At 35.2% G+C, this 63,395-nt stretch overlaps 2 protein-coding genes and 1 non-coding gene across 3 annotated transcripts; 2 read left to right on the forward strand and 1 right to left on the reverse strand.

Annotated features, from left to right (window-relative positions):
* The first annotated feature begins 7,262 nt into the window (after positions 1–7,262).
* LOC112793389 (small nucleolar RNA R71) lies at positions 7,263–7,370 on the forward strand. The gene has a single exon (XR_003198083.1). It is a non-coding gene; the product is annotated as a small nucleolar RNA R71 (small nucleolar RNA).
* A 22,385-nt stretch (positions 7,371–29,755) lies between these two features.
* Positions 29,756–32,842, reverse strand: LOC140183562 (uncharacterized). The gene is made up of 6 exons (XM_072232014.1): positions 32,582–32,842; positions 32,011–32,470; positions 31,803–31,858; positions 31,586–31,721; positions 30,548–31,492; positions 29,756–29,796 (listed from the first exon to the last, which is right to left on the reverse strand). The coding sequence occupies exons 1-6, from the start codon at positions 32,840–32,842 to the stop codon at positions 29,756–29,758; spliced, it is 1,899 nt and encodes a 632-aa protein (XP_072088115.1).
* A 9,488-nt stretch (positions 32,843–42,330) lies between these two features.
* LOC112791117 (callose synthase 5) lies at positions 42,331–57,587 on the forward strand. Its single transcript, XM_025833838.3, has 43 exons — positions 42,331–42,608; positions 42,906–43,164; positions 43,284–43,384; positions 44,356–44,477; positions 44,645–44,741; positions 44,854–44,964; positions 45,056–45,184; positions 45,297–45,389; positions 45,502–45,593; positions 45,689–45,815; positions 45,961–46,098; positions 46,191–46,267; positions 46,372–46,444; positions 46,532–46,657; positions 47,603–47,717; positions 48,079–48,413; positions 48,916–48,968; positions 49,072–49,132; positions 49,229–49,310; positions 49,422–49,471; positions 49,575–49,661; positions 50,238–50,360; positions 50,440–50,534; positions 50,647–50,731; positions 50,800–50,960; positions 51,137–51,260; positions 51,621–51,712; positions 51,829–51,946; positions 52,022–52,173; positions 52,507–52,616; positions 52,775–52,900; positions 52,976–53,044; positions 53,164–53,353; positions 53,479–53,596; positions 53,681–53,800; positions 53,880–53,995; positions 54,072–54,155; positions 54,683–54,795; positions 54,931–55,160; positions 55,373–56,170; positions 56,458–56,508; positions 56,661–56,846; positions 57,030–57,587. The coding sequence occupies exons 2-43, from the start codon at positions 42,978–42,980 to the stop codon at positions 57,258–57,260; spliced, it is 5,748 nt and encodes a 1,915-aa protein (XP_025689623.1). The 5' UTR covers positions 42,331–42,608; positions 42,906–42,977; the 3' UTR covers positions 57,261–57,587.
* Positions 57,588–63,395: the final 5,808 nt, after the last annotated feature.

Raw genomic sequence — 63,395 nt, forward strand, 5'->3', positions numbered from 1 at the left:
AAATTAGTCCCTGTCTCTACGATGAATAATAGGAATCTTGTATTCGTCAGAGACTTGGATATCTGTAGATTTAATAAAAACAAAAAAAATTAAAAACATAAAAAGAGGATTAAGTATTTTTTATTTCTAACGTCTTGAGTCAAAATCAAAATTATCTCCGATCTTTGTTTTATTAATATCATTTTCAACGTTATAAAACATTATAAAATTACGATTTTTCTAATTTTTTGACCAAAATACCCTCTTTTGAACCAACTTTTCCCTAACATTCATGACAACATGACCTTCTTCTACCCTCACAAAACTTATGTTCAGGAATTCTCCACCAAATCCCAACTCTTTCAGGACTCACTCTTTTAAATCTTGACGCTCTTCTACCCTCTCATCGCCGGCCTCCGAGACGCCGCCACCATCCACTACAACGACCAAGGAGCCTTCTTCATCCAATCACGAACCCAAACACCTATCTCTCAGATCCTCTCCCCCTAATTTCGACATCATCCATAATCTTCTCCCAACTACCGACTCCGAAACCCTGCAACTCTTCAACACCTCCTTGCTTCTTGTCCATTTTACCTTGTTCGGTTGTGGCGCCACTGCCATCACCATCTCCCTCACTCACAAGATCGTTGACTTTGTAGCCTTGATCACTCTCCTCAAAGCTTGGACCGCTGTTTGCATTGGCAGAGACACCCAGCCGGTGGTCCCCGAACTCACCATCAAATTTGCTATCTTCTCCCGGAGAGAGATTATTTCCACCGGGATGTTAGGTTCCGTGAACATCGCGGTAGAGAAGTTCATAACGAGGAGACTCATTTTTAGGTCCTTGAATGTAGAAGAGCTCAAGAAGAGGGTGAAAAGTGGGGGGTGTGTGATGACGCTTCAGTTTGAGATGTCGAGGGTTGAGGTAGTGCTTGGTCTCATTTGGAGATGCACATTGTTATCTTCAAAATGTAAAACACCTTCAGCGTTGTTCCAGGCAGTGACCTGCGACCACGAATGGAACCTCTGATTCCAGAGACAATGTTGGGAAACTTCATGTGGGTGTTTGTAGGGTGGTACACGAAATCGTGAGTTCACACTTCTCTCACAACTCCGCGCAGCTGACCAACAAGTGCACTGGGTCGTCCAAGTAATACCTTACGCGAGTAAGGGTCGATCCCACAGAGATTGTCAGCTTGAAGCAAGCTATGGTCATCTTATAAATCTCAGTCAGAAAGATTTAAATGGTTATGAGGTTTTGATAATTAAAAGAGAAATAAAACATAAAATAGGATAGAGATACTTATGCAATTCATTGGTGGGAATTTCAGATAAGCGTACGGAGATGCTTTGTTCCCTCTGAGCCTCTGCTTTCCTATTGTCCTTATCCAATCATGCGTACTCCCTTCCATGGCAAGCTGTATGTTGGTAGATCACCGTTGTCAATGGCTACCATCCGTCCTCTCAATGAAAACATGTCTGCTACGGTTTCTCGCATGGCTAATCAGCTGTCGGTTCTCGATCGTGTCGGAATAAGATCCATTGATCCTTTTGCACACTGTCACTGCGCCCAACAGTCATGAGTTTGAAGCTCGTCACAGTCATCCCATCCCAGATCCTACTCAGAATACCACAGACAAGGTTTAGACTTTCTGGATCTCAAGAATTCTGTTAATTGATTCTAGCTTATACCACGAAGAATCTGATCTCACAGAATGGAAGGCTCTGTTGTCAGGAGAGGCAACCATGCGTCGTGAACCAAGAGGCTAAGAGTCACACACTCAAGCTCTCGCAGATAGAATGGAGGTGGTTGTCAGGCATGCGTTCATAAGGGAGGATGATGATGAGTGTCACGGATCATCACATCCATCAGGTTGAAGTACGAGTGAATATCTTAGAACAAGAATAAGTGTGAATTGAATAGAAGAACAATAGTATTTTGTATTAATTCATGAGGAACAGCAGAGCTCCATACCTTAATCTATGAGGTGTAAAAACTCCACTGTTGAAAATACATAAGTGATGAAGGTCCAGGCATGGCCCAATGGCTACCCCCCAAAACGTGATCAAGAGATCAAAAGTGATCCAAAGATAGTCTCAAAAATGATCTAAAGATATGAATACAATAGTAAAAAGTGCTATTTATACTAAACTAGTAAATTAGGTTTACAGAAAATGAGTAACTAAGTGTAGATAGTGCAGAAATTCACTTCCGGGGCCCACTTGGTGTGTGTTTGGGCTGAGCATTGAAGCTTTCACGTGCATAGGTTCTTCTTGGAGTTTAAACACCAGTTTTGGTGCCAGTTTGGTCGTTTAACTCCAGCTTTGGTGCTAGTTCTGGCGTTTTAACCCAAAAAAGGATCTCTAGTGGGCGTTTGGACGCCAGTTTGGGCCATCAAATCTCGGGCAAAGTATGGACTATTATGCATTGATGGAAATCCCAAGATGTCTACTTTCCAACGCAATTGAAAGCGTGTCAATTGGGTCTCTATAGCTTCATAAAATCCACTTCGAGTGCAGGGAGGTCAGAATCCAACATCATCTTCAGTCCTTTCTCAGCCTCTGACTCAGATTTTTGCTCAAGTCCCTCAATTTCAGCCAGAAAATACCTGAAATCACAGAAAAACACACAAACTCATAGTAAAGTCTAGAAAAGTGAATTTTAACTAAAAACTAATAAAAATATACTAAAAACTAACTAAAACATACTAAAAATAATGCCAAAAAGCGTATAAATTATCCGCTCATCACAACACCAAACTTAAATTGTTGCTTGTCCCCAAGCAACTGAAAATCAAATAAGATAAAAAGAAGAGAATATGCAATGAACTCCAAAAACATCTATGAAGATCAGTATTAATTAGATGAGCGGGGCTTTAGCTTTTTGCCTCTGAATAGTTTTGGCATCTCACTCTATCCTTTGAAATTCAGAAAGATTGGCTTCTATAGGAACTCAGAATCTAGATAGTGTTATTGATTCTCCTAGTTAAGTATGATGATTCTCGAACATAGCTACTTTATGAGTCTTGGCTGTGGCCCAAAGCACTCTGTCTTCCAGTATTACCACCGGATACATACATGCCACAGACACATAACTGGGTGAACCTTTTCAGATTGTGACTCAGCTTTGCTAGAGTTCCCAATTAGAGGTGTCCAGGGTTCTTAAGCACACTCTTTTTGCTTTGGATCACACTTTATTTTTTTTTCTTTTCTCTCTCTTTTTTTTCGTTTTTCTCTCTCTTTCTTTTTTTTTTGTATTCACTGCTTTTTCTTGCTTCAAGAATCATTTTTATGATTTTTTAGATCCTCAGTAACATGTATCCTTTTTCATCATTCTTTCAAGAGCCAACATTCATGAACAACAAATTCAAAAGATTTATGCACTGTTCAAGCATACATTCAGAAACCAAAATATTGCCACCACATCAAAATAATTAATCTGTTATAAAATTTAAAATTCATGTAATTCTTCTCTTTTTCAATTAAGAACATATTTCATTTAGGAAAGGTGATGGATTCATAGGACATTCATAACTTTAAGGCATAGACACTAAGACACTAATGATCATAAGACACAAACATAGATAAACATAAGCATGATTTTTCGAAAAACATAAAAATAAAGAACAAGGAGATTAAAGAACGGGTCCACCTTAGTGATGGCGGCTTGTTCTTCCTCTTGAAGATCTTATGGAGTGCTTGAGCTCCTCAATGTCTCTTCCTTGCCTTTGTTGCTCCTCTCTCATGATTCTTTGATCTTCTCTAATTTCATGGAGGAGGATGGAATGTTCTTGGTGCTCCACCCTTAGTTGTCCCATGTTGGAACTCAATTCTCCTAGGGAGGTAGTGATTTGCTCCCAATAGTTTTGTGGAGGAAAGTGCATCCCTTGAGACATCTCAGGGATTTCATGATGAGAGGGGTCTCTTGTTTGCTCCATCCTTTTCTTAGTGATGGGCTTGTCCTCATCAATGAGGGTGTCTCCCTCTATGTCAACTCCAACTGAATAACAGAGGTGACAAATGAGATGAGGAAAGGCTAACCTTTCCAAGGTAGAGGACTTGTCCGCCACCTTATAAAGTTCTTGGGATATAACCTCATGAACTTCTACTTCCTCTCCAATCATGATGCTATGAATCATGATAGCCCGATCTATAGTAACTTCGGACCGGTTGCTAGTCGGAATGATTGAGCGTTGGATAAACTCCAACCATCCTCTAGCCACGGGTTTGAGGTCATGCCTTCTCAGTTGAACCGGCTTTCCTCTTGAATCTCTCTTCCATTGAGCGCCCTCTTCACAAATGTCCATGAGGACTTGGTCCAACCTTTGATCAAAGTTGACCCTTCTAGTGTAGGGGTGTTCATCTCCTTGCATCATGGGCAAGTTGAATGTCAACCTTACTTTTTCCGGACTAAAATCCAAGTATTTCCCCCGAACCATTGTAAGCCAATTCTTTGGGTCCGGGTTCACACTTTGATCATGGTTCTTAGTGATCCATGCATTAGAATAGAACTCTTGAACCATTAAGATTCCGACTTGTTGAATGGGGTTGGTAAGAACTTCCCAACCTCTTCTTCGGATCTCATGTCGGATCTCCGGATATTCACTCTTTTTGAGTTTGAAAGGGACCTTGAGGATCACCTTCTTCACGGCCACAACTTCATAGAAGTGGTCTTGATGCACCCTTGAGATGAATCCCTCCATCTCCCATGACTCGGAGGTGGAAGCTTTTGCCTTCCCTTTCCTCTTTCTAGAGGTTTCTCCGGCCTTGGATGCCATAAATGGTTATGGAAAAACAAAAAGCAATGCTTTTACCACACCAAACTTAAAAGGTTTGCTCGTCCTTGAGCAAAAAAAGAAAGAAGAGAGTAGAAGAAGAAGAAATGAAGGAGATGGATGAGGCTTTGTGGTTCGGCTAAGGGGAAGAAGTAGTGTTTAGGTTGTGTGAAAATGAAGGAGTGAAGATGGGTTTATATAGGAGTGGAGAGGGGGTGTATGGTTCGGTCATGTATGGTTGGGTTTGGGAGGGAAAGTGGTTTGAATTTGAATGGTGAGGTAGGTGGGGTTTTATGAAGGATGGATGTGAGTGGTGAAGAGAATAGTGGGATTTGATAGGTGAGGGGTTTTTGGGGAAGAGGTATTGAGGTGATTGGTGAATGGGTGAAGAAGAAGAGAGAGAGTGGTGGGGTAGGTAGGGATCCTGTGGGGTCCACAGATCCTGAGGTGTCAAGGAAAATTCATCCCTGCACCAAGTGGCGAGCAAAAATGCTCTTTATGCCAATTCTGGCGTTAAACGCTGGGCTGGTGCCCATTTCTGGCGTTTAACACCAATTTCTTGCCCTTTCCTGGCGTTTAACGCCAGTCTGGTGCCCCCTTTCTGGCGTTAAACGCCCAGAATGGTGCCAGATTGGGCGTTAAACGCCCATTTGCTGCTCTTACTGGCGTTTAAACGCCAGCAAGGTCTTCCTCCAGGGTGTGCTATTTTTTTTTTCTGTTTTTGCTTCTTCAATTGATTTTGTGACTTCCCATAATCATCAACCTATAGAAAATATAAAATAACAAAGGAAAAATAGATAAATATAACATTGGGTTGCCTCCCAACAAGCGCTTTTTTAATGTCAGTAGCTTGACAATGGGCTCTCATGGAGCCTCACAGATACTCAGAGCAATGTTGGAACCTCCCAACACCAAACTTAGAGTTTGAATGTGGGGGCTCTGTTTGACTCTGTTTTGAGAGAAGCTCTTCATGCTTCCTCTCCATGGTGACAGGGGATATCCTTGAGCCTTAAACACAAAGGATTCTTCATTCACTTGAATGATCAATTCTCCTCTGTCAACATCAATCACAGCCTTTGCTGTGGCTAGGAAGGGTCTGCCAAGGATGATGGATTCATCCATGCACTTTCCAGTCTCTAGGACTATGAAATCAGTAGGGATGTAATGGTCTTCAACTTTTACCAGAACATCCTCTACAAGTCTATAAGCTTGTTTTCTTGAATTGTCTACCATCTCTAGTGAGATTTTTGCAGCTTGCACCTCAAAGATCCCTAGCTTCTCCATTACAGAGAGGGGCATGAGATTTATGCTTGACCCTAGGTCACACAGAGCCTTCTTGAAGGTCATGGTGCCTACTGTACAAGGTATTGAGAACTTCTCAGGGTCCTGTCTCTTTTGAGGTAATCTCTGCCTAGTCAAGTTATCCAGCTCTTTGGTGAGCAAAGGGGGTTCATCCTCCCAAGTCTCATTACCAAATAACTTGTCATTTAGCTTCATGATTACTCCAAGGTACTTGGCAACTTGCTCTTCAGTGACATCTTCATCCTCTTCAGAGGAAGAATACTCATCAGAGCTCATGAATGGCAGAAGTAAATTCAATGGAATCTCTATGGTCTCAGTGTGAGCCTCAGATTCTCATGGTTCCTCATTAGGGAACTCATCGGAGGCCAGTGAACGTCCATTGAGGCCTTCCTCAGTGGCGCTCACTGCCTCTTCCTCCTCTTCAAATTCGGACATGTAGGTCATGTTAATGGCCTTGCACTCTCCTTTTGGATTCTCTTCTGTATTGCTTGGAAGAGTGCTAGGAGGGAGTTCAGTAATTTTCTTACTCAGCTGACCCACTTGTGCCTCCAAGTTTCTAATGGAGGACCTTGTTTCAGTCATGAAACTTTGAGTGGTTTTGATTAGATCAGAGACCATGGTTGCTAAGTCAGAGTGGCTCTGCTTAGAATTCTCTGTCTGTTGCTGAGAAGATGATGGAAAAGGCTTGCCATTGCTAAACCTGTTTCTTCCACCATTATTGTTGTTGAAACCTTGTTGAGGTCTCTGTTGATCCTTCCATGAGAGATTTGGATGATTTCTCCATGAAGGATTATAGGTGTTTCCATAGGGTTCTCCCATGTAATTCACCTCTTCCATTGAAGGGTTCTCAGGATCATAAGCTTCTTCTTCAGATGAAGCATCCTTAGTACTGCCTGGTGCAGCTTGCATTCCAGACAGACTTTGAGAAATCATATTGACTTGCTGAGTCAATATTTTGTTCTGAGCCAATATGGCATTCAGAGTATCAATCTCAAGAACTCCTTTCTTCTGATTTGTCCCATTGTTTACAGGATTCCTTTCAGAAGTGTACATAAATTGGTTATTTGCAACCATTTCAATCAGTTCTTGAGCTTCTGCAGGCGTCTTCTTCAGATGAAGAGAGCCTCCAGCAGAACTATCCAATGACATCTTGGACAGTTCAGACAGACCATCATAGAAGATACCTATGATGCTCCATTCAGAAAGCATGTCAGAAGGACACTTTCTGATCAATTGTTTGTATCTTTCCCAAGCTTCATAGAGGGATTCACCTTCCTTTTGTCTGAAGGTTTGGACTTCCACTCTAAGCTTACTCAATTTTTGAGGTGGAAAGAACTTTGCCAAGAAGGCATTGACTAGCTTTTCCCAAGAGTTCAGGCTTTCTTTAGGTTGTGAGTCCAACCATATCCTAGCTCTGTCTCTTACAGCAAAAGGGAATAGCATACGTCTGTAGACCTCAGGGTCAACCCCATTGGTTTTGACAGTGTCACAGATTTGCAAGAACTCAACTAGAAACTGGTGAGGATCTTCTAATGGAAGTCCATGAAACTTGCAATTCTGTTGCATTAGAGAAACTAATTGAGGCTTAAGCTCAAAGTTGTTTGCTCCAATGGTAGGGATAGAGATGCTTCTCCCATAGAAGTCGGGAGTAGGTGCAGTAAAGTCACCCAGCACCTTCCTTGCATTGTTGGCATTGTTGTTGTTTTCAGCTGCCATGTCTTCTTCTTTGAGGGTTTCTGTTAGGTCCTCTACAGAGAATTGTGCTTTAGCTTCTCTTAGCTTTCGCTTCAAGGTCCTTTCAGGTTCAGGGTCAGCCTCAACAAGAATGCTTTTGTCTTTGCTCCTGCTCATATGAAAGAGAAAAAAAAAAGAAAATATGGAATCCTCTATGTCACAGTACAGAGATTCCTTGAGGTGTCAGAGGAAAAGAAAAATAGAAGGAAGAGGTAGAAAATTCGAACTTATCAAGGAAAGATGGAGTTCGAATTGTGCATTGAGGAGTAGTGTTAGTCCATCAATAGAAGGATGTGAGAAGAGGGGAAGAAATTTTCGAAAATTAAGTAAGAGATTTTAAAAACATTTTGAACAACACTAATTGATTTTCGAAAACTAAGAGTGGAAAAGAAATCAAGTGATTTTTGAAAAAGATTTTGAAATAAGAAATTAAAAATATATGATTGAAAACTATTTTGAAAAAGATGTGATCAAGAAGATATGATTTGAAAAACAATTTAAAAAGATTTGATTTTAAAAATTAATGACTTGGCTAACAAGAAAAGATATGATTCAAACATTAAACCTTTCTCAACAGAAAAGGCAACATACTTGAAAGAAAGTATTTTTGAAAATGGAAAGAAATTTATTTTGAAAAAGATTTGATTTTGAAGATTTGATTTGAAAAAGATTTGATTTTGAAAAATTTTGAAAACTTGAAAAAAATTGGCATAAAAAACAAAATCTTCCCTCTTGTGCCATCCTGGCGTTAAACGCCCAGAATAGTGCACATTCTGGCGTTTAACGCCCAAAACTCACCCCTTTTGGGCGTTAAACGCCCAGCCAAGTACCCTGGCTAGCATTTAAACACCAGTTTTTCTTCTTCACTGGGCGTTTTGAACGCCCAACTTTTTCTGTGTAATTCCTCTGCAGTATGTTCTGAATCTTCAATTCTTTGTATTATTGACTTGAAAAGACACAAATTAAAAATTTTTTTAGATTTTTAATGATGAGAAAAAATCAAAATACAACTAAAATCAAATAAACAATGCATGCAAGACACCAAACTTAGAAGTTTGTATACTATTGACACTAACAAATTGAGAATGCATATGAGAAACAACAAAACACACAAAACAAGAGAATTTAAAGATCAGAGCAAGTAAATCATCAAGAACAACTTGAAGATCACTGAAGACACATGATAAATGCAAGAAGAACAGAAACATGCAATTGACACCAAACTTAAAATGAGACTAGACTCAAACAAGAAATATTTTTTATTTTTATGATTTTGTAACTTTTTTGGATTTTTCGAAAATTAAGTGGAAAAGAAAATAAAGATATCAAAATTCTTAATGAGAATTCCAGGAATCATGCAATGTTAGTCTAAAGCTTCAGTCTAAAGGAATTAGACATGGCTAGCCAAGCTTCAGCAGGACATTGCATTCAAGAGCTAAATTGATGAAAATCAATCAGCTTTGGTGATGATAAGAACATCACCTTGAAACACTAGAATTCATTCTTAAGAACTCTGAAGAAAAATACCTAATCTAAGCAACAAGATGAACCGTCAGTTGTCCAAACTCAACGATCCCCGACAACGACGCCAAAAACTTGGTGCACGAAATTTGTGATCATCAATGGCGCCATCAACATGGTACGCACAATTGTAATCTCAACTCTTTATCACAACTTCGCACAACTAACCAGCAAGTGCACTGGGTCGTCCAAGTAATAAACCTTACGTGAGTAAGGGTCAATCCCACGGAGATTGTTGGTATGAAGCAAGCTATGGTCACCTTGTCAATCTTAGTCAGGCAGATTCAAATGGTTATGGATGATATATGAATAAAGCATAAAGATAGAGATACTTATGTAATTCATTGGTGAGAATTTCAGACAAGCGTATGGAGATACTTTGTCCCTTCCGTCTCTCTGCTTTCCTACTGTCTTCATCCAATCCTTCTTACTCCTTTCCATGGCAAGCTGTATATAGGGTTTCACCGTTGTCAGTGGCTACCTCCCATCCTCTCAGTGAAAATGTTCAACGCGCTCTGTCACAGCACGGCTATTCAGCTGTCGATTCTTGATCATGTCGGAATAGAATCCAGTGATTCTTTTGCGTCTGTCACTAACGCCCCACAATCGCGAGTTTGAAGCTCGTCACAGTTATTCAATCCTTGAATCCTACTCAGAATACCACAGATAAGGTTTAGACCTTCCGGATTCTCTTGAATGCCGCCATCAATTCTAGCTTATACCACGAAGATTCCGATTAAGAAATCCAAGAGATAAACATTCAAGCCTTGTTTGCTTTGTAGAACGGGAGTGGTTCTCAGGTACGCGTTCATAAGTGAGAATAATGATGAGTGTCACATAATCATCACATTCATCAAGTTCTTGGGTGTAAATGAATATCTTAGAACAAGAATAAGCTGAATTGAATAGAAGAACAATAGTAATTGCATTAATACTCGAGGTACAGCAGAGCTCCACACCTTAATCTATGGTGTGTAGAAACTCCACCATTGAAAATACATAAGAACAAGGTCTAGGCATGGCCGTGAGGCTAGCCCCCATGATCTAAGATAGCATAAGACTAAAGATAGCTACCAAGATAAGAATACAATAGTAAAAGGTCCTATTTGTAGAGAACTAGTAGCCTAGGGTTTACAAGGATGAGTAAATGACATAAAAATCTACTTCTGGGCCCACTTGGTGTGTGCTTGGGCTGAGCATTGAAGCATTTTTATGTGGAGACTTCTCTTGGAGTTAAACGCCAGCTTTTGTGCCAGTTTGGGCGTTTAACTCCCATTCTTGTGCCAGTTCCGGCGTTTAACGCCGGGCAGTTTTGAGCTGATTTGGAACGCCGGTTTGGGCTATCAAATCTCGAGAAAAGTATGGACTATTATATATTTCTTGAAAGCCCAGGATGTCTACTTTCCAACGCAATTGAGAGCGCGCCAATTGGGCTTCTGTAGCTCTAGAAAATCCACTTCGAGTGCAGGGAGGTCAGAATCCAACAGCATCTACAGTCCTTTTCAGCCTCTGAATCAGATTTTTGCTCAGGTCCCTCAATTTCAGCCAGAAAATATCTGAAATCACAGAAAAACACACAAACTCATAGTAAAGTCCAAAAAAGTGAATTTTAACTAAAAACTAATAAAAATATACTAAAAACTAACTAAAACATACTAAAAACATACTAAAAACAATGCCAAAAAGCGTATAAATTATCCGCTCATCAACTACTCATACACCCTTAGCCCTCACCTGGCCGAATTGCTCTTCTCCCTCCATCTCCATCCATTTTTCTTCTTCTACTACTCCATTCTCTCTTTTGTTTATTTTTGCTCGAGGACGAGCAAAGTTTTAAGTTTGGTATTAGAAAAGCCTTGTTTTTAGCTTTCCATTACCACTTATGGCACCTAAGATCGGAGAACCCTCTAGAAAGAAGAAAGAAAAGGCAAAAGCCACCACCTGCGAATCTTGGGAGATGGAGAGATTCATCACCAAAGTCCACCAAGACCACTTCTATGAGTAGTGGCAAAGGAAAAGGTGATCCCTGAGGTCCCTTTTAAGCTTAAGAAGAATGAGTATCCAGAGATCCGATATTTTTTTCAAATAAGAGGTTGGAAAGTCCTAACCAATCCCACCTAAGAGGTTGGGATTTTAATGGTGAAAGAGTTCTATGCTAATGGATGGGTCACGAAAAACCATGACACTAGTGTGAACCCACATCCTAAAAATTGGAGCACCATGGTCCGAGGGAGAATCTTAGATTTTAGCCCGGAAAGTGTGAAGTTGGCGTTTAACTTGCCTTTGATGCAAGGAGACCCATATCCTTACACTAGAAGAGTAAATTTGATCAATGGCTGGATCAAGTGCTCTTAGACATCTATGTGGAAGGAGCATAGTGGGATTCCCAAGGCAAGCCTATTCAACTAAGAAGGCCTGACCTCAAGCCCATAGCTAGAGGATGGTTGGAATTCATCCAACGCTCTATCATCCTTACTAGCAACCGATCCAAAGTGACCATAGACTGAGCTATCATGATCCATTGCATCATGCTCGGAGAGGAGGTGGAAGTACATGAGGTGATACCTTAAGAGTTGTACAAAGTGGCGGACAAGCCCTCCACCCAAGCAAGGTTAGCTTTCCCTCATCTTATCTATCACCTATACAATTCAGCTAGAATTTTCATAGAAGGTGACATTCCGATTGAAGAGGACAAGCCCATCACTAAAAGAAGGAAGGAGGATACTAGAGAGCCGGCATATGAACCACAATATGAGTATGTGGAGCTGCCTCAACATGAGATCCTTGAGATACCTCAAGGGATGTATTTTCCTTTTCAAAGCTATTAGGATCAATGGCATACTTCTATGGGAGAATTAAGCTCTAACATGAATCAGCTGAGGATGGAACATCAATAGCATTCCACCATCCTCAATGAAACGAGAGAAGATCAAAGAGCTATAAGGGAAGAACAACAAAGACAAGGGCGTGACATTGAAGACATAAGCGCTCTATTGGATTCTCTAGAGGAAATAGTAGCCGCTGTCACTAAGGTGGTCCCGTTCCATTACCCCTTGCTTTTATGTTATTTTTCTGTTTTCTATTATGTTTTATTGTCTGTTCTCGTGTTCTTATTGCATGATCATTTCTATCTATGACTTAAAGTTATAAAATGTTCCATATATCTCTCATCATGCTTAAAAGAAAATTTTATAAAAGAATTGGGAGATACATGAATTTCGAGTTATATAATAAGACTAGTTCAATTATTTTGATGTGGTGGCATTGCTTTTGTTTTCTGAATGTATGAATGAACATTGCATATTTGAAATTGGAATTAAGAATGTTGGCTCTTGAATGAATGATGAAAAAAGAGAAGTATTATTGGTAATCTGAAAAATCAAAAGAAATTGATTATTGAAGCAAGAAAAAGCAGCAAAAAGAAAAAGAAAAAACAAGATGCAATAAAAAGAAAAACAATTTCATGCGAAAAAAATAAATAAAATAAAATAAAATAAAATAAAAAGAAGAAAAAGCCAATAACCCTTTAAAGCAAAAGGCAAGGGTAAAAGGATTCAAGGCTTTGAGCATCAATAGTTAGGAGGGTCTAATAAAAGAGACAAAATCTTGGCCTAAGCAGCTCAAGCAAGCTGTCCTTAACCATGTGCTTGTGGTGTGAAGGTGTCAAGTAAAAAGCTTGAGACTGAGCAGTTAAAGTCGTGATCCAAAGTAAAAAGAGTGTGCTTAAGAACTCTGGACATCTCTATCTGAGGATTCTAGCAAAGCTGAATCACAATCCGAAAGGGTTCACCTAGTTAAGTGTCTGTGGCATTTATGTATCCGGTGATAATACTGGAAAACAAAGTGCTTAGGGCCACGACCAAGACTCTAATAGCTATGTTCAAGAATAAAAAAGAACTAAACTAGGAGAGTCAATAATATCATCTGGATTCTAAATTCCTAAAGATGCCAACAATTCTGAGCTTCAATGGATAGTGAGATGCCAAAACTATTCAGAAGCAAAAAGATATTAAGTCCCGCTCATCTAATTGAGACTGAGCTTCATTGAAAACTCTTGAGATTTATGGCATCTTACTCTTCTTTTATCCTACTTTGTTTTTAGTTGCTTGGGAACAAGCAACAGTTTAAGTTTGGTGTTGTGATGAGCGGATATTTTATACGCTTTTTAGCATCATTTTCATATAGTTTTTAGCATCTTTTGTTTAAGTTTTATTATATTTTCATAGGATTTAGTGTAAAATTCACATTTTTGGATTCTACTTTGAGTTTGTGTGATTTTATGCAATTTCATGTATTTTCTAGCTAAAATGGAGGAGTTGGAGCAAAAGTCTTATTTAGAGGCCGAGAAAGCACTACAGATTAGGGGTGTTCAAAACCGATCCGGACCGAACTAAACCGATGAACCAAATCAAAAAATCGAAAACCGAATTAACCAAAAACCAAAAAAAGTGATATTTTGCAGTTTTTTTGCGGTTCGATTCGATTTTCGGTTCTTGCCACCAAAACCCTAACCGAACCGAACCGAACCGGTTCTTCCCAAAACCCTAAAAATTAAAAACTACCTACCCCACCCCCCCAAATGCGTTACCTTCCTTACTGCTGCGCGAGTCCCTCCCCAAATCCCCCATGGAAACCTAAGTACCTAACCCCCGAATCCCAGATCGGAGCCAGCCTACCTGAGATCTCACCCTCTGTGGCTTGCACAGTGCACACCCACTCACCCAGACCCAGCCACAGAGCCAGCCTGAGCCACCCACCTCCTTGAGACTCGAAGCCACGAAGACAAAGATCCCCCACCGCCGGTGCACCACGAAGACGAAGATCCCTCAACACAGCACCTCGCCTAGCTCGCCAGCACCATCCAGGGGCACCCCAGCGCCACCAACAGGACCGATCTGGCCACCTGCAGCACCGTTTGTGCCACCCATAGCAGTACTGCTGCGTTTCTGGCCTGGCCACCCACAACACAGCAGCCACCGGTTGGCCTTCTTCCAGTGCTCTTCCTCCTTCCCATCCACTTGACTTCAGGTTTGATTTTCTCTCCTTCTATGTATCTGAAGCAATTAGACATATTGGGTTTATAATTATGAAATAGTTAGGGTTTGATTTTGTTAATTATAATTTCTATGATTCTGAGTTGCTGGATTTGTTTAGAGTTTTGTTAATTTCTTGTTAATAACTCTGATTCTGTGCTTCTGAGTTGCTGGGTTCAAATTTGCTTTTTTTGCTTAGTTCAAGTTCTGTGATTCTCTGATTCTGTGATTATGTGTTTCTGAATTGATTTTTGGTTTTCTGCACTTACTTTGCTTGTTTTGAAATTTTGTTAATAATACTAATGATTACTGTGTTTGTTTAATGATTTTGTTAATTTGAGTTGTTTGTTTTGAGTTGATTTTGTGATTTAATTTATTAGTAATTCTGATTCTGTGATTCTGAGCTGCTGGGTTTAATTTATTTTTGCTTGTTTTGAGTTGATTTTGTGATTTATTTGTATTCAATTTCTGTTCAATCTATTTGTTCATTATTGATGATTGTTGTTCATTGTTCATTGTTGCTGAATGCTAGTAATTTTTTATTTTGTTGTGTTTCTGCTTTTGTTTTCTTAATTATTTGTTCATTGTTGTTCATTGTTCATTGTTGTTAATTCCTAGTATTTGTTTTTCATTATCTGGTACTGGTCTTTGGCAGGATATAAGAAGAGAATTTGGAATCAATATAATTGATGAACAGAAGGTGCAATTGTCTAAGGTAATTGGTCTTTCTACACATGTCTCAGTTGCGGCTTTTAGTTTCAAAAGAACTAGGTGGGCACAATGTATTTATGTATTGCCTGCATTTTTTGTGAGAAAGTGCATTTCAATTGCAAGTTATGAAGTTCTTTGTACTATGAAAGATGTCTTCAACATTCTAAATATATTGATATAATGGTATTAAAAATAGAAAGGAAGAATTTTATTGTTTGTAATATACCTTTAGATGTGTTATTTTCTTGCATAATGCAATGACACTTCTGTTAGTCTTCTGTTAGACTTTCTCCCAAGTCAATATGGAACCCGAGCTAGGGGTGCACAGACCCAGACCGGCCCGACAACCCGGCCCGGCCCCGAAGGAATTTGGGCCACGAAGACCCGGACCCGAAGTGACCCGGGGTGGACCCGGGAAAAAAAGTGAAATAAAAAAAGGGAAGTGAAGCCGGGACCGGGCCATGGCTCGGGTCACCCGGACCCGGCCCGGTGGCTCGGCCAAATAAACATTACACAATACACACACACAAACGTGTTACTGGGTTAGGGCAACACAGAACACGCATCAGTCATCACATTCACTGCCTCGTGCCTCCTTTAGCAGCTCAGCGCCTCAGCCCTCAGCCATTGAGGCTCACCCCCACACCCCAAGTCCCCACTCCGGCACTCCCCACGCCCCACTCCGGCTCTGGCAATCGCCACTCCCCACGGTGCAGGCTGATCCGGTGACCCTGACCCCATCTTCTCTCCCCACAGCCCACTCCAAGTCTCGCGGCACCCAACACACAGTCGCCGACTCCTCCCTTTCTCATCTCTTCACAACCCTCTGTGTTTCACTCCAGTCACCGCCGAAGCTCTTTGTATGGTGCTGCCCTGCTTCTCGGTGACGTTGCTCTGCTCTGCTATTCCTGCTTCCTCTGCTCTGCTCTCTTCTCCAGTCTTCTTTTCAGGTCTTCTGCTCAGGTAAGTAATTAATTTTATTATGTCATTAATATTTTGATTAAGGATTAGGATTTTTAATAAACAGAATTTGTGAATTTTGGTTGTAGGTGTTGATTTTCATTATTAGAACTCTGATTAGGTGTGTGTGGCTGTTGATGTGTGATTGTGTGTTTAGCTTATTTTTTGTTTTGATTCACTTTTTACTACGCATTCACATGTTCATATTTTGAGAGTATGAAGCAAAGCTTGGTTTAAGATGTTTGGCATTGTTTGGCCATTTGTGACTCTTTCAAGTTGCATCATCCCCTGCATACAGGACAAAGAGGGATTGTTAGTGTAATATGGTGAAGAGAAATATTGGATATTGTATAATCCTTATTCTGCCTTCTAGTGTTTGTTTGGTTGATGATTAATTGTATGTAAGCATCTTTTTTTTCTTTATTGTATGATCATTTTTGTTTGTTTGGTTGATTGCTTGATCATTACTTGTATGTAAGCCATTTTATATGTTGCAGTTGAACTTGATCTTTTTCCTCTAATTCAGGAGATTTAACCATACCTTTAACTCCCATGCTAGGGAGAATATTACAAAGTAATCATGAATTATTAGTTGCATTTTAATAATTGGTGGCTATTTGATCTTCTTGTGTTACGTTAAATGATTAAATGTTATAATCTCAATCCCTTCTATCCAGATACAATGATTAGATTAAGGATGTAATGAAAAGTGATAGTAGATAAAAAGTAGGAACGTAGTAAATAATATAAAAAGGAAAGAATCTGTTAGTGAAATTGGTGACACCCATTTGTGCTAACACAAGAAATGCTCATCGATTCCTTACAAGAATATGTTATGATAATTAGTTACTGATTTTCTGGGTTTACTGATTTTGTACTGATTTCTAAATTTTTACTTGTGTTTACTGTATATTTACTGATTTGTTTTTTCATGTTTTATTATAAGATTTCTATCTTTCTGATTTGCTGATTATTTTGAATTTGTTCTTGATTTTGTTTGTTTAGCCAGTTTAGGTAACGAACAATGGAAGGAGGAGATAATTGCATTCCTTCAGAATTTATGGAGGAGAATAAAACAATGGAAATTGAAGCTGAAAATGTTGCTGATCCTGCAAATGATGCTGCCACAACTCCTGCTGAACCAGAAGCTAATGAAGAAAATTCTGATGAAAAAATGGAGAATCCAGAAGCTGCTCGAACAAGGGGAAAGAAATCGTATGTTTGGCAGCATTTTACTCAACTTCCGTTAACTAAGACAAAGGGACTGCACCAAGCTAAATGTAATCATTGCCAGAAAAAATACGGTTGTCATCCTACTAAACATGGCACAAATTCTCTAAATAAGCATTTAAATAGTGCTCATAAGTGGATATTTACTAAAGCGGGGAAGAAGGGTACACTTCATGGGTACATGCCCAAAATTGAAGAAGAAGATCTATGCAATGCTTTTAAGGGTTATAACTTACAAGATTGTAAGAAGTCTGTAGCTGAGTTTGTTGTACTTGATGAAATGCCGTTTAAAGTTGTCGACGGGATTGGGTTTCGTAGGATGTTAAATCGATTTGAGCCAAGATTTACGGTACCATCTAGGATGACAGTCTCAAGAGATTGCTTTCAACTTTATTTAGATGAGAAGAAAAGGCTAAAAGAATGGTTGGCAAAGTCATGTGCTCGGGTTTGTTTGACAACAGATTGCTGGACATCAAATCAAAACTATACTTATATGATCTTGACTGCACATTTTGTTGATGAAGAATGGATGTTACAAAAGAGAATTATAAATTTCTGTCAAATTGAAAACCACAAGGGTGACACTGTTGGAAGAGAAATCGAGAAATGCTTGAGAGAGTGGGGAATTGAAAAAGTCTTCACAATCACAGTGGATAATGCAACTTCGAATGATGGAGCTATTACTTATCTTCAAAGGAAATTAGGTGCAAGAGGTGGGTTAGTGTGTGGAGGAAAGTATATGCTTGTGAGATGCTGTGCTCATGTTCTTAATTTGGTAGTGAATGAAGGAATTAAAGAGCAACTCACTTCAATTGAAAGCATTAGAAATGCTGTAAGGTATGTTAGGTCCTCTCCTCAAAGGACTAAAAAATTTAAAGATTGCATTGAGGCTGAATTAATTGAATCTAAAAGTCTTGTGTGCTTGGATGTTCCAACTAGGTGGAATTCTACCTATCTAATGTTGGAACATGCTGAGAAATTTGAAAAAGCTTTTGATAGACTTTATGATCAAGAACCTGATTTTCTTAGATGGTTTGGAGAGGATAGTGGGGGAAAAAAGAAAATTGGTCCACCTACACCCCTTGATTGGCAACATGCTAGGTTATTCATGGATTTTTTGAGAGTTTTCTATGAGATAACTTTGACTTTCTCATCTTCCTTGCATGTTACATCTAACATATGTTTTCATGAAATTGCATCTGTTGCTTCTCAATTAACATCTTGGAGCCACAATCAATCTGATTTGTTAGGAAGTATGGCATGCTCTATGAAACATAAATATGATAAATATTGGGGACCGGTTGACAAATTTAATCCATTGTTACTTGTTGCTGTTGTATTGGATCCTCGGTACAAACTAGATTATCTCTGTTGGTGTTTGGAGGATGTCTATGACAAGGAAGTATCTACTAGCATGACTGGTGTTGTTAAACTCACATTAGATACATTGCATAAGTTTTATGAAAAAGAGGTTGTCGATGATAAAGGAAGGGATGATGGTGGAGATTCATCTAGTATTGTATTGGATGACAATATTAAAATCTCAGCTGGTGCCAAGGGCGTTTCTGAAAATCGAGTGAATATGTGGAAAAAACAAAAAAGAGAGAAGGCTAATGCAGATAGCAAGTCAGATGTGGAGAGATATTTGGCCGAGGATACTGTGGAAGATGAGAATTTTAATATATTAACTTGGTGGAAAGTGAATGCTTCAAAATACAGGATTCTTTCTCTCATAGCCCGCGACATCTTGGGTATTCCGGTTTCAACTATTGCTTCTGAATCATGCTTCAGCACCGGTGGACGTGTGCTTGATGTCTTTCGTAGCTCTTTGTCACCATTAATGGCTGAAGCTTTGATATGCACTCAAAGTTGGTTGTGCCTTCTAAACAAGACGTTGGAGATCAAGAGTTTGATCAATTTGATAACAGTCAGAAGATTGTTGAAGGTACATTTATGATATCTTTATTATTTGTGACTTATTTATTTCAAGTAATAATCATTTATATGAAAAATGAGTTATTTTATATGTTTTGTAGGTTTCACTAATGCATCCACATCACAAGGAACAAGTTGACAACATTAATGGCTATTGATAGAGGATGATTATTCTTATGTATTGTAAACCTTAACATTTTATTTGTATTGACTTAAATATTATTGTGTTATTTGTATTGACTTTAGACTAATGCATATTATTGTGTTATTTGTATTGACTTAAATACTTAGTGTTATTAGACAATATTAGTATTGGACTATTGATTGTGATGATGCTTTGGTATTGATTGTGATTATGTTTTAATTTTGAAGAAGGGTTGGTTATGGCTCAGTTTTCACCCGGTTTTCACCCGGTTTAATTGTGGCCCGAAAGACTGTTGGTTTCATCGGGTCTAGGGCCGGGTCTGGGTCACCTAAAACCTGGCTTCACCCGGCCCATGTGCACCCCTAACCCGAGCAACCAAGGCAGGTAATTTGAAGCATTTGCTGCCTTACTGGTTGCTGTTTATTGCTGGTTGCTGCCTTGCTGATTTGATGAATTATTTGGTAATTTCTTTTTTTGCTGTTTATTGAATTGTTGGTTTATTGAATTGTTAGATTGCTGCCTTGCTGGTTTATTGAATTGCTATCTTGCTGGTTTATTGCCGCCTTGCTGGTTTATTGAATTGCTGCCTTGCTTGCTTCTTGTTGTTGTTCTTATTATGTCACTGTTTTTTTTATTTCAGGTTGGTTTGCATTAAGAAGTTTAGCTATTTTGTTGGAGAAAGCACCATAACTTTGCTATAAGTTTAATGACCATTTATTTTTATTTTCAGTTGTATTGACTGTTGAACTATTGAACTTCTTTAATTGTCGTATTTGAATTTTGTTGTCGTTAAATTTCATTAGATCAAGATTTTGTTAGTTATTGTGTATTTCGGTTTGTCGATTTCAATGTTATGACTTTGCATAATAGTATGGTAGAATTTTTTTTGTTTGATTGAAAAAACCGAACAAACCGAACCAAACCAAACCGATTTTAATTGGTTTGGTTTGGTTCGGATGACCTTTACAAAAAAACCGAACCAAACCGAACCGCACTTTAATTAGACGATCGGATCGGATGACTTTTCTCTCAAAAACCGAACCAAACCGCACCGCTACAGAGCTATCAGGATCTGACCTCTGTGCACTCGAAGGAGCTTTTTTGGAGTTACAGATATCCAAATGGAGCGTTCTCAATGGCTATGGAAAGATAACATCCGGGGCTTTCCAAAAATATATAATAGTCCATACTTTGCCTCAGAATTGAAGGCCCAAAGCTGGTATTCAACACCAGCCAGCTACCCCCTCTCTGGCGTCCAGCACCCACAAGGGAGTACCCAGTGTCCAACGCCCACAAGGGAGCCCCCAGCCAGCGTTCAACACCCAAGGAGCCTCCTAGCACGTGGATCTCACTCAAGTTCAGCCCAAATACTCACCAAGTGGGCCCCGGAAGTGGATTTTCGCACTACAAGCCTAAGCCTATCATATTTCTGTAATTCCTAGTCATTAGTTTAGTATTTAAAGGAGAAGATCACCCTTGTTTAGGATCTCTCCAGCATATTATATTTTCAAACACCATTATGTACAGTATGAGTCACTAACCTCCTAGGTTAAGGTTAGGAGCTCTGCTGAGTTTTATAGATTAATAAAAGTACTACTGTTCTATTTTAATTCGTGTTTGATTCTCTCCTAAGATGTATCTTCGTTCTTCAACCTTATGAAAGAGTTGAACCGGCACAAGGTTATCTCTATTCTACATGGGTTCAGTGAGAGTCTTTCATCGGATATCAATGAACTACTAGCTTGAGGATACGTATCTCAGACAGCTAATCCACGACTTTGTTGGGAACTTTTCGAAACACCAGTTCAGCCAAGGTACGGGGAGATTAGAGTCTTTATGGTAAAGGCTAGAACCAAGGCGCAGCATTCTCTGATCCGTAATATTCGACCTTGTCTTTGGCATTTTGAGTAGGATCACCAAGGGAATGAACTGCAGGAGCTTCACCCTCATTCAGACTAGATGCACACTAAATCTGGTGTTCAGCCTAGAGGAAGATTGGCGACTGCTCAAACCAGCGTTGATCACATACAACCTGCTATAGAAGAAATCATTCACAATTGGAGTAAACAGTAAGAAAGCATTGATCCAGAAGAGCAAAGCATCTCTAAAGCCTTAACCATCTTCTTATCATTGAATTCACAACCACTGAGTAACTTTATCTTTATTTTACTTTTATGCATTTAAACAACTAAACAACTTTTCTATCCACCTGACTAAGATTTACAAGATAACCACTGTTTGATCCAAGCCGACAATCCTCGTGGGATCAACCCTGACTCACCTCAGGTATTACTTGGACGACCCAGTACATTTGTTAGTTCAGTTGTACTGAGTGTGGAAATTTGTGCACCAGCTGTTACTACTATTTTTTTAAATTTTGATTAAATTAAAATATTTATGTAATCAAAATAAAAATATATTTTTTTTAAATTCTGCTTTCATATGTAAATATTCAAAATTTGAGAACTATGTAAAGTCAATTTTATTGGGTATTCTTAATATTATTGCTGCTAATTGCTTTTAATTTGAGTTTGTTACCTCTTAATTGTTATTGCTGCTGCTACTATTAATTGTTATTCTTAGTGGTGTGATGGAGTTGATAATAAATAGCTGCTATTTTGTGAAGACTTTCACGGGTGGAATAAATCTTTTTATGGTTTTTAAAACCTTCAAATATGGTGTAAAAGGTACGGTGAACAAGTCTGCTTGCATTATTATTTTAAAGGCTGCTACTATCTTTTGCTTTTAACCTGTTATTGATTCAATGATTTATTGTTATTCTATTTTTTTGGTTTTGATTTACTATTGTGCTGATAGTTAATGCTATCATTTTTCTGTTACATTTTTTTTCTGCTGCTGTTGTGCTGACATCTATGTGTATAGGAAATAATTGTGGAGATTGAGCAACATGATGAATCCTCTAGACTGTTGTCTCAAAATGATTCGCTTGTTTAAGCTCTTAGAAAAAGCACCCAGATAGAGTGTGTGGCGTGGGTTTCAGAGTGAGTTCTAGTCAACTCTTTGGTACGACTTCCTATCAGCAGAGCGATGAAACTCAAAGAGAGGAGACCCAAAGGGTGCTGCTTGAACTACAAGCAGAGCTGGCGACCGAGAAATTAAAAAGGAAGGCAGTGGAGAATGGAATAGCAGCCAAGAAGACAAAAAGGCAAACAGTGGAGGATGAAATAACAACCGAGATGATAAAGATGTAGGCAATAGAGAGTATTCTCAGATGTCTAATTCAAAAGTAAGGTGGGAAGCTGCCACCGGATATTGCTACATGGATGAATTTCTTGGAAGGACAGAATGAAAAATAGATCTTAGAATTAGATATTCTTTTTTTGGAAATATACACTTTTTAAAGTTGACTATGAAACTCTTAGTAAGAGATACACTATTGATATTTATATAAATATATGAATTTGCTTCGTATCTTTTTTAATGCTGTTTTGCCATCAATTTATATTTTTAGAGACAAAATAATAAGATTTGTAATATTAAAAAAAATCCAGAAATTGACAAAAAAAAATAGTACATTCAAATTAAAAATATCGACGATTTACAGTGCAAAATATACTATTTTTTGGCAGTTTTGCTAGGGAACTAGCGGCGGTTACAAAATGGCCGAAAATAAATTTAAAAATAACCGCCGCCAAATAAATTAAAAAATAACGGTCCTCAAACAGTAGTGGTTCATAACCGTCGGTAAATATTGTTGAATTCAAGGTTGACCATATAGCAGCGGTGTAAAACCGCTGCCAAATCAACCAACACGATATATTGATTTGCGGTAGTTATACCAGCAGTTCATAAAAATCGTCACCAAATTAAATGCCTGCACCCTAAACCGCAACGTTTATTGAATTCTGCTATGTTATTTTGCGGTGATTTTTTCCAAAAAAATTGCCATTATTCAGCGTGTCTCTTGTAATATCTTTGTAGAATATAAGATACAACTCTTAAAATAAAACAATAGTAAAAATAAATTATCATAAAAAAATAAGTTAAAAATTTTTTCTTTCAACAATATAAATTAAACAACATAGTATTTTTTACATGAAAAAAATAAAAGTAAACAATATAATTATCAAAACATAACTATAAATTTTATAGGGATGAGTATATAAAAATTAATTTAAAATATATATAAAAATTTGAATATATAATATTAAATTAGTTAAATAATAATATTAGTGAGAAAAATAATTAAAATTAAAATTTATTATATTATTAAAAATAATTACACATAAAAACATTAAATATTTTATATCAAACACATATATCTTATATATACTTCTTTGAAATTCTAGAGGACCGAAGCCACTATTTTTCCCCTTTTCTTAGGCTATGTTTGGTTGGAAGGAAAGAAATAGAGAGGAAGAAAATAAAAAGAAAAAGAAAGAAATTGAATAGATTTTTATTTTCTTTAGATGCGCTTGAATGAAAGAAAAATGAGATAGAAAGAAATGTTATAAAAAGATAATTTTACCTATATATTATAAAATATATTAAAAAAATAAAAAAATAATATTAAAAATAAAAAAAAATAGTTTTTTCTTCATTTTTTTTTCAATGTTAGAGAGAATTCATTTTTTTTCTAATTTTTCTCTTCAGCTAAATAATAAAAAATAATTATTTTTTTTCATTTTTTTCTTTTTTTATTTTTCTTTCAAACAAACATACATAGCCTAAATCCACCCCTAGTTCAAGGCTCACTCCTCACCTTTTATGCCCCATTTCAAATTATTTTGTGAATTATATATATATATATATATATATATATATATATATATATATATATATATATATATATATATATATATATATATATATATTAACTCTCTTCGTGGCGATGCCAAGAGAGGAGCTTATATCACAAACACACAAAGTACAATGGAATGATGTATTTTCATTTTTTTTCTTATAATTTTTTTTAGATTTTGTTTTTTCATGAATAATTATTTGGTTATTTATATTATTCATAAAAAATATATGAACATAAAAAATCAGTTATTATATATTTAGATATATATTTATATTTTTTAATAAAATAATTATAACTAAAATAATTAATTTTTCATTATCATTTATATTTATATTTATATTTATTATATATTATCATAATTCTTAAATCCACCGAAATGAGTGTGAATAAATTGATTTGGTCCAACCGGTTAAATTATTAAAAATTAGGGGAATTCTACCCAATTCTCTATAAAATAACATGTAAGTTACCATTTATGATGTGTCACACTTTAATTGGTTATTATCTTAACTATAGTTAGGTTATTTTGTAATTTATTATTTTAGATAGGTAATTGTTAATTTCTTCAAATATTAAAATCATATCCCGTAAACAGCGTTGACTTTGTTGATCTACTGCCTCTCATGCAATCTCTTTATACAATGCATCATTCCTTAATGAGTCGTTGAATTCTCATGGCTTGTAACTTTTCCGTTCTTCCCAGTATAGCCAGCGCCGACTTCATTGCTATCTCATGTCCTCTCACTCAATTCCTTTTTTTTGCCTTTGGTCACTCCTTACCAACATAATTAATGGTTTGTTTGGTTATTAAATTTTTTTTATTAAAAATAATATATGGAATATATATTCATATGTAAAATATAATATAATAAAATAAATCTATTCAGAGTACTTAAAAATATAATTAAAATCAGGAATATACAAATATAATAATAAAAATTTGTACTCTAAACAAGTAAATATATCTTTTATCATACATAAATTATTTAAAAAAATATAAATTATTAAAGTTAATAACACAAATTTAAAATGATTAAATTCAACTTTCTTACAAGTATTTTTTATAGTATTTTTATTCTTTTAATTTTTAATTTATTAACATTTTATTATTTAATTAATGATTAAACAAATTATTTTCATGAGAAATCATTTTTTGTATAATCTTAAAGAACAGACCAATATAACCGTTTAAAAATTAATGTAAAAATAATATTTTAAATAAAAGATAGTTAATATTAAAATTTTTAAATACAAAAACAAATTGTATAGATATTCAAGATATAAATATGAAATATATGTTTAAAATAAATAAAAAAGACAAAAATAATTATTTATTTCTCATGAGTACTCCTATTTTATCTGTTTTATTTATTTTATGCTTATATTTATATTTATCTTTTAAATATTTATACAAATTATTTTTGTATTTAAAAATTTTAATATTAAATATTTTTATTTAAAATTTTATTTTTACGTTATTTTTTAAACTATTATATTGGTCTCTTTTCTAAGATAATACAAAAAATAATTTTTTATAAAAATAATTTGTTTAATCATTAATTAAATAATAAAGTACTAATAAATTATAAATTAAAAAATAAAAATATTATAAAAAATACAATAAGAAAATTGGATTTTATTATTTTAAATTTGTATTATTAATTTAATAATATATTTATTTTTTAAATAATTTATGTATAATAAAAAATATGTTTACTTAGTTAGAGTACAAATTTTATTATTATATTTATATGTTCATGATTTTAAATATACTTTTAAGTATTTTGAATAGATTTATTTTATTATATTATATTTAATATAAATATATATTTTATCATGTAATTAAATAAAGATATATTTTTTGAATGAAACAAAAAATTTAATAACTGAACTAACCATTAATCATATTGATGTTGATAAGGAGTGATTCATGGGTCATGGCCAAAAAAGGATTGAGTGAGAGGACAAGAGATAGAAATGAAGTCAGAGCGGAATGATGCACTGTAGAAAGAGATTGTGTGAGAATGTGCTTCAATTAACAGTGTAAAATTTTAATATTTTAAAAATTTATACAATTATCCATCTAAAATAATAAATTACAAAATAACCAAACTATAGTTAAGATAATGACCAATTAAAGTGTGACACATCATGAAAGGTAACTTACATGTTATTTTAGAGAGAGTTGGGTAGAATTCACCTAAAAATTTTTTACATATCGTTAATCGGTAGATTATAATTAATTTTATTCTTTTTATTTTATTTTTAATAAAAACTAACATATAGTTATTTTTATATAAAATTTATAATTAAAATTATTAAATAATTTAATTAATTTAATTAAATTATTATTTAATAATATTTAACTATTAAATCTATGTATTTTACATATAAATTTTTATTTAAAAATATACTAAAAACGGAAAAACACGCTAATAAACTAACAAAGAGATACGGTTGACAGAATCTCATGTTAGTTCTGTCTTAGTTTTTATCTTTAAAGATAAATTTTATCATATTCTCTCTAAAATAAATAATAAATTATTTTTTATAATATATACGGTGATTATTAATAAATTATTTTTTATTAAAATTTTAAAATTTATATTATCATTTTTTTCAATCAATGTTATGTTTCTCTTAAAATTTAATAACAGTGTTATTTTTATTATCCTACTAAATACACCTCTTTTTTTCCATTTAAAAATTCTAATTCCTCTTAAATTCAATCACCATTTTTAATTAATTAGATTAGGATTTTAAACTTATTCTTATATTTTCAATCTTCTATTTCAATAAATACATCTATTAATTTTCAGCTTTTTCCTTCATAAGATTTTTTTAAAGTATTTTTCTTAAAATTTAGCCGGATCAATAATGATAATCAGTCTCTATAACTTTGTATAACTATATAACAAAAACAAATTAAAATATTAGTTAGTCATGAAAATGAGTCATTAATTACCATCTTAAAATTTTTATTATTTGAATAATGGTTGAAAGATAATTTAAAAACAAATGAAGATAAAAAAATAAAATAAAATATCTTGGTGTTCTCTTTTATACACTAATTATTATTATTTTTAATTAATATATCACAAATTTCTATTAGTTTTTTAATTTTTCTTTTTTTAAATTTTCTTTCAATCATATTAGAGATAATGATCAAATTTAACAATTTCATTCAAACCTTAAAACTCTAATAGAAAGATAATTTATCAATAATAACTATATATATATATATATATATATATATATATATATATATATATATATATCATAAGAAATAATTTTTTTAATATTTTATTAAAAAAACATAATAAAATTTACTATATAATTAATAATTAAGTAAAAGCTTATTATTTATAGAGTGCGGTCGTGTTGGTAATTTGAGCCATTTTTTTTTAAAGCCGGGAATTTTGCCGTAAAAGTGATAATAAAATTGTACTTTAAAATTATTCTAAAGTCAACATCTTTTATGAAGAATGTTAGAAGGTGAGGTATAGGTTGGTGGCGGATTCAAGGATACTTGCTCGACTCTTTTTGTTGAGAAATGTGCTACCAGCGTGAATTTTGTCCTAACAGTAGAGAGTACCTGCAAAAAAAATTCTGATGTTTAAATTAATTTTTGTGCAAAAAAGTATTCTAATAATGTCCAAAGACTATGTGTGTAGTGCTATTTCTTTTTTGGTGACTAAATAGAAAAGAGAGAAAAAAAAAGAGACAAAACCAAATTAATTGGCTAGGGTCATATCTAAATCTATTAGATGTTGAAGCTCACTCCATGGTTGGCTCCAATTCGAGTGAATGTCCGCGACAGAAGCAGCTGCTTTAGCCATACAATCTGCAACACTATTTGCAGTCCTCTGAATTAAAAGAATAGAGACTCTCCAATTCCAATTCATAACCTCCTGAATATGCTTTGCCAAATCCCATTCTGGAATATCCTTACTAAGCATTCTTTGGTTTACCAAGAAAAGATCTTCTAAACAGTCTGTTTCACAAATAACCTCACGAAATCCACTCTCCTAAGCAAGAAGTAAACCTCTCCAAATTGCATACAATTCAGCAAAAAGAACACTGCACACTTCGACTTTTCCAGTGCAACCTTTCAACCAACATCCATCAGGATTGCGAATAATACAACCAAAACCAGCATAGCCAGAAGGAGCAAACCAACTAGCATCACAATTCAATTTAACAGAATGAACTGGAGGTGGAACCCAATGCAAACAAAGTGAAGGAGGAGACAGAGATTGATGCATAGCAAAAATAGTGTGAAACTCCCTTACTGAACTACTAATCAAACTCACCACTTTACTAGCACTCCATGAATCATCTATATTAAATAAGTCATGATTCCTGCTTCTCCAAATCCACCAGATGGTCGAAAAGAAAAGAAAAGCATCTCCACTCCTTGCACCTCTGTAGAGCCAATCATGTAAATTCGAGTTATCTGAATACAGGCCTAAAAGGGTCCAGACCTCCTTGGCACTAGGGCACTCCCGAAGACAATGAAGAATGGATTCAGAACTATTCTGACACCGATGACAGGTGCTAGATAAAGCTAAACCACGACCCAAACGAAACTCTGCCGTAGGAATAGCATTATGAAAACTGAGCCAAATCAAGAACTTATACTTCTCAAGAATATGCAGACGCCATACCCACAACCAATTATCATGCTCATTCCAGTCAAACTTTCTTTTGGCTAGCCAACTGTACCCACTCCTAGCTGAGTAGAGTCTAGAAGATGCCACACCCCATGACCAACTCGAACTCTCTCCAGCATTCAAATCTGGATTATAAGCATTCAAACGCTGTTTGACATCTTCTGGAATGATAGAGAAAATATCATGGAGATTCCATTGACCATCTTTCCAAACGTCTCTAATAGTTAAATCAGAGTCAGATATATGTACAAAAGGGACATCTTGAGCAATTGGACCCTCAATACTCCAATTGTCAAACCAAAAAGATTGATCAAGTGACCCAACGCACCAAGAGAAGGCATCCTTAAGAGCACCAAAAGCCTTTGAGATACTCTTCCAAACATGAGAATCATTGCAAGGGACAGGGCCATCTAAAACTCCCTCATTCCTCAGATACTTCGCCCTCAATAGAGCAACCCAAGGCTTGTCCTGACAATGAAAAAGTTGCCACACCAATTTACCAAGTAAAGATATATTAACACATGCAGGGTCTCTAACACCCAGGCCACCAAATTTTTTTGGAGTGATCACGGTCCTCCAATTAACAAGAGAAAGACCTCTACCATCAACTTGACCCTTCCAAAGGAACTGTCTCATCATAGAAGATAATTTATCGCAAACCCAATTTGAAAAAAAAGATACCTACATATGATAGACAGGAATGGATGTTGCAACAGAATTGATCAGGCAAAGTCTCCCTGCTTTATTTAGAAGCCTTCCTTTCCAATTAGCTAATCTTCCCCTCACCTTTTCAATCAACCGAATGAAAAGAAGCCCTACTGGTACGGGAATGATTAAGGTTAACTCCAAGATATCTTCCTAAGTCCAAAGCAAAACGTATTGAAGAAACACTAGTAAAAATATCTCTTCTACGAGCGGTCACATTTTTAGAACAAAAAGCTTTAGACTTTTCAAGATTCACTTTCATGCCAGATGCCTTGCAAAAAATCTTAAGAGAATGCATGACCATTTGGACCTGACTTTTTGTAGCCTGGCAGAAGAGTAAGAGATCATCTGCAAACATCAAATGAGAAAATTTTGGGCCACCCTAGTGACAGAAATTAGTTTCCACACACCCTTGACCACCTTATGAGATATATAGCAGGCAAGTCTTTCCATACAAAGCACAAATAAGTAAGGAGACATTGGATCGCCCTGTCTAAGCCCCCTTCTAGGAGCAAAACTATCCAATCTATTCTCATTCCACATAATAGAAAGAGAGGATGCACGGACACAAGTCATAATCAAATTAACAGTGATGATAGGAAAACCAAAAGCAATGAGAGTACTCTCCAAAAACCTCCAATCCACCCTATCATAAGCTTTTTCAAGATCAATTTTAAAAGCAAGAGTACCTTTCTTGGATTTTGTGTGCTTCATGAAATTCAAAATTTCTTGGGCCACAAAAATATTATCAGGAGCACCACGACCCGGAATAAAACCTCCTTGTAAAGGACTAACAATATCTGGAAGAAAAGGCCGAAGTCGATTAGTCAATACTTTGGTGATAATTTTATAAACAATATTACACAAGCTAATAGGCCTGAAATCCTTCATAAAGGTAGGATTATCAATTTTAGGAATAAGCACAATCAGAGTTTCCATGATGCTAGGATTTAAGAACTCTCCCAAAAAAGCGCTCCGGACAATATTCCAAATCTCAGTGCCTACTATCTCCCAATATTTTTTAAAAAAATAAGCTTGAAAGTCATCTGGACCAGGAGCCTTAAAAGGGCTCATACTGAATACTGCTGACTTGACTTCCGCAAAAGAGACATGGTCAATTAACCTAGCACCAGCCTCAGTGCTTAGAGTGGGCATCGAAACATCCCCTAAACAATCAACCTCAACCTCTTCCGTTGTACTAAAGAGATTCTTGTAAAAAGAGAGGGCTTCTTCCTGGAGAATATCTGGATCAGTAGACCAAGACCCATCTCTAACATATAATCCATGTACTTTATTATGGTTTCTACGCACCAAAGTCTGAAGATGAAAGAATTTAGTGTTTCTATCCCCATACTTGACCCACTGCTCTCTAGATTTCTGGTACCAAAAAAGTTTCTCTTGCAATAAAAGCCTATTATAATCTTCCCTCAGTTCAGCTTCTTTAATTCTCAGAGATAACACATCGGTAACCTCCAAACGCCGTTGAATCTGATCAATCTGATATTCCAGCTTATTTTTTCGCACAAAAATATTTCCAAAAATCTTTGAGTTGAAGTCCAAAGAAGCCTGTTGAACCATCTTAAGCCTTTCAGTAACGCCTCCAAACTCTTGATTCCAAGCCTTACTAATAACATGTTTATAAGAAGGATGTGTTGCCCACGCAGCTTGAAACCTAAAAGGACGAGAACCTTTCACTCTGGGGCTACCATGACAACGAACTAAAATAGGACAATGATCAGAATGAAGCCTGCTAAGAATTTCAGAATAACCCTCAGGAAACATTGACATCCAAGCCTCATTAACTAGAGCTCTATCCAACCTTTTAGCCAAGTCCCTGCTAGCCTGAACTGCTCTATACCAAGTATATCTCCTACCAGTCACTTTAAGATCAAAGAGCTCACAGTCATCTAGAGTAGTAGCTAATAGACTAGCTCTGTGAGAAGAAAAATACGCACCTGTACTCTCATCTGGTGCCACAATCTCATTAAAATCACCAATGGCCATCCATGGTCTATTATGGCCTGAATTAATAGAACGCAAATGATCCCAAAGCATACATCTTTTTTCGAATTGAGGACTCCCATATACTACACTACAAAGCCAAACTAAGTTACCCACACTCACTTTCACTGTGATACATTGGTCAATTTGATCAATAACCACACAAGAAGCATTAGCAATAGAAGATAGAAACCAAATGCCACCCCTGTGTCCTACTGCTTCCTCAATACCAACACAATGAAAATCCAACTTATCCCAAAAAATTTTTAAATTATTAAACATGGTATGAGTCTCAAAGAGAAAGAAGAAAGATGGTTTATATATTCTCACCAAATTTTTGCAATGCACACGAGCCATCTTGTTAGACGCACCCCTCACATTCCAGGCTATGATATTGAAACTATCCATAAAAAACAGCAAAAAGGGAGCTCCAATAACAAACCCGAGACTCAACATGTTGTCCCTGTCTTCGACAATCCTGCCTTTAATGGACTCTCAAGTGGCAGCCCAATTTTCTCCGTCGAAACTTGCACCATACCTGCCGTCGATGCTCCATCCTTATCTACTGGTGAATTCTGCAAAGAGTTTGGGCGAGGACGCTTTCGCACAGTGCCATTTGTTGTCTCACATTGCTGCTGATGATGAACATTGTGCCGGGTCCCCGAAGAAGCCACACTAACCGATTTTCCAATATTGATGCCCCTGCTTAATTTTACTTTGGATCCAGTAGCATGTGTTGTACGTTGGTGGTTAGGCCTTGTCCAAGTACTGGTAGCCTTGTTAGGAGTCTTCTTTGCTTTTGGTTGGTCCTGATGGTTACTAGGAGAAGGCTTTTGACCCATTTTATACTTTCCTTTCCTAATCACTTGAGTCCAACCTTCCAAATCCTCATGTTGTGCATGGTCTACATGAACAGCATGCAAATCACTCTCCACCAAATCCAGGACAGTAACATTTACAGTCTCATCTCCAAGATTCTTGCCAAAATGAAAACTTGCCTTTTCCACATGCACTGAATTTTTTGAATTTGAACTTTCTGGCTGTTTTGCTACATCGCTGATCACCTTGGCATTAGTTCATCCTCCTACATTGCTGTCAGTCTTGCACACCTTCATATCATGACCAAACTTGAGACAGGAGCCACAAATAAGGTGAAGACTTTCATATTCAACCTCATATTCAACACCTTCAACAAGAATCTTCTTAGTCACTGGCAATCCTAAATCTATCTGAACACAGGCTCGAGCATATCGTCCTCTTTCAGCTAATTTTGTTGCCAAATCAACCTTAACGGGAATGCCAACTGCAGCCAATTTTGTTGCCAAATCAACCTTAACGGGAATGCCAACTGCAGCCGCAACACGGAGCATTGCATCCTCTTGGTAGCACCAAATTGGTAATCCAGAAATTCTAATCCACACTAAAGTTGCTCCAAAACAATTTTCACTTGATCTAAACTCTTGATCCCAAGGCTTCACAGCCACATAATTTCCCTCAATCATCCATGGACCTCCCAAAGAGAACCTTTTCTCGCTCCTCAGCCACATCAAACTTCACAAGAAAGTAGTCAAATCCCACGTCCAATAAATCAAAACCTCCCTTAATCCTCCATACCGTTCGGAGTTTATGAGACAATGCAGTGTAGCTATAATGTTTACCTAGCACCTTAATCACTATAGCATCCTTATAAGGTTCTGCCAAGCAATTCTTAGCTTCTTGGGTAAATGTGACACTCGGTGGTAAGAGATCTCCTTACTTCCCAGAAACTACCGCAATGTTATCTCCCGATAAAGTTTCAACAAGTGAAAAAGTTTTAGCAATCTTGGAACCCACAACTTTGTCCCTGAAAGAAACCTTCAAAGGCTTAGAAATTCCTCCCGAAATATGATCCTCCTTTTCTCCTGATGCAATCCCTCTCCCGCTCTCCCCCTTAACTCTTCTGCCGACATTATCGGCTGCCTCACCGTGTTTCACCCTCAAAGTCTCTTTCCCGCTTACTCCACCGCTCATCTTCGATTTTCAAAATTGTACAACTTGATGAGTTTTGTTTTGGTGTATAGTGCTATTTAAAATAAAAGGATACGCTAGTAGTTATGAGATTTTTGTTCCTGTATCCAAGTTTAGTCGTGATTTATCATAAAACTAAACAGCCTGATCTTTGACTTAGTATCTTACATTTTATTTATTAAACATGATTTTTTCGAGATATAACTGCAGGCCGGCTTTGTAGGTACGAATCAGAAGGTAATATTTTTAATAAAAGAAAGTTTATTAGTTTTCTCTTAAATATAAAATAAATTAAAAAATTGGTCTCTAATATTTATGTTTTAAAAAAATAACAAAAAAATATTAATGATTTATTCTTCCAATAGTTAATTTTCTAAATATCTTATCAAGCATTAGATTAGGAAAGAATTTTTTTTCAAGATTTTAATATATGTGAAAATATTTAATTTTTATTTTGTTATTAGTTACGTTATCTAGAATTTTATCTCATTACTCATAACAAAAATTTATTAAAATTTAATTTTGGTATGGTATAAAATACTTTAATATGTATATTTAATTATGTAATATTATATTATTAAAAATAATTATATTTTATATTAATTACACTAATAATGTTTTAAAATTAGATATAAAATATTTTACTCCATGAATTTATCAAAATTAAACTCAATGTGTTAATTATTAAATTGTTTCGCACTGGAACAATTCGTGAAAGTAGACAGCAGGAAGAGTCAAAGGTAGTAAATGAAAATGGAGAGAAATAAATAATTATTGGTCCTTTAATTTGGGATGTGATGCAGACATGTGGTTTCGTTTACAAGGTCCTACGCGTCAATGACTCGAGACGTGTTCGCTCAACACAGCGAGAGCATTCACAAACAAACAAAACAAGCACCGCTTCCGGAAGAACGAGTAGTGTACTCCACTTGACTTGACCTTAACTAATTGACTTAGCTTTAGGCCATGGCTTGGGACCCGGTCAACCCATATATACGCACCTAAGTTAGCTGATATATAATTACATGGTGCATGGTATGCTGCCATGGTTGTCGGAACTCGAACTGAACGATAATCGAATCAAAATCAAATTATTAGGGTATTAGTTTAATTAGTAAATCATTAATTAAATTAGCTAATTTAATTTTACATAAATAAAAAAAATAAAATAATTAAAAATTAAAATTAAAATTTAAAATATATATTTTTATTAATATTTTAAAAATAATCAAATTATTTTAAAATAATATAAAATAAAAACAATAAATATTTTATTATTTTTATTCTAACATAAATATTTTTATTTTATTTTTATATTAAAATAACTATTATTTTTAAATTTTAATAATTTATTAATTAATCTATATTTATTATACATTCTATCCTATAAATATTTATTAAAAAAATAATATTAATCAAATATAAATTTTTAGATCTAACTAATAATACAAAAAATTATTTTAATAATTTATTTAAATTTTTTGGTGACTCATTAAATACACTATTTTTATTAAAGAATAAAAATAATACTTTATATTATTTATATTTAAATAAATTATATATAAATTTCATTGTTTATATATAATGTGTTTGTAGGGGTGTGCAAGGTCCGGCCCAGTCCAAAGACTGGCCTGGCCCCGAACGTTTTAGGGGCTAATTTGGTGTGATTTTACTGGGTTTAGGATCGAATAAGAGTCTAAAAAATAGATCTGGTCATTATTTTGGGTCGGGTTCGGACCATGGCTCGGATCACCCGAAATCGGTCCGGTGGCCCAGTCATCATATACAATTAATATTTTGTGTTATTAGTGATGGATGATGGCTATTCTTATGTGGAATTTAAGTATTGTAAATCTTAATATTTTGTGTTATAAGTTAATGTTTTATGTTTAAAATGCATAAGATTTTAGACTAATTAATGCATAATATTGTGTTATTTGTATTGATTTAAATATTTACTATTATTAGACGATATTAGTATTGATTATGGTTATACTTTAATTTTAGAGAAGAGTTAGTTCTTGTTATATTTTTTTAAGTGAATTTTACCATGTCAAATAATAGTTTGAGTCTTGAAAATTTGGATATTTTTACATGCTAGCTTATAAGAAGGTATCAACGTAATATAATGTTGACGGCCCGGTTTTTACCCGATTTTTATCCTGTATAATCGTGACCTGAAAGTGTATAGATTTCATCGAGTCTAGGGTCAAATTCGGATCTCATAAATAGATCCGATATATATTTCGGATCGAATCTGAGTCACATCAAACCCGGTTTTACCCACACCCGTATGTGTTTGTCAAACGAGAGAAAATTTCCAAAATTTATACCATGTATAATATTATTAGCACATTTGTGTTGAATATTTTGGTGACTCGGTGGTGATATCATTTTTCTTTTTACTAAAGGTCCAGGTTCGAACCTCTAAAGTTTTAATTTCCAAAGGTTATGAATTGTTTTCATAAGGCCTTGCTATGGTGACTCGGTGGTGACATGTTTTCTCTTTTTACCAAAGCTCCAAGTTCGACATAAGACTTTGATACACATGAGTCGGGTCGGATTTGATATGACTTAGATTTGGTCTGAAATATGCACCGAGTTTATTTACTAAATTCGAACCCGATCTTAGACCCGATGAAATCAATACACTTTCGGATCATAATTATATCGGGTGAAAATCGGGCTGTTAACATTATATTACGTTGATACCTTTTTGTAAGTTAGCATGTAAAAATATCCAAATTTTCAAGAGTCCAACCATCATTTAACATGATAAAATTCACTTTAAAAATATAACAAGAACCAACCCTTCTTCAAAATTAAAGTATAACCACAATCAATACTAAGACATAACTACAATCAATACTAATATTGTCTAATAACACCAAATATTAAAATCAATACAAATAACACAATATTATGCATTAGTCTAAAGTCTTATGCATTTTAAACATAAAACATTAACTTAGTCTTATAATGACTAATAACACAAAATATTATGGTTTACAATATTTAAATTCCACATAAGAATAGTTATGATCCATCACTAATAACACAAAATATTAATTGTGTATGATGACCGGGCCACCAGGCCGACTTCAGGTGACCCGAGCTATGGCCCGGATCTGACCCAAAATAATGACCGAGTCTATTTTTGAGACCCTTACCCAACCCTAAACCCGATGAAATCACACCAAATTAGCCCCTAAAGTGTTCAGGGCCGAGCCGGGTCTTCGGATTGAGCCGGGCCATGTGCACCCCTAGTGTCCAGCCCACCGTGAACGCATGCGAATCATGCCTCCAGACAGCATCGGTTCAATGCGAACCGTCTAGTTTTTCAACAGATTTGACTTCTGTTGATCATATTTGACTAATTTTATTACTGGTGCTCCAATTCATAAACCGAATCGATTAAATTATCGATTTATTAATTTTTTAGTTAAATTGACCGGTCCAGTTCAATTTGATAATTATGTATGATAAGATGAAGAAAAAAAGAATAAAAAAATACAAATTTTTTCTCATAAATAATTAGATCTTTATTTAAAAAATATATCATTTTATTTTTATTAATTTCTTAAAATAAATTATACATTTTTTTTTAATTTTTCCATACAAATTTTTTTTACCATGGAATTGTTCATAATTATATATAACTCTTTACATTATTGATTATCCCAATAAATTTTACTATTTTCATTCTTTGCTGTCATTATTATTCTAACACACTAGCTATACCATTATCTCTTCTGTGTGCCGCCACAAGTGTATTTTTACATGTGCTAGTATATGAATAATTTTATTTCTTTTGGTGCCGTAAAAGATAGGATTACAATCTTAATGCGATAAAGCATATATGAATTTTTCTATATCAAGACAATGGCTCTAGAGTCTAGATAGTAGATACTCATTTACAACACGTTGAAAGGAGATCTTATGCGATTTTTCTTTTTAAATAGATACTAGATACTCATAAAACAGGGGGGAATGGTGACCGACTGACCGGGAAGAGGCGAAAGGGATGAATGAAGTGGTGGCTGGAAAATTAATTTGATTTTACATGATCTCTTTGTATATTCCGCCTTTTTACGTTGCTATTGGTGGCATAATTAGTGGATTACTTTTTCCTTCTCTGTTAAAAGTATAGGTGACCTTGACTTTTTGAGGTTTTCTACCATCTTATCTGGTTATCCTCACACAACTAATACAATAATTTATTAACATGATATTTTGTTTTACAACGCTCACACCCACTACCACTTGATCCCAAACTAAAAGGCATGTCACATGTCACAAGTATGCTTCTACAACAATAAATTCATTTAGCTCTCAAGTCTCGATCGATACAGTTTCATTATAATAATATATAATCTTTTATTCGTATATTTTTTAATTTTAATAGTATAAAAATATTTTCTTTTATATCTATAGGATTTGACTGTCAACTGTTCTTATCAAAAATAGGATTGACTACGGATTTAAGTAATAGCACATAATTTTAAAAAATCCGTACGATTTTCTCAATCTAAATAAAGCATGTTTTTCATGAAGAAAATTTGGCTCAGTATGTTTTATTCGATACGGGTAAGAAAAGAATCTGACTCGGTATTTTTTTCTTAAAAAAAAGATAAGAACCAAGTCAAGATGATGAGTTTGAAAAATTCTAAATTAATTTAATGATGATCAAACATTATTAAAATGATTAATTACAAAATTATTAATTTGATTTTCAACTTATATTTGTTAATTATTATTATGTGAATTGAATTTGATATCCAGTTCAACATGTTGAAGAAAATCAGCCTTCTGCAAAAACTTGAAGATATATATGGCTAAAATTATTATTATGTGAATTGGGCCAGAAAAATCTTTAAACAAGCCCAATTGTTTCTTTGGTGCAAGACCAATGAAGTTTGGTCCAAAATTGAAAAAGAAAAAAAGCAAAAGCTTCATGTTTTCATGGTTACCACACCCTTCATTTGATAGAATTTATTGATAACATGAGAGAGAAAATTTGAAATTGATTTGATTGCTATTATTGCTTCACACGTTACTATGAAAGAGGGAAGTGGGTTTAATTAAGTGTAATTGATTTTAATTTTCTTTATTATTTTTTTTTTTTGAAAGCAATCTCTCTCTTCTCTCTCTTCTTTCATCACTTTCGGTCATGTCACAGAGAAGAAGAAAATACAAGTTATCAATGATGAGCTACTGTAGCAGTGAAACTAGAAGAAAGAAAAGGGCTAAGGTGATGATGCACTTAGCAGAAAAAAGATCCACAATAAGATGTGTCTGAGATCTTTGCCACTTATGGTAAGAAGTGGTGAGAAAGTCTCAAGCTTTCCATACCCAAAAATGGAAGAAATTCATCTCGGTCAGAGGAAAAAGATCCCTTGGAAGCATGACTCGTCTCTACTTTTGATCAACCACCACAGGAGGTAGCTACTGTAGCTACGTGGATGAAGAGGCAGAAGATAATAGCAGGAGGAGCTGTCAAGCATCAAGGACTCATCAAGGGTCAGGAATCCTTTTTGGGGAGCAAGTCAAGATGGAAGGCCTGGATTGATGAAGTTTGGTGAGAAGGGATGACACAGAGGTAATTGCATGTTGATTTTAGCGTTTAGTTTCCTCTCCTCTCTCTCTGGCCAAACCGATTTTGGTTTGAAGAAGAAGAAGATTAGCTCGATTCAACAGTTTCAACCTTGGAGGCTTCCCCTTCTATAAATAAGGGAGAACAGCCAGGACTTGAGGCAAGGAGAAAAGAGTGAAAAGCACAGAGTTCTCATAGCTATCCAAGCTAACAGAAGTTCTTCTCCTTCAATGTTCTTCATTTTGTATTTTTCTGTTTAGTTTTGTCTGTCTTGAGTCTCATGAAAAAAGGCAAACAGTGAGGTTTGTATGAAAAAGTCATAGAGCGAAAAAAAGGCACAGTATACAAAATTAAAAGAAAAAGCCATAGATGTCCTAGAGGTCCTTTGTACATCTATGTTGTGTTTCATGATTCTGTAGGAATCCCCTTACAAGTTGGATTAGCACTTAGCAGTTGAAAGCTTGGTGGGTTACCAAGTCAAGTTCAGGATTGAGATTAGATTATGGACTTGTCCCGGATAGGAAGGGTAGTTCCTAGGGAGAATTGGTGTTTGTAATCTGCATGATTATAGTGAAAATTTTATCATTGTTGTAATGGAGACTGGATGTAAGCTGCATTGCACTTAGCAGCTGAAACATGATACTTCTTAGTGTGATTATTTCTTTCTCTTCTACTCTATTTCTGATTCTGTTGCTCAGGAGATAAAATTGAAAAATATCTCTTCATTGGTTACGAGACAAAAATAAAATATCTTTTGACTAATGACGAGACAAAAAATAAAAATATCTCCTCTAAAAGTTCTAAAAAGCAACAAGTGTTATTAAGCAAAAAAGTAACTAAAATTTAATTCTATTTTTCTTAGTCACTTCCTTTTAATATAAAAATAAAAGTATGCAAAGAGAAATGTACACAAACATTATTTTATTTTTAATATATAAAAATCACATGACGATGAATGATGAATTGATAATCAATTAATCATTGAAAGAACAAAATAATCTTTCTTTATTTAACAGTAATACAATACAAATTAATTACTTATGGCAACCGAAATGACAGCTAAATTTATATAAATGTGATGTGGGGCAATTTGCTGAACTTACGTTAATAATTGATAGAAAAATCCAATGAACGAGACAAATCAAGAAAATAAAATCAATAAAGATGAAAGAAGGATGCAAAAAATGAAAAAAAAAAAAAGAGGCAGAAAGCTGGCGAAGCAATGATGACGGGTGTTATAATATTGATCTTGAGTTGAGTGATTAGGGAAGACGTGAATTGAAGAACCACCGGACCCATTATTAAAGCTAAAGATTCTGCACCTTTTAAAACTACTACTACTTTCTTCTTTAATGTGTGAAACATATTTCACACGTTCGATTCTCACACCCTTGAATCTTGATTAATAATTGAATGAAAGTCCAAACCGTAATCACTGGATTAAAAATTGGATAATAGTAAGTAATCAGTTATCGCATGCTAAAAGTTGCTGTGAAGAAAAAGAAATTTTGTTTTATAAAAAATATTATGTGCATGTTAAAAATCAATAGTAAAATTTGTTATTATATATTTATATATGAATATATTATTATTTAAATTATTTTTAATATATATTTTACATAAATTACTAATTTAATAATTAATTTTTGATATATATCTAATATTATTTTTTAGAGTCAATCTGAACATTTGGTTTTGGTCATCGTAAGTTATTTTCTTTTTTATTTTGTGTGGGAAGTTCTTGGACATCTCAAGCTACACAGTAGTCGTCCGTTTCAACTCAAACAAGCCCATAAGCCCACACTATATTTGGGTGGCTCGGAATCCAAAGTTACAAAAATCAACACCTTTTATTTTTATCTGAAATCAACGGATCGTTCTTTTATATAAAAGTATAAGAAGACAAATGAGATCAATAGATATATTTTATGTTTAATTTAATAAGTATATAGATGATTATATTTATTATTTTTAATTAAATGGTTATTTTTTTATTTGATTTACTCATATACAGTTAATAATAACTAAATATTTAATTTATTAGGTGTGCAGATAATTATCCTAATATTAAAATTTACGAAATAATTTAAAAATAAAATATTTTTTTAGGTCAATTCTAAAATCTATTATTCACACTATTTATAAAAGTGATTGTTTATTTAGCAAAACTCTTAATTTATTATTGCATTTTAAATTTTTAATGAATGTAAGGGCGGGTGGTGAGCGATAATGGTGGAAGAAAAAATATAATAAGAATAAAAATGAATAATCTGAACACAAATTTAGGATATAATTGAAAATATCTAACATTTTAAATATGAATTCGATTTTTTTTATGTATTATTAGTTTAAAAATATGCATAAATAAATAATTATATATTATCATATTAACAGAAATAATAAATTTTTAAATTTATTATTTAAAAATAATTAAAACACATACATCTGATAAACTCTTTTACACGGTTAATTTATTAAAAATAAAGCCATGCTAAAAGATAACACTTTTAACATAAAAAAAGGTTTACTAACTAGAATTTCTCTTTGTTGATGATTGGTGAGATGAAATATATACTAACAAAAAATAGTATGAGTTAATAAATGTTATGATTTATAGTCATTAATTAGTTATTATTAGTGTTTTTATTTGGAAAATAAATTTTTTTAAGTTAAAAAAAATTGAAAGTGTAAAATATGATTTCTAACTTTTCATTATTCTTTCTCTCATATTTATCTTTAGTCTCATTTATAAAATTAATGATAATAAAAAATCACACTTTACTCCCTCAATTATTAAAAAATTCAAAGAATCTATTCTATTATAAAATTTTATCCAATAATACAAAATTACTATTTTTTTACGAATTAAATACTAATATAATTTTAATAAAAATACTAAAATTTGAGACTTTTACTACATAAAAATTAAAGTCACACGGCGAGTCCACGACGATAGCGGGGCATACTGCATGACGACTGAAGGTTTATAATTTATATATAAATAAATAATAAATAATAATTTATAAATTTTTCATAATAAATAATAATATTATGACGACTGAGTTTATTATTTATTTATAAATATTCGAGCAAAGAGTGACTTGTGACGCGAAGAATAACTGAATAACCGAACGTGGCGTGGGATGGGTTGGTGAATAAAATGTGAATTAGTTACAAAAAGGGGTGACAAAGACGAAAACGGACTTCCATTGAAATTGAAGTCCTTCTTCCCTCAGACTTCGAAGGGTTCAAACTCTTGTCAACGCGCGCTCACTCACTCTCTCACACTCTTCTCTCTTTCTTACCCTTCACCTCCGAAACGGTTTTCTCACTCTCACATCTATCTCACCGCACTTCTCTCTACACTCACCTCTATATTTCTGCCTCTTGCAGATTATTTTTCCTCTTGTCTCTTTCTTTCGGATTTCTGTTCTTGCATCTTGGATCTCGCTTCAAAATATATAATGCGCATACAGAGACTCTACCATCATCCAAAACCACAATGTGATTCTCCGATCCCTTACCTTTGATCACAGGTACGAACAATAACGCGTGAATTTCTACAATAATCAATCCAAGATTTTATAAACATATTCAAACATTCTCACGTTCTTGGACGGTAGTAACCATTTCTTGCAATATAATGCATATTGATTGATATATGAGTCTCATTCCTATTATTGAAGAATAATAATTTGTGTTAAATTTGATTTTACACATGAGATCGGAGTTGAATTTTCCTAGATCGTATCTAGCTAGAGATCGATAATTTAACTTGGATTTTTTGTGGGAGAAGTGAATTAAATAACTGAGTGGTTGAGTGAGAACTGCAGGAAGAAGAGGATACGGAATAGAGAGATAGATCTACACGGTATAAACAGAGCGAGGCACGTGCATAAAGAAGAATGTCGCAACTAGACCGAGTAATGCCGCCGCCCACGTTGGTGAGGCGGGGTTCAAGGAGTGCCTCCACCACCTTCAACATGGAGGTTTTCGACAACGAAGTGGTGCCGTCCTCACTCGCCTCCATTTCTCCCATTCTACGTGTCGCCAACGAGATCGAAGCCGAGCGTCCCAGGGTTGCCTATCTATGTACGTAACGGATCGATAATAATAATAATAATAATAATAATAATAGTGATTTCGTGATATTGAATTTTGAAATATGATGTGCAAATTAATGTTGCTGAGCGCGTAATGACGATTGGCAGGTAGGTTCTATGCCTTTGAGAAAGCGCACAGGCTGGATCAGACCTCCACCGGCCGTGGCGTTAGGCAGTTCAAGACGCTGCTGCGGCAGCGATTAGAGAGGGTAAGCCTGTAGTTTCATTTGCTTCGATTTTATCAACTGACTCTGCATTATGCATTTCAAGCGAGAATGAGGACTGCTGAGGCTTGAGTATGACTGTATGAGTATACCGTGCGTGAAACAAACACAGCACATGAATGCTCTAATCTCCCTTCATGCAAGAAGTCCATGCATATATTAGATTAAACATCTAGGTATACAGTAAAATCTTTAATTATTAATATAAAATATATATTTATATATAAATATATGATATTAATTTTAATGTATAAATAATATTTTTAATCAATATTCTTTGGTATCAATAACTTTATTGTGTTTTTGTTGTAGTGAATGCTGTAGTAAGATTATGGCTAATAAATGATTCATAATTTGTTGGAGATTTTACTCATTAATGGGAATGAAATCGGTCTCTCTAAAATTATCTTGTTTTATATTTTTAATTTATATTAGAATAATTGAATAACATTAAATATAATAAAATAGTTTTAAGTTACTAGCTCTTTAATATTATTGTATATAAAAAAAAGTTTTATTCATCTCTAATTAGAAAAAGTTTATTTTATTAGTGATTAATAAGTTTTATTATTATTATTTTTCAAATGCTATTTATATGTAGTCTAACTAAGCATATCACCGCTCAATATTTTATTTGTAGATATTAATAGGTATTCTATATTTTTAATCTATTTTTCAAAAAGCATTCATTATATAATTTATGAAAAACGATCTTACCTCTTCGAAGAGGTTGTTCCGTGATAGCGATGGGATTCAGGAACTCCATCGGGTTTCTTGGGAAAATTCTTTCGGAATAGGGGAGGTCTTCTTGAGGAACTGAAGCAACCAGCTCTGATCTATTCCCATGAACTGAAAACGGGAAAGGAAAATATTTGTAACGAGTAGCATTTCTTTTTCCGCAGAGAAGAGCTGCCATTTTATTATTACTGTAACTTACATAATTTCTTCAACTCTAGGATAATGCAACTAGTCTTCCCTCTCGAGTTAAGAAGACAGATGCAAGAGAAATCCAGGCTTACTATCAGCAATACTATGAACATTATGTCAGAACTCTTGATCAAGCTGATCAGGCAGACAGGTTACGAGTTTTCGTAGTTCTTATAATGAAGTATGAATTGTGCTTCTTTAATTGTTGCTTGTGACGGATTTTGTAAGTTGCGTCTGATATGACGTTAGCTTTTACCTCCCCCTCCATGGTAAATGGTTACTTTTCCCATTGCCCCTGAAATCGAAATTATTTTGCAGAGCCCAGCTCAGTAAAGCTTATCAGACTGCCGGGGTGCTTTTTGAAGTACTTTGTGCTGTTAATAAGACTGAGAAAGTCGAAGAAGTAGCTCCTGAGGTTGGTCTACGTTCATATCCTTTCAGTTTTTATTTTGTTCTAAAATGGGTGTTTCGTCCCTCTTTTTATCATTTCAATATTCAGATCCTGGAGCGTAAATTTTCTTTTGCAGATTATCGCGGCTGCCAGAGATGTCCAGGAAAAAAAGGAAATTTATACACCTTATAATATCCTTCCTCTGGATTCTGCTGGTGCTTCTCTACCCATTATGCAACTTGAAGAGGTATTGCTTCTGTTGGTAGAGAAGTTTCGTTATTGATTATCTGTGTTTTATTTGGATTGCACTGAGTTCTTGGACTTTCTTTCCTTATTAGATTAAAGCTGCTGTTTCTGCGCTATGGAACACACAAGGCTTGAACTGGCCTAGTTCTTTCGAGCAACAAAGACAGAGAACAGGAGACCTAGACTTGCTTGATTGGCTTAAAGCCATGTTTGGTTTCCAGGCATGTATTTTGACCAACACGCAATGCTAGAGGAGAATGATTTATTATTCATTACATTTTTTTTTGTATAATCTGCTTAAATTTTTATTGCATATGGTAAATTTGTGTGCAGAGAGACAACGTCAGGAATCAGAGAGAGCATTTGATTCTGCTTCTTGCTAATTCTCATATAAGGCTACACCCTAAACCTGAGCCTCTAAACATGGCACGTACCTGTCTTGCATTTGGCTTTGGCCTATAGTTTTTATTCTGCTGTTTCTTTCTATTAATTTATTTTTATTTTTATTTTTATTTTATTTTATTTGAACGAATTGCAGCTCGATGATCGTGCTGTTGATGAAGTGATGAAAAAGCTTTTTAAGAATTATAAAAAATGGTGCAAATTCTTGGGACGAAAACATAGTTTACGGTGAGGCATAACAGTATATCCATCAGTGAACACTTGTGCTTCTTTTATTAGCTCATAAAATTTAATGGTCACTTTTATCATGTTCTCTTATATAGACTTCCTCAAGGTCAGCAAGAGGTGCAACAGAGGAAGTTGCTTTATATGGGCTTGTACCTTCTCATCTGGGGTGAGGCGTCCAATGTTCGCTTCATGCCTGAGTGCCTATGCTACATATTTCACAACGTGAGTATACATATTAATCTGCGCATGGTTCATTTTGTTTGTGCTTGAATCTCATGTAAATGTGCTATCATTGTTTTTCTACTGTAATCCTTGTTTTTAAGTAATGTTTTGCTCTGCTAATAATGGCCAATTCTAATAACTTCAGATGGCATATGAACTACACGGTCTAATGGCTGGAAATGTCAGCATTGTTACGGGTGAAAATATCAAACCTTCTTATGGTGGTGATGAAGAGGCATTTCTCCGCAAGGTTATAACTCCCCTCTACCGAGTAATAGACACGGTATGCTTTTGTTTTATCAAAGACATTGCAATAGTCAAGTACTTATATTCTCTAGGTCACTACGCCCTTAGTAATGCAGTTAATTAATACAGGAAGCCAAGAGGAGCAGAAATGGAACGGCTCCTCACTCAGCATGGTGCAACTATGATGATCTAAATGAGTATTTCTGGTTTGTTTCCTTTTTGTATTTTATCTTTGAATTGACTTTTTGGTCCGTTTCGTTAGTTGTTATTGAATTTATTTTATTTATTTATTTTGTGCACTGTGTTGCAGGTCACCTGATTGCTTTTCTCTTGGATGGCCAATGCGTGATGATGGTGAATTTTTTAAATCGACAAATGATTGGGTATAAGTATACACTTTCTACAAAATTACTTATCCGATTGTAAAATACTACTTATTTAATTCTCAACTTATAAAAATGTAATATTAGGGAAGAAAGGGTGTTCCAAGAAAATCTGGAAAAACAGGGAAATCAAATTTTGTTGAGACGCGATCATTCTGGCACCTCTTCCGCAGTTTTGATAGACTTTGGACCTTTTTTATACTGGGTTTACAGGTATTTTCTTTTTCAATAGAAGGAAACGCTTAAGCCAATATTTTCCTATATATTATAATATATAAAAGAATAATCCAAATTAATATTATAGGAATGAATGACATATAAACTTTTAAGTTTTAACTTTTATATAAAATTTATCATGTCATTTATTATAATATGACTATGTTATGTGTTTAACAAAATCAGTCATTAAAATCAATTATTAGTATAAAATAAATATTGAAATATAAATATATATTAAAAATAAATTAAATCACACATATATTTATATACAAATATATTGGTAGTTAATTTTAGTAACTGATTTTAGTATACGAATAATATTTTTTATTACAATAATATAAAAAAGTATATATCTTAGAATTATATTTATAGTATCATAAAAAATAATATCTATATAATTAATCTAATATTAATGTCAGAATTTTACATATCAAATTATCTAATTTTAAAAAAATTATTGTATAAAGAATATGAGTTCATTTTAATTTTTAAATTCTAAAATTTGCATATTTTATTTAGAGAATAACTTTTATTTTATAAAAATCTATTATTTATTTAATTATTTAATGGTTTGTATTTTTTAATATTATTTAGTTGTAATAATAATGTTAAAATATATGATATCATAATACATGAAAAAATGGATGTTATTTTTAATTATTGAAATATTATATTCAATATTTACATTATATCTAATAGTTCATTTTTGTACTATAGTATTTAAATTTGCTAAATATATACATTAGATGATGAATTTTTTCAAATACTAGAATATGTAATATTTTTATACTTTTATTTAAATTTAATATTAATTTTTAAAATTTTTTAATTAAATAATTTTTATATATAAAAATTAATTCTTTTAGCTTCGCGGAACACGCCGATTTAAATCAGTTGTGGGTAATTTGGTTGCATAATGCTCTAGGATTCTTATTACAGGTGATGTTCATTATTGCATGGGACGAGATTTCACTGATGGATATCTTTCAGAAGGATGTCTTATTTAATCTCTCTAGTATATTCATCACAGCATCCATTCTTCGCTTACTTCAAAGTATGCACATTTACTTAAGTTGCTCTTGTCAAAGTGAACCTATTTATATCTGTTTGGAAACATTAAAAACAACTTTTTTTTTTAATTTTTTAAAATGATCTGGTCAGCCTATTGAAGAACCCTGACATCTGTTTTAGATTGATGGGTTGTCATACTATCCCATGCTCTTAATACCCCCCCCCCCCCAACCCACCTAGAAAAAAAGGAGATAAACCTTTTCACTAATCATTATGTGGTTGAAGCAGCCAGATTTTTCATTTTTACATTTCCCTTTTCTTAATTTTTTACTGTCCTATTTTTCTTCTTCCGTATTGTCATAGAAACTTACTATTTCTTGTCTTCATTCATTATTTTGATTTAGGTATCCTAGACCTGCTCCTGAACTTTCCAGGCTATCATCGGTGGAAATTCACTGATGTGCTAAGAAATATTCTTAAAGTCATTGTCAGTCTTTGTTGGGCTATCATTCTTTCGGTCTTCTATGTGCATGCCATCAAGGGTGCCCCTCAAGCTCTCAAGCAGCTGCTTTCCTTTCTTGATCAAATAGAGGGCAATCCACCGTTGTATATCTTTGCAGTTGCATCGTATATGCTTCCAAATTTACTAGCAGCTATACTCTTTCTTTTCCCAATGCTCAGGCGTTGGATTGAAAACTCAGACTGGCACATAGTTAGACTCTTCTTGTGGTGGTCTCAGGTACTCATGTTGTCTTATTCTCTAACGTATTGAACTATTTCTGTTCATTGTTAGATGATATATGTTAAAAAATTTTCGGTTTGTAAGAAACTTCTCATGTAGTTATTTGTTATTTTGAACGTAATGAAAAATTTCAACCTGAGCCTAGAAATCAATGTGGGGAACGGTTTCTTAAGTGAGTATTGGCAAGGACTGTTCCAGTAGGGGTGTTATTTTTAGACCCTACATTGTAATTATCAGTAATGCATACTGACTTGTAGCATGATACTGTCAATTTTCCCTGAACACGCAAATGCTATGAGTCAGTGACTCTTTCAAATGGAGTAGTTGTCATGAATCTGTAGCGCTATTTTCCCCATATGTTTTGAATACACAAATACTATATGAGCCAGTGACCGTTAGTCATATAAAAAACATATATTTGGCATAATAGACTGGTTAAAGTAATGCCCCCCTCTTTTCTCTCTCTTTTTCTGAATGATTTGTTTTTCTCCCCCTGCAGCCAAGGATATATGTTGGAAGAGGAATGCACGAAAGCCAATTTGCTCTCCTAAAGTAAGTTTCATGCAAACTATTTTACTGAAGTAATTATTGGATTGTCCGCTTGGTTATTGTCTGAAAATTGTCCCATCATTTATGTTCCATTTTTTAATGCCAGGTACACTATTTTCTGGGTCATACTATTGGCTTCCAAATTTGCGTTCAGCTATTTTGTCCAAGTAAAAACGCTACATGTGCAGTACTTGTTACTTATAAACTAAGCTTGTGAAGTTATTGGGCCTTGTTAAGATTTTAACTGCTTTATCTATCTTCAGATAATACCTCTGATTGAGCCAACAAAGTTAATAATGGCCATTAAACATGTTGACTATGGTTGGCACGAGTTTTACCCCGATGGTATTTTCCTCCCCCTCCTGCTCCTTTTCTTCTTTTTTTGTCCCTTCACGATTACCTTGTATTGTAGCATGCTATTCATTTCATTGATCTAATATTTTCTGGCCTATGCAGCTCGAAATAACTATAGCGCAGTTATTGCACTCTGGGCTCCTGTACTCATGGTGCAAATGCTATATGTCCATGTTTATGTTCATATATTAATCTTTTCACTTGTTCAGATGAGTTATCACAAATTTTATGTCGTTATTTGAATTTTCAATACAGGTTTATTTCATGGATGCACAAATTTGGTACGCAGTCTTCTCAACTTTGTACGGTGGTATTATTGGAGCCTTTGATCGTCTAGGAGAGGTAATAATCAATTTTATCATATTACTAGCAATGTCTGAGGAGTATTTGCGATAAACTAATGTAGACTTGCGCATCTAACTAAAAATTGAACTTATTTAATCAAGATGAAAAATGATTAGAATCCTTTTGGATACATGGTACTGGATCATCATCTTCTTATGTTTTTATGAACTTCTGAACTAGTAAAGAAACTTGGACCTTAATTTTCAGTTATGGACCAAATTCTAGGAGAGGCCACTATCAATTTTATCCTTTCTTTAGCTTGCTATTTCTGAACAGGATTTGTGATAAATAATCTTTTCGGCTTTCTACATTTTTGCAACACACACTCACATACTAACAATCAAACATACAGTAATCAATTTGAGAAATTTAAAGGAGCAATTTGGTGACATACGATACTGGATAATCATTTACCACAGTTTTATGAATTCCAAAGTCTTCAACTTGTTGATAAACTTGGACTTTCCTCTTCATTTAAGGGTGAACTTGAGATGGGAAAACTTTTTATGGAATAAACAGCTCACAGTAATGCTGTGATAGTCAGTTACTGTTGTTATCCATTTGGTTTTACAGATACACACTATGAGCATGCTGAGATCACGGTTCCAGTCATTGCCTGGCGCATTCAACACATACTTGGTTCCTTCCCAAAAGAAGCAAGGAAAGAAATTCTCTTTCTCAAAGAAATTTGATGAGGTCTACTACATTTTCATTGCTTAGTACATTAAAAATAAATCTCTTTATTCTCTTCACTTCAATTTCCATGCTTGTATAGATTTCTGCTAGCAGAAGAAGTGAAGCTGCCAAATTCGCCCAATTATGGAATGAAATTGTTTGCAGTTTTCGTGAGGAAGATCTCATTAGTGATAGGCAAGAACTCAAAGCAAATGTCTTTAGTTGCTCTTACCTGGCTTCTATTACTTTCTCCTTGATCCTTATTTGCTATGCTCATCACTTATTACTAAGTGCTTGCATAATCCAGGGAAATGGACCTTTTGCTGGTTCCTTACTCTTCAGATTCTCGTCTGAAAATAATTCAGTGGCCACCGTTTTTGCTTGCAAGCAAGGTCTGTATAACTGGATTTTAATATTTTTATGTTTGACCAGCTCATGTGATTGACTGTAGCCTTTACAGATTCCTGTAGCTCTGGATATGGCCACTCAATTTCGAGGAAAGGACTCTGATCTTTGGAAGCGCATAAGTGCAGATCAATATATGAAGTGTGCTGTGATCGAATGTTATCAATCTCTTAAACATGTTCTTCATGATTTGGTTGTCGGGGAAAATGAAAAGAGGTATCATTAAGGATTCTTTTTTTTTTTTTTTTTTGGTGCTGATACAAAGGATCATTCTATACTTCATATAAGCTATTTTTTTTTCTTTAAGTAGCACATGTGATTGAAGATGCCTTATGAAATTTCATTAAAATTGAATCATTATCAGCACTTATGAATTTATTGTGCTGGAACAGGATAATTTCCATCATCACTAAAGAAGTTAAGAACAACATATCAAAGAATACACTTACTGCCAATTTCCGAATGAGCTTTTTACCTTCCCTTTTTAAAAAGTTTGTGGAGCTTGTGGAAATCTTGGTGAGTCATTTAGAGAATATGCAGCTCTAATATCTATTCTTTCCTATATTCGCCTTTAGGCAACAATAACTGTATTTGGTCACATTTTTTAACTTATTGAGAGAGACATATACTCAGATTAGTTATTGGAGTCAATCTAAAGGTTAATTTTCAATTTTTTTTTTCTCGCATCTCAGTTATTGTGAACTAATTTTTCTCAAACTAAGTATTAAGTTTTTTATTTAAGAGATAGTAAAAATGTAAATCTCTAGGCATGAAGTTCCTACCAATTTGCTAATATAATATAATTCTGTAGCTTGTTTTCTTGAATGGTGTCCTGAGTTAGTATTTGGAAACTTGTGCCATGCTTTCTTATCACAGAAAGATGCGGATCCATCCAAGCGAGGTACAGTGGTAGTGTTGCTGCAAGACATCTTAGAAGTGGTTACTGATATGATGGTCAACGAAAACAGGTTTGTTTCACTTAACTGAATTGAATTTCAAATATGTTAGTTATTAATTAATATGATAAATACTTATGACTCTTCCATTAAAATTAACAATATCTTTTAATTGTGTTGCTCATAAGTGAGTTGGCAGAACTTAATCAAAGTAGTAAGGATACTGGACGACAAGTTTTTGCTGGTACTGAGGTAAAACCTGCTATATTGTACCCTCCTGTGGTTACAGCACAATGGGAGGAACAGGTACTTAATAATGAAATCACCATCGATTTCTTTTTTCTTTTTCTTGATTAAGCAATGATGATACGGTTGTTTCAGATAAGACGTCTTTTTCTATTATTGACTGTGAGGGAATCTGCCAATGAGGTTCCAACAAACGATGAAGTACGGAGAAGGATTGCATTCTTTTCCAATTCATTGTTCATGGAGATGCCACGTGCTCCACGTGTCCGTGAAATGCTCTCATTCAGGTCTGGTGCAGTTTCCTTAATATTTGGCCACAAAGATATATGTCCATCTTGTTCTTAGGGAAAATGATGCTCTTATTGTGCACACAAAACTACGCAAATTAAATGTCAACATCCTCGCAGCTAAGCCATGTTTATCCGTGTTACATGATGTTTACTTTATCTGTGATGACTTCAAATGTTGAAGGATTGTCAGATATCTCAAATATCAAGCATAAAATCTTTGTTAAGTTATATGATATTTTTATTTGTCAAGGAGCTATTGATGCATAGAATTCAAATGGGATGCACTCTAAGGCTGTGTTGTGCTTATGGAGCTCTTTTTCTTCTCTTCAGTGTCCTAACGCCATACTATAGTGAAGAGACTGTATTTTCTAAGAATGACCTTGAGATTGAGAATGAAGATGGCGTGTCAATCATATATTACCTGCAAAAGATCTTCCCTGGTTAGTGATAATTCACAATATAGCTTTGACTGTATTCATTCCATTTTCCTTTTTTGGCTACATACTGATACTGTATTTTGACATAAGTGAGGGTTCAGTTCTCACTTTAAAAACAAACCCCACTATTCTCCATTTTGATAATTTAGTAATTTTGCCAGATGAGTGGAATAACTTCATGGAGCGACTAGAATGTAAGAAAGATAGTGAGGTATGGGAGAAAGATGAGAATGTATTGCAGTTACGTCACTGGGCGTCGTTGAGGGGACAAACTCTTTGTAGGACAGGTACATGATGATGACTCTCCCCTTCCCCGCCTCTCATGCTGGATTTCATCGACTAATATTTTTCACTTAATATAGTTAGGGGAATGATGTACTACCGGCGGGCTATAAAGCTCCAGGCATTTCTTGATATGGCTAACGAACAAGGTGATATTAAGTTTTTTTTTTTTCAAAATTTCCTCACTTATGTGTAATCCGCTAGAAAGAAAAAGTAGTAGTTATCTCCCCAAGATGATTTCATGATTTTTTCTCTGTCACGTGGGCAGAAATACTCGATGGCTATAAAGCTATTACAGTTCCATCTGAGCAAGATAAAAAGAGTCATAAATCCCTATATGGCAATTTAGAGGCCATGGCTGACATGAAATTCACATACGTTGCTACCTGTCAAAACTATGGGAATCAGAAGCGCAGTGGAGACCGTCGTGCGACAGATATCCTGAATTTGATGGTTAAGTATGTTCTCCTATCAATAAATTAAGTTGTGTTTCCTATATGCAGTATGATGGTGTATATTTAGCTTAATTTCCCAAATCCACTTCGCTTGATAATCTAATGTGTGCTTGCTTCTTCATTTGTAGCAATCCCTCGCTTCGTGTTGCATATATTGACGAAGTTGAAGAAAGAGAGAGAGAGGGTGATAAAGTACAGAAAGTTTATTATTCTGTACTGATCAAATCTGTAGACAATCTTGACCAAGTAAGAGCATCTTGATATAAAAAGAAGTTTTGTTAATTACTGGTGGTTACTTTAGAATTAATTATTTTTGTATCTTCTCCGAAGGAAATATTTCGAATTAAACTTCCTGGTCCGGCAAAGTTAGGAGAAGGAAAGCCTGAAAACCAAAATCATGCAGTTATTTTTACCAGGGGGGAAGCTCTTCAGACTATTGACATGAACCAGGTAAAACATTATACATTCTGAAACTCGTTTACGGTTATTTGGGGCATTTTAAGCCAGGGCATTTGAAAATTTACTCTAGGATAACTACTTAGAAGAAGCTCTGAAGATGCGTAACCTTCTGGAAGAATTTCATGAGGATCATGGAGTGCACCCACCTAGCATTTTAGGTGTACGTGAACATATTTTTACTGGCAGGTGATGAATGTTCTACTTTGAGCTAACACATTGCCATCTTCAGATCCATATTACTTAATTTCATGACCTGTTACAGTGTCTCCTCCTTGGCCTGGTTTATGTCAAATCAAGAAACTAGCTTTGTCACTATTGGTCAGAGAGTTCTTGCAAGACCCCTGAAGTAAGTCTTTATCACCCCCCCCCCCCTCTCTTAGTGATTACATTATGTTTATGACAGGACAAATTGGTGATGTGTAATCCATGTCACGTACTCCATTATAGTAGGAGAATGCTTGATTGATGTAGTAGCAGTTATTAACTTAACTGTTTAAAGTGCTTGTTTTTCCTGTGTGATAACTAAGCACCTCCTCACAAGCACATGACTATTACTGCTTCACAAATTTAGGCAACATTTTAACTGGCAACTCTAAATTTAAAGCATTTAAAATTAATTTATTCAGTTAACTTATTCAAAGTATAGTTAATCCTATTTTATCTTACTGATGAACTTTGTGCTTCCTCCCTATGTCTTGTTTGATTTTCTTGTTTAAATGACATCTCCTGTGCTATTTGAACGTTCGGAGACAATAATCATCAATATCTTCTACATTGTTGCAAGCAAAGAAGTAATTTGGGGGTGGAAAAAGGGGAATACATGTAATACAGAATACACATCATCCAGCTTATGATTTAGTTTTTCGATTGTAGGGTTCGGTTCCACTATGGTCATCCTGATGTTTTTGATAGAATTTTCCATTTCACCCGTGGAGGATTCAGCAAGGCTTCTCGTGGCATCAATTTAAGTGAGGATATATTTGCTGGTAATGCTTTTGAAACATCTTTTTAGCAATGACTTATCTTTGTTTCTTTCTTCTTCTTATTCTATTTTATCTTTTAGCTGGTATGTATTTGATATTTCTTTATTGGCCTTGTATCGTATGGCTTTGTCTATGTAGGATTCAACTCAACACTAAGACGTGGAAACGTTACTCATCATGAATATATCCAAGTTGGAAAGGGTAGAGATGTTGGCCTCAATCAAATTTCTCTTTTTGAAGCAAAAGTGGCCTGTGGTAATGGAGAGCAGACACTAAGCAGGGATATATACCGGCTGGGGCATCGATTTGATTTTTTCCGAATGCTATCATTCTATTTTACAACTGTTGGATTTTATGTCAGCTCTATGGTAATGCTTAATGCTTTGGTTTAGGATTAATCAGAAAATTATCAAACATCTTTCATATAAAATAAGTCCAACTAATTTAAATAGATTATGGGAAATATACTTCTGCTCACTTGCCTATATAATTTTCAGTTTTACACACCCTAAATCTTACCCTTTTTGCTTAATTAGCTAACCCTGGATCTAGCACTAACGTTTTCTTCTGGTAATCACAGGCAGTGTCCCTTACAGTTTATGCTTTCCTATATGGAAAACTCTATCTGTCATTGAGTGGATTTGAAAATGCAATAGTTAAACTGGCAAAGAGAAGGGGCGACGATCCACTAAAGGAAGCAATGGCTTCACAAAGTCTTGTTCAGATAGGCCTTCTAATGACTCTGCCCATGGTTATGGAAATAGGACTAGAAAGAGGGTTCAGAACTGCTATAGGTGACCTCATAATAATGCAGCTGCAGCTAGCACCCGTTTTTTTCACTTTCTCACTAGGATCGAAGATGCACTACTTTGGGCGCACTCTGTTGCATGGAGGGGCAAAGTACAGAGCAACTGGGCGTGGTTTTGTAGTTCGTCATGAGAAGTTCGCAGAAAATTACAGAATGTACTCGAGGAGCCACTTTGTAAAAGGGTTAGAGCTTGCTGTCTTGCTTATGTGTTATAAGCTTTATGGATCAGCAGCTCCTGATTCAACTGCATATCTTCTTCTCTCAGGGTCAATGTGGTTTTTGGTTTGTTCTTGGTTGTTTAGTCCTTTCCTTTTCAATCCATCAGGATTTGAGTGGCAGAAGATAGTTGAGGACTGGGATGACTGGACAAAATGGATGAATAGTGGAGGTGGTATTGGTGTTCCTGCTACCAAGAGCTGGGAATCATGGTGGAATGAGGAACAAGAGCATTTGCAATTCACTGGGTTATTGGGGAGGACTTCGGAGGTGATTCTTGCCCTGCGTTTCTTTGTCTATCAGTATGGAATTGTGTATCATCTAAATATAGCTAGAGGTGACAAAAGCATCATGGTAATTATGCTTTCCAATTCAATTTTATTTTAAATTTTCATGTCAAACTCTTAGCATCTGGACCTCAGGGCTTAATTGCTTTAAGCCTTTAACACATGTTGGACGATGAAACTCCTTGGTTATAGGTGAAGTTAGTCTGTTATCGAAAACACCCTCCCTGTTTACCCAATATAAATAAATAACTAATGCCCTCCCCGGTGAACAAAGCAGAAAATGGAAAAGAAATACTAAACACAAACACAAGTTTACATATAAAAGAGATCTTTCTAACGTTCATTTCTCCCCAGGTTTATGGTCTGTCCTGGCTAGTCATAGTAGCTGTTATGATCATTTTGAAGGTTGGTATTTATTGATATATGAAAGTTCGTTTTGAGTTAGTAGAGCATTTTTTACCATTGAGCTTAAAATAATTAATAATTTCATTATTAATAAACAGCTTGATAATTATCTTAGTAATTAACCAGTGGCATACCGGCATCTAAAATTGCAGATTGTGTCTATGGGTAGGAAGAAGTTCAGTGCTGATTTTCAGCTGATATTTCGTCTCCTCAAACTGCTTTTGTTCATTGGAAGCATTGTCGCTCTAGTCTTGATGTTTACTCTACTTAGTCTCACAGTTCAAGACATTCTTAGGAGCCTCCTAGCTTTTTTACCAACAGGATGGGCACTTATACAGGTGATTTGTTTTTAGTGGTCATTGCCTCTTGCTTTGTCTGCTCATGCTGAAAAGATATTTGATTGCCTCAAAGTTATTGCTGTTTATATTAAATCCCAAAACCATCTAAGCCGACTTGATTAATTCATGCAATCAGAGAAGATTCTCTCGTGATTTATGTTGCTGTTATCTTTATATGAGCAGATATCTCAAGCATGTAGGCCATTGGTGAAGGCAATTGGAATGTGGGGGTCCGTCAAAGCTTTATCAAGAGGGTATGAATACGTGATGGGATTGCTTATCTTCGGACCAGTGGCCATATTAGCTTGGTTCCCGTTTGTTTCAGAATTCCAAACTCGGTTGCTATTCAATCAAGCGTTCAGCCGAGGACTTCAAATCCAGCGTATTCTGGCGGGTGGAAAGAAGCATAAATAATCCCTTGTAACATACACAGGATAATACCAATACGAAAGACGACGGTACCATATCTCAGGTACCAGAGCAAGGTTTAGGCAATTATAACAGCAAATTTCAACATTGAGATTGTACAGTAGAACTTAGAATTAACCTTAGGCAGCAGTGATGTTATGTTGTACCAACAAAAGAAAGTGCAGTGGCTTATATAATTTTGCGATATGATAGTCTCTCAAGTTCATCTAGGCGCAAGTAGTTTCGATACAATTTTTTGTCATCTTCCTGAGCTAATAATAGCTGTTTCAGTTTCAGTTTCAGTTTCACTAATCCCACCCAAGTCCTTTTATCATACCAATTGTTTAAACGGAGTGGTCATGAATTCCATCTAACTATCTATTTTTATATTTATTATATAAAAGTTGATATCAATATATTATAAAATGAATTTATGACATTATTTTTTATAATTGTCCCACGTCAATTTTGTATAGATAATAATTTTATAATTTTGTAAAATAAAAATAAAAAATTTCTATATAATAATAATTAAATATAATACATATTATTACTCTATTAAATTAAAAAATAACAGTTAAATATAATTAGTTTCTATATTAAAAATATAATAATAACAATTTTTGTTTACTATGCATATATTCTAATATATCATTATTAATAAAGTATATTTATAATATTATACTACATTTTTGATATTGTTGTTTTCAATTATTTTTTTCTAACTTTTTTTTAAACTATTTTCAAATACACTAAAGAGAAACTTTAAAATTACACTATACAGCATCACCAATTTAAAAATATCAACAAATAAATATAATTTATTTTTCAAAGTCTAAATGATTGTTTATGGAAAATATTCCCATAATATATAAAAAGAAACTTATTTTTTAGAATTAATTATATTTTATTATAAAATATATAAGAAATATTTTTATTATATAAAAATATTAGAAAATACACATAAGTTAATATTTAAGAGGATAGCCATCTTTGAAAGACTTCTGTTGTTATATATTTTTTTTTGTTTTTTTTAAATAATTATATTGAATTATATACGAATTACAAATATTTTTATAAATAAGTAAAAAAGTTTAACATTAATCCACATATTATCTAATTAATTCTTAAATAATATAATATTTTTAAATTTTTATTATGTTCCAGATCCGATCTCTGGGTCCTCCCACGGAACGGTCACCGAATCCGACAGTCTTAGGATTGGGCCATCCTCACAGCTCAAAATAGATTAATAACTTCTAGCATCTTAACCCAACATTTGAATTCAAATTTCTTTCTTATCTTAGGTAAATAGAGATAAGATAAAATAACTATCACCAGCTATATAAAGGGGAGTCAAAGGCCCACTCAGGTACATTACTCATTCCACACGCATATACCTCTTAGATCTATTCTGACTTGAGTGTCGAAGTGTCTTTGTAGGTACCCACCCTCATCGCTCTAGTCAGACAATCCGATGACCGCCTCAACTCGCAAGTCCCTGATCTGTCTCAATCCGTACCAGAGACTTCTAGTACATTGGCGCTGTCTATGGGAATTGCCAAGTCTTGGCGGCATGATAGAGAATCTCGAGAAGCAATCTTCAAGCCATCACCACGACTCAAACCCGTGAAGCCTAACACCCGAACTTCAGGATAGCATCCCCCTACCCACGAGAGGATAACTAGCGCCATGCACTGCCAGCCAACCACTGTTCGGCAATAACAGAAGGAGGACAATCGTCAGCCTGACAAAATCCGAGCACCCGATGGCCTAGGAGAAAAAGCAATCTAGATAATTCAAAAGCTTTGCCTCAAAGTGCAAAACTTCGAAGGTCGAGTCACGTCCAAGGAGCGATACCGTTCGGAACACGCAAGCCAAGTAACCTCCAGGATCCGATTGCATTGTGAGACCAAGAACGACAGGTTACCGAAACAACGACACGGCAAAAGATGCAACTGCAACGTCTCCAAAGATCCGGAATGCCAATGCGACAAGGACGACCGAAGACACTACCGGGATGCCAAGCGAACATGAAGTGAGCATGTGATAATGGGAGCCACCCCATTCACGGAGAAAATCCTAAAAATCAAACTTCCAAAGGGCTTTGACAAGCCCATTGATATGAAATACATTGGGATGAGGACCCACAGAAGCACCTCACGGCCTTTGAGGCCAGGATGAACCTTAAAGGGAGCCGCCGATGCGGTCTGATGCAGGGCCTTCCTGGTAACCCTCACCAGCCCCGCAATCAAATGGTTCAACGTCCTCTCCAACGGCTCCACAGCCAGTTTCGATGACGTCTCCAAAAATTTTATGGCATAGTTGATGCGGTATTTTATAACCCACAAACTAACTGGCAAGTGCACCGGGTCGTACCAAGTAATACCTTACGTGAGTAAGGGTCGATCCCACGAGGATTGATGGATCAAGCAACAGTTATTGAGTGATAAGCTTAGTTAGGCAAGCAGAAAATGGTTTTGAGATGTTCAAAAGGTTTAAGTTCGAACTCAGAATATCAAAAGGATAGACAAATAAATAAGTTGAGAATAAAATATTAAGAAAACAGTTAAGGTTTCAGAGTTATCTAATTTCCGGATTAAATTTTATTACTAATTAATTTAATCATGCAAGATTTAATTTCATGGCAAACTATATGTGACTAGACCTTAATTCCTTAGACCTTCCTAGTCTCCTCTAAAATTCATTAATTGCCAATTCCTTGGTCAATTAATTCCAATTAGAGGGTGATGATCAATTTTTAGTTTATATGCCAAAAGAATCCTAATTATCCACAAATAAGGGGATTATATGTCACGTATCCCATTAAATACAAACAATTAAAAATTCAGTATAATATGTTTTCAAGCTGTTGTTCAAGTAAAGAGCTTTTCCAAGTTTTACAAGAACTCAATTAGAACATTGGTCATACTTCCGTTCCACCCATATTTATAAAGTAATGAACGAAAACAATTATTAAAATATAAACCAAGACATGAATTAAATTAAAAAGATCAAACGAATCAATCCATGAAAATAGACAGAGCTCCTAACCTTAACAGTGGAGGATTAGTTGCTCATGGAAAAGAGAGAAAATTAGGATTGTCAGTTCTCTTCCCATCTGATGGCATCTAAATTCCTATTTATAACTAATCCTAATAAATTTAAAATCTAATTATCTAAAATTAAAAATAATATCTTTTCCTAAAAGATAAAATTTGAATTTAAATTCGAATTAATTAATAGATCTTCAGTTGATGGGTGGGGACCACTTGATTTGTCCATTCTTCAGCTTCTAATCTGTGTTTTCTGGGCTGGAAACTGGGTCAAAACAGCCCAGAAATCGCCCCAGCGTTTTCTGTATTATTGCAGATCGCGCATGTGACGCGTCCGCATCGTCCACGCGCTCGCGTCATTTGTGCAGATTCCAGTCCACGCGTTTGCGTCAGGCATGCGATCGCGTCATTTTGATTTCTCCATTTCGCGCGGTCGCGTGAGTCATGCGTCCGCGTCGGTCTTCGCTGGTCATCTCTTTGGTTTCTTCTTTTTCTCTGCAGAAACTTCATCAAATCCCTCCGAATGCTACCTAAAATAAATAAAATTGCACAAAACTCAAAATAGCATCCATTGTGGCTAAAATATAATTAATTCTTAATTAAACTCAACAAATTAGCTACAAATTCACTAGGAAAAGATAGATAAGATGCTCACGCATCAACAGTTCACCACTAAGATCACCGTAACAAAACATCCAATCAATCTACTCGGAATCACTCAAAGACAAGACGAATCCATGAGAAAATACCTCGACATGTTCAACGACGTATACCTAACGATCGACGGACTCACAGATTTGGTAGCCAGTCTTTGTCTGACCAGTGGCCTTATGAATGAAGACTTCTGGAATGACCTCACCACCAAACCAGTCTAGACCATGCACAAAATTCAAAATGTCAGAGAGAATACATAAACGACGAAGAGGTAAGCCAAGTCGTGGCCGCCAATAAACAGTAGCACGAAAACTTGTAGCAACCCACCACCAAAAGATACCCCAAAAGAACACTTCAAATGCGTTGCCCCTAGCTAGCCGTCTAGGGTAGGAAAGTTCATGAACTGCTACCCCTATCTGTCCCTATCACAGAGATCTATTACCAAATAGAAAAATGAAGCATCCTCCCAGAGGCGCAACAACTAAAGGAACGGACAGGCGGCAACAAGAGTCTATACTACGATTACCACTGAGGATACGGACATAAAACCCAATATTGCTTTGATCTAAAGGATGCTCTCGAACAAGCCATCCAAGATGGCAAACTCCCCGAATTCACCAAGATCATCCGAGAACCCAAGAAAGTTGAAAGAGAAAGATCACCAGAACGCGAAGGATGCAACCCCAAGATGATATGACAGGCACCCTAAGAAAGTATGGAGATCGATCCCACCATAATAGTAAACGTAATCACGCGAAATGATGCACTAGAAAGGTCAAAATTAGCACTAAAAAAGGATCTCAAAGTCCTAGCCATAAAAAATCAAGCATAAACACTTCAGTTCCAACAGCGATCACGTTCTCCCCCGATGACTGCCAACACGGCACCTCGGTGGAAGACGCCCCCTTCGCCATCTCGGCAAGGGTCGGGACCGGACTGGTGAAAAGAATATTGGTCGACACCAGAGCTGATTCCAACATCCTCTTTAGAGGAGCCTTTAATAAGCTAGGTCTCTGATATGAAAGTCTGCAAAGCCACTGCAATAGGGTGACCGAACTCGGGGACAACTTCTCAAATCGGACGGTTCCATAGTGTTATCACTAACTATCGGAACTAAAAGCCAGAGAAAAACCATACTTTCTAAATTCGTGGTCCTCAAGGATTCCACCACCTACAGCATCATCCTCGGAATAAAGACAAACAACGATCTATCCGCCGTCATCTTTACCAAGTTTCTAATCATGAAGTTCCAGGCTGACAATGGCACCATTAGAACAATACAGGCCCTCTGCAAGAGATCCCAAGATGCGGCAAGCATCTTACCCGTTGACCTCGACGCACACCAAGATGGGCAACCCCGACCAGAACCGGAAGGAGACATGGAAGAACTACAAATAGGCAAACCAAGGGTGAATTCACATTCATCAACAAAAACCTACCCTACGACTTAAAAGGCAACCTGGTTAAGCTTTTAAAGCAAAATAGAGACCTATTCGCATTTACCCCGACCGACATGCTAGGCATAAACCTTGATCTAATGTCCTACCATTTGATTGTAGATCCGAAAGTCAAACCAGTGGCTCAGAGGAGAAGGAAAATGTCCCCTGACCGGGCATCTGAAGTCAGAAAACAAGTAAAAGCCCTGCTCGAAGCAGGCTTCATCCGAGAAATCCACTACACGACCTGGTTGGCCAACGTTGTACTAGTTAAAAAGGCAAATAGCAAGTGGTGAATGTGCGTCGATTACACGGACTTGAACAAAGCTTGTCCTAAAGATGGCTTTACACTACCAAACATCAACGGACTAGTAGACGCCGCCCGGGACATCAGTACCTCAGCTTCATGGATGCCTACTCCAGGTAAAATCAGATACCCATGCACCGGTCTGACGAGGAGAAAATTGCGTTTGTAACTCCTGATGGCACGTATTTTTACATGATCATGCCCTTCGGGTTAAAGAATGTCAGGGCCACCTACCAAAGGCTCGCTACCAAAATCTTCAAAGACTTCTCCGAAACAAAGCTAGAGGTTTACATTGATGACATGCTTGCCAAAACCCGAACTGGTGACGAGCTCATCGGCGACCTCGAACTCATATTGGAAACTTTGAAGAAACATCGAATGTGCCTTAACCCAACAAAGTGCGCTTTCGGGATGGAAGTTGGGAAATTTCTAGGCTTCATGATTACTCAACGGGGGGTAGAAGCAAACCTGAAAACATGCAAGGCCATTTTTGACCGGGGTGATTGGCCACCTTTTCTCACTTCCTCGGGGCCTTGGCCCAGAGAGCCATCCCCTTCTTCAAACTCATGAAAAAGGGTATAAGCTTTAAATGGGAACTCGAGTGCAAAGAAGCCTTCCAGCACTTCAAAAAAGTATTGGAAGAACCCCCCATACTCTCTAAACCTAGAATCGGGGAGACGATTTACCT

This window comes from Arachis hypogaea, chromosome 3 (assembly GCF_003086295.3).
Source record: "Arachis hypogaea cultivar Tifrunner chromosome 3, arahy.Tifrunner.gnm2.J5K5, whole genome shotgun sequence".
Lineage (NCBI taxonomy): Eukaryota > Viridiplantae > Streptophyta > Magnoliopsida > Fabales > Fabaceae > Arachis > Arachis hypogaea.

Excerpts from the sequence above, each read along its gene's own strand:
- LOC112791117 (XM_025833838.3), top strand. The coding sequence starts at position 42,978 with ATGTCGCAACTAGACCGAGTAATGCCGCCGCCCACGTTGGTGAGGCGG. Across the intron at positions 45,816-45,960 it reads TATGCTACATATTTCACAAC|ATGGCATATGAACTACACGG; the intron begins GTGAGTATACAT and ends TAATAACTTCAG. Across the intron at positions 46,099-46,190 it reads TCTACCGAGTAATAGACACG|GAAGCCAAGAGGAGCAGAAA; the intron begins GTATGCTTTTGT and ends TAATTAATACAG.
- LOC140183562 (XM_072232014.1), bottom strand. The coding sequence starts at position 32,842 with ATGCTCCGTGTTGCGGCTGCAGTTGGCATTCCCGTTAAGGTTGATTTG. Across the intron at positions 31,859-32,010 it reads GGATGGAGCATCGACGGCAG|CCTGGAATGTGAGGGGTGCG; the intron begins GTATGGTGCAAG and ends TCAATATCATAG. Across the intron at positions 31,722-31,802 it reads GTGTGCATTGCAAAAATTTG|TTGGATTTTCATTGTGTTGG; the intron begins GTGAGAATATAT and ends TTTTGGGATAAG.